This window comes from Eptesicus fuscus, chromosome 6 (genome assembly GCF_027574615.1).
Source record: "Eptesicus fuscus isolate TK198812 chromosome 6, DD_ASM_mEF_20220401, whole genome shotgun sequence".
NCBI classification, from domain to species: domain Eukaryota; kingdom Metazoa; phylum Chordata; class Mammalia; order Chiroptera; family Vespertilionidae; genus Eptesicus; species Eptesicus fuscus.
In genome coordinates, this window is record NC_072478.1 from 7,267,728 (window position 1) to 7,338,941 (window position 71,214).

Consider the following 71,214-nt stretch of genomic DNA (forward strand, 5'->3'; position numbering starts at 1 on the left):
TTTCTGAGCTCCCTTTGGGGAGGCCTCCCTGCCTCGGAAGCCTCACCTCTTCCGAGAAGCCCTCTGGATTAACTGCTGTGCCACCTCCGGCCACACAAGCACCTGGCCAGCAGGATTCTGGCCAATGCCATTCCAGTTGGGCCCTCACCTCAGACTGGGCTGCAGGGAGTAGGTCGACTTCCTCCTTCAGAGTGGGGGAGGCTCCCCTACAGAACTGGGCTCATGAGTGGGAGGGTGCTGCCCTCCCAGCCAGCCATGTTTGGGTGGACGAGTCTTGGTCCTCACACCATAAACACCAATTTGCAGGGCCCAAGAGCCAAATGACTGTTTACTGTGCGCTCCAAGGACTCAAATAAAAAAAAGAGAGAGAGAGAGAAAGAGAGATGAACGAGGAGCCAGCCTATAGCTAAATATTAATTAACACCTTCTGACTAGCTACTGTCCCAGTTGCCAGGCTGGGCAATGGGGGCTCCCAGGCTGCAGCCCCTCCCTGGGGCTACCATCGTGCCCTGGGCACCCTGCCTGGTCCTCAAAAGTATAGGAGGCCTAGGGGCCTGGACTGAGGATGTTGGAGCCAGAGAAACAATGCCCCATGCTCACCTCCCCCTGAAACCCCTGACCCAGTAGGTGGCAAAGGGGCCATTGTCCAACTCTCTAGGATTAAGGTCACTTGGTGGAATGAGGGGTGGGATGGGTGGGGGTGTCATCTGTTAGCTGCTCCCTTTTGTCCCACTTTATGATGGAATAGGAAGGGAGGAAATGGGGGTGGCCTCACCTTCATGAACTCATACCCCAGAGAGTAGCCTTACCCAGCAGGCTTCAGTATACTGGTTGATAGCTATGGACAGGAAGGCTGGCAGTGCCCCCAACCAGTGTATGGGAGGGATGCCATCCTGTTCCCCTGAGAGCCTTGGATGTTGCTCTAGGAGGCCATGCATCATCCAGACTGCGGCTGGACTCCAGGCAGCACTGAACTATGCAAGGCTGGAGGGCAGTGTGGGCGGGTCAGGTGTCTAGTTTCTGCTCAGACCTGGAGGCCAAGGGGCTGCTGGAGAGGAAGCTGCTGATTGCCAGGTCAAGACCTCAGAATGCCCTGCCTTTAGGCATCTCAATCAGAGGGTTTCGTGGAGGAAAAGGGGTTCCAACAAGGAAATGGATGGCAGACAGGCTGTGGGGTCTGGGCCAGGGAGTCCACTGTAGGGGAGAGCCAAGGGAGGATGGCCACCCCAGGCCATAGGCCAGGTACCCAGGGTGGGCCGTGTTTCTCAGACCAGAGCCAAGGTAAGGCTGTGTCCCCCTGACTCACGGAAGGGCCGTGTCCCGGAAGGGCCCTAGGGGCAAAGTTCAGTCCCCCAAACCAGACCTGAGGGCCCTAGGGGCAAAGTTCAGTCCAGCAGGGTGTTGACACCCACCTACCCGTCAGGCTCTGCTTTGGGGGGCAGGGGACTACAACAGTTGGGGTAGAGACTGGGGGGAGGGTCCTGCTGCCGTAGCTTCCCAGCCCTGGGAGAAGGTGGGAGGTGCTCAGCAAGTCCCTGAAGGGAGGAAACTGAGGCTCCAGACCAAGAAAGTGGAGGCCTGAGGAGGAGGGCCACATCCCTGCAGGACTTCAAAGCCCTTGCTTGGGGAGTGTGAGATTTGCAGGGGCGGGGCCAAGGGCGCCCTGGGGCAGGGTGGGGGCCTACCACCTCCGGGGCCTTTAATATGGTTATTCCTCTCCTGTCTCAACTACCTGCGAACAGGCCCACCAGGCCCATTTCCTCCCTCCCAGGGCGGGCAGGACGGGCTATAAACTCCCCGGAGAAGCATCTTCAGAGGCCCCAGGCTGCCCAGCTCTGCCCGCCCTTTGAGTGGGGGATAAGGGGCGGGCTGGGGGCTGGGCAAGGGGTTCATGGGGACATGCAGATCCATCTTGGCAGGTGAGAGGGTAGCCAGCTAGGCTCTAGCAGTGGCTCCAGATAGAGCATTCCACGTCAACAAAAGGCAGGAGCCGAGAGGCCCCGGGAAACACCCCCTCACCCCACTTCCTCTAGCGCTGGAGGGAAACTGAGGTCGGGAGAGTTGAGGGTTTCTCTTCTTCGCTCACACAGGCACTTCCCATACCCCTTGGGGCCTGTCCTGTGGCTCCACGGGCCTGGGTGCCCCATCCTGGGCCTTTTCTGGGGGAGTTCTGCCTCTCTCCACCCTGGAGCCATGCTGGCAGGGGTGGTGGGCATGCCCCCTAGGTCAGCACTGTCCTGGTGCCTCACCTCTGGAGAGCTGAGACCATCTCCACTTTGGTACTGCTACCCAGCCTGAAGCGGGGCCTCAAGATCCAGCACCCAGAGACCAGAATGGGTCCCTGACATGCTGTGTCCTCAGGCCAGTGCCACCCCCTCTCTGGGCCCACCAGGCCCCCTTGTCACAGTGGGCCCTGGCCAGACAGAGCCTGGATGTAGGGGGTTGGCAGTCCTGTGACTCAGAGGTGTAGACAGACAGAACCCATCTCTGCACTGACCCCCCAGGATGGTCCCATCTTGTCTCTTTTCATAGGCCAGCCCCGCCCAGGCCTAGGCTGTCTCTCTGGCCCTTTCATCTGTGGAGCCCCTGGCCCCTAGTTCACAGCAGGTGCCAATTAGGATGGCTCCTGCCCAGCCCCTGACTCAGGTGCTGCACGTCTGTGCTGTCTGCACTGTGGGCACACCCACGTTTGGTTCTCTGAGCACCTGCCACCCCCACCTACAGGGCCTGACCCCTGCGCAGTGTCTAATCAGCTCCGTTGCCTAGGATGGCCTGGTGGGCTGAGAGAGCCGGGTTCCCCTTGCCGTGACTCACCCCCGCGGGAGAGATTGCTGTCAGTGCTCCAGCCCCCTGCCCTGGGCACTTAATCACTGGTTCTCTTTTTATAGAGCATTTGCTTGCAGCCCATCTGGCCCTGGCTGACCTCTTAGAGTCCCAGTTTTGGGAATCTTTGGTGGTCAGCTGTGGCCCCAGAGCAGTGGGTGACCCAGCCTGGGGTAGGCCTATTGGGGGAGCAGCAGCCCGGAGCAGCAGCCCTGAGCCACTGAGGCCATGGGCTTGGGGTAGGACATCGGGGTGCCAGCCCATGAGGGGCAGGGCGGGATGCTGGGATCCTGGAGACCTGCGTCTGTCCCCCATATTCTTGCCCTACTGGGCCCCATCTAGCTCTGTCTTCAGTGGCTTGGAGCCTCCAGCAAGGACCCTGTGGGCATAAGAAATTGGGGGGGGGGCGGGGCGGTGCAAGTTGGAGGGGGGAACTTTCCAGGTTCTGTCTTGACCATCAAAGCCATGACCTCCCACAATCTGGCTTCCTCTTGCCTCCCTCACTCTGATAGGTGCCTATTCCATCCCCTAGGCATCTCCCCACACCCTCCCACAGCTTTCTTCCAGCACGGGGCTTGGTTGTGAGTGGCTATCCATGCCGGTGCCCAGTCTCTGCACACCCCCATCCAGGACCCCCTGCCCTGTTTCTGCACATTCCTGTCCAGGACCCTCTGCAGAGCCTAGTTGCTGTCTTACTTCCTGGGCCCATGGTGTAAGGTGGGGAGCAGGAGGAGACCTCACAAGGAATCCCCTGCCAGCTGATGGTGGAGAGAGGGGGCCTGATGTTCTAGCGGCAGGAATATGTGCCCAAGTGGGCTCTAGTGGAGTGTGTGTGTTGGGCATAGAGCTGGCCTGGGGCAGGTATGGGCTCCTAGGTAGGGGCCAGGTTAGAGTCTGTACCCAAGGGCTGGTGGGAAGCAGAGGCAGTGGGTGGCAAAGCTGAAAGGATGAGTGGAGTCAGTAGGGGTGCATGTCTCCAGAGTAGAGGCCGGCCTACCCCATGCTCTGGGAAAAAGCTGGAGTGGTGGTGAGTAGCAGGGGCAGGCCCTGCTCCCCAAAGCCATGCAGACCCCTCCCTCCTCCTCCCTCCCTCCTAACCTCACAAACAGCTGCGTCAGCTCCCTCTCTCCACCATCAGCTGGCTGGGGATTCCTTGTGAGGTCTCCTCCTCCCCCGCCACCCCCACCTTTCTTCCTTCCAGCAAATGGCCTACATAGGGCCTGAGCTTGGAGAGGGTGGGGGCTGGGCCTCCTGCCCTCAGCTTCCCTTTTATGCTCCTCACCCTCCACCTGTCCCAGCCTGTCCACCCCCACCCTCCTCAGCTTTCTCCCTCCCTTTGAGTCTGGCTCAAGAGGCGGTGGTGGTGGTGAGGGGGTGGGCTCAGAAGGGCAGAGAAAGGGGCAGGGACCCTGCACCCAGCTTGGAGAAGCAAAGGTGTGGCCTTGGGAAAGCCCCCTTCTCCCTTCCAGTTTCCAGAGGCCCCACCCAGCACTGCCCTGCATAGGCCCCGTGAGGGAGGACCAGGGCAACTCCTGGGCCTCAGCTGGGCAAACCTCTGGTTGAAGGACTGTCTCTGGCCTCCCAGACAGGCTGGGCTCCTGGAACACCCTGTGGTGGGCCGCATTGGGGACCCCGCACAGAGGCCATGTCCCCAAACCCAGAGGGCGCGGCCACATAGCCAGCACTGCACCGTCAGCTGAGTGTCATGGGCATTTGGGGAAGTGGCTTTTGGATGTCCCACTGCTCCACTGACTTTCGTGGGGCCTCCACCCTGCTCCCTGCATTGCACCACCCCTGCAGCAGGCAGGCTTCCGCCTCCTCCCTGCACCGCACCGGAGCCTTCTGCCTGGGTCTAGTTCGCCTGCCCCAGACCTCAGCACCACTGGCTGTGTGCCCTCTTTCCCTTGGCATGGTGGTCCCTCTTTCTCCTGGAATTCTGGCCTCTGGAGGCCACCTCCAAGACCCCAGGAGTCTCCGAGGTGCATGCTGACTGCCTCCTCCCCTGGCCCATGGGTGTCTCCTGTTCCAGAGGTCACCACCGATCCAACCTCCATGCCTTGCCAACCCACCACCAGAAATCCAGCACAATCCACAGCGTTTGGTTGTTTCTGCTTTTTGTGTTTTTTTTTTTTTTTTTTTGTCTTTTACTTCCCCATTGTTTGAAACTCACAAGCTATGACTCAAATAATTTCTTTCATAGAAAGAAAAGGGAAAAAACAACAACACATCTGTTTGATTAGCTCCAGTGTATGGTGAATATAGCAGCATCAGAAATAAAATTAAAACCAAAAACACAAAATTCAAGGCAGAGGAAGGTCTTGTCCTCGGAGGCGTGCAGCCATCCCTCTCTGGCTGGCCTCCTCCCCCTGCCTGGGGACTGGGGGATGTTTCACAGTGGCAGAGTCTGAGTGAGAAGAGGCCTGGCCTGGGCATTGGCTGAGGGATCCAGAAGCCAGCACTTCCTGGGCTGGGTGGATTAGTCAGAAGGTGAGGCTGGCTGAGCAGCCAGCCACATGCTCCAGGACAGTGGCCAGTGTGGCAAGTCTGGCACACCACAGCTGCAGCAGGAGCCCCAGGGGATCAGTCCTAACTACCAGGGCTGCAAGGGGATACCACTCCTCTGGGGGCTGAGGGTCCTCTGCAGCCCCCAGGTGTGGCTCCTCCTACTAAAACCTCCCAAACAACCCAACCCTACCCCAAATAAGCTTCCAAGGCAGGATGATGGAGCTGGGGTGGTGCAGGCCAGCAGTCCTGGGCGGATGAGGAAGGTGGGGGAGGTGCTGAGGCCAAGAGGGAGGTAGGGTAGGGCTGGGACAGAAGGCGATGCTCCTCTCCTGTGGATGGGGTGCAGGTGAAAGACCTGAGGAAGGGAGGCGGAAGGGCTCCACAGTGGGCTGTCGCAGCCAGGGCTTGGGCGACAGCAGTAACAGTCCCTGGAAGAGAGCCTGATGTCTGATTGCCTCACACATGACAGCCCGGGCAGAGCCAGGTTTCAGGGCCCAGCCTCCTGCTCGCCTCTGCCGCCAGGCCGCTCCTTCCCCCAGGCCCAGCTGGTTCGTGGGGCTCTGCAAGGCGTGGGCTCTCTCCGTGGGATTGGTTGGGAGCGCTGGCAGATGTCAGGCCTTTCCAGAGCGCCAGACTTCAGAGGAAGAGGCTGGGGGACGGGGGTCTCGGCCGCTGTTTGTCAGGACAGCTGCTCTACATAGAAGAGTTGGGTTGGATGGAACCTTACAAATGGGCTGCTAGGACGAGGTGGCAGGGCGGAATTCCCCGCAAGGGAGCTGGGTCCCCAGAGAAGACCCCGCCCGCATCCAAAAGCCTCAGCCCCAGAGCCCCGCCCCAGCCGGGAGGAGCTCCGAACCTGTCGGGAAGAACCGCCAGCTACTCTGGCCGCACGCGGGCTCCATCAGAGGACCCCGCCCCGTCCGGGAGGGGCCGGCCCCGAGCCCGGCGCGCCCCTACTTGCAGGTGTGCACGTCGTAGACGCGCGCGCACTCCTGGCAGCTCACGTAGCAGCACCAGTGGAACACGCAGAGGCACTTCTCCCGGCGCCGCTCCGCGCGCGCGTTGTGGCCCCGGCCGCAGCACAGCAGGTCGCAGCCGTCGATGCCCGGCGAGCTCACGTTGCAGGTGCGGTCGCGCGTGCCGAAGGAGCCGGTCTCGCGGTTCGGCTCGCAGAAGTTGGGCGAGGCCTCGTAGTAGACCAGGTCGCGCTCCGTGGGCACCTTGAAGTAGGTGTAGCGCGGCCGCAGCGTCTCCACCCAGCCGCGCGACTCGCGGTGCTTCTCCACCACCATCTCCGAGGCGCTGTCGTACTTGTCCTTCAGGAAGTCGCCGACGGCGCGGAAGTCGGGCTGCGACCACCAGCAGGTCTTCACCTCGCAGCTGCCCGACAGCCCGTGGCACTTGCACTTGAGGTGCATGTGACTTGCGATGGCCTGCAGGAGCGCGGGCGGGGGCGTCAGGGCCCTCGCTCAGCGCAGGTGCGTCTGCGCGGGACAGTCTCCCAGGACCCTGCTCCTGTCCTGCGGCCCCCGCCCCAGGCTCCCGGGCAAACCCAGCCCACCTGCCTGCTCCATAAGGCGCCTGGGGCTCCCAGGCGGAGCAGGTGCCCGCTCCATGGGCCTGCAGTGCCATTCCCTTCTATGAGCTCCCGTGGCCGACCGAGATCCCGCAGAGTGCGGGGTGGAAGTGGGGTAGAGTAGGGGGGGCAGGGCCCAGGAGCCTCCCTGCTCTCTCCTAGGCTGGGTCTAAGTCTTGGGCGTCTATGACAGAGTGAAGGAAGGCCGGGGCTGTAACGTGGTGATGTAAGTGCGGACAGGAAGAAGGAAGGCGTTAATTCTGACCTGGAGAACCCATGATCAAGGCCCAGAGGTGTATGGGAGCTACCTGAGTGTGGGTAACGGGGGTGGCTTGCATTGGGCATCTTCAGGGCCCAGGAAGCTGGGTTCTTGGACTGTAGGGGGTTGGGAAGAGGAGCGAGGCAGTGCAGGGCACCAAGTTGTGGGGGTCTGGGGGGCCTGAGGGTGGACAACCGGGCCGGGTCTGGCAAAGTGGTGTGTGTGTTTCTTCCTGTGGGAACCCCAGGTTCTCTTTGGGGAAAGAGGTGAAGGTGGGTGACTTCATCAGACCTAAGGTTGCCTTGCCCACTGTGGTGGTCACCACCTCCCATGAGCCCCGGAGGCGGGGCTGGTCCAAACGGAGAAGTGCTGGGAGTGCAGACCATACACTGGTTTGCTGTAAGTCCTCAGACTTTGTACAAGAAGAGGATGTAAAATATCTCATGCATGATTTTAATATTGATTGCATTACTGAAACGACAGCATGTTGGGTATAGTGGGTTAAATAAAATTTGGTATTAAAATGAATGTCCGCTGTTTTCTTTTAATATGTGGCTACTAGAAAATTTGGTACACATGGCACTCCCACTGGATGATGCTGGGCTAAGGCTTCAGTGGGCTCTGCATCCGGATCCTTCCCGGTTCCATCCCCATCTCCCTGCTGTTTCAGCTCTTCCCTGGCATACCGGCCCTTTCCCTGGGCATCTGTGAGTTGCCCCCACACCAGTTCATTTCTGTCTAATCTCCACCCTCTTCCCTTCTGTGGCCAAGCTTTTCCAAACAGGAGCAGCTGCTTCCCCCTCTGCATCCTCAGTCTCTTGTTTTAGTTTGACTTTATCAAAGTTATATATGTATGTACTTGAAAGCAGCGGTCGCCAACCTTTCGGCCCTCACGTACCACCAGTGGTTCGTGGACCACCTGTTGGCGACCACTGTTTTAAAAAGCCCAATAATTCCCGAAATGTGTTAAGAAATACAGGAACCATGGCCAGGTAGCTCAGTTGATTAGAGCATCATCCCCATACACCAAAGATTCGGGTTTGATCCCCTGTATCTGATCACTCAGTGTGTGTGTTTGTGTGTGTGTGTGTGTATATATATATATATATATATATATATATATATATATATATATATATATTATATTAGAGGCCTGGTGCATGAATTCATGCATGGGTGGGGTTCGGCTAGCCTGGCCAGGGGGAGGAGACATGGGTGGTTGGCCGGCCTGCCTGCTGGTTGAACTGGTCAAGGGGACAATTTGCATATTAGCCTTTTATTATATAGGATATACACTGAGTGGCCAGATTATTATGTGTTCAGAGATCATAATAATCTGGCCACTCAGTGTATAAGAATTGACCAATATTCTATAAATAAGTGGAACAACAAATCTCTCTCTCTCTTTCTCTCTCAAATAAAAACACACACAGGAGTTCTGCGCCCATTCTCACTCAGACTTTCCTGACCATCCAAGGTAGTGCTGTGTGCCTCTCACAAACCTTGTGTTTGGCATTGTCTCTGGACCTCTCACCCCTGCCCCCGCCACTCTGATGCACATTTCCATCCTCTTCCTGCTTTAAGAACTAGAACATATTTCTAGGTGGATCAATATTTAGTGCTGATGGTATTGGGATTGTTGAATGTCATATTCAGTTGAGCCATGTGATATGGTACGATTACTTTTCCTTTCCTACAAGATGTTTTGTTGTTACTTTTTGAATATATGTCTCATGAATTCAGCCTCAAGCGCTCCCTTAATTGTCTAAGTATCTTCTTCAAGACATTTAAACACACCAGGTGTCCTATCTATTTCATCTTGGAGACAGCTTGTTGAGAGGTCTTCTGGTCAATTTTAGGAAATGTGCTTGTCTAGGAAACAAATCTTTTCTACTTGAAAAGTTGAAAAATGGTTTAAGTAAATTTCTTGGCTAAAAGAGCGCCCCTGCCCCCCCTCCGCCCCTCAGAATTCTGAGAGTACTGCTCCATCTTATTCTGTCATTTGTATTTTCTTGGAAACTCTGATACCATCCTGGCTCTGATACTTGACGTGAACTCGACCTTTTCCTGGGCAGCTTGGGGGGCCATGTCTGTGCTGTCAGCTTGGTGTGGGTCTCCCTTTCTTGTTTCAGTCACTTCCTGGGTCTGTGTGGGATGAAACCCGTGATCTCTAGCCCCAGAACCTTCCTGCCTTATTTCTGTGCCAACTTCCTCCTTTTCAGGTTCATCACTGTCTCTCGTGGACAGAGCCTCCATATTTTCTGTTCTTTCCTAGTCTCCATCTCTGTCTTTTTCCCCTCTGCTTTGTGGACAAGAATCTTAACTATCTACCAACCTTTCTGCTGAGAGTTTTGTTTCTGCTGTCCTATTTTTAATTTCTACGACCTCTTCCCCCACCCCCAATGTTCTCTTAACATCCTGTTCCAATTTCATGGGTAAGTATGTTTTCTCAGCTCTCTGGGACAGTGATAGTTTTTGAAGTTTTCTTCTCTCTTTACAACATCTCTTTTCCATGAGTTTGGATCTTGTTTCTTTGTTTTGGTCTTTACCTTTGTGATTGCTGGAGGCCTCCTTGGGTGTCTGAGAGTCCTTGGTTGTCGGTTTATATTTAAGAGCAGGCCACTAGCCCTGGCCGGTTTGGCTCAGTGGACAGAGCGTCAGCCTGTGGACTGAAGGGTCCCAGGTTCAATTTGGGTCAAGGGCACATGCCCAGGTTACTGGCTGGATTCCCAGTAGGGGGCGTGCAGGAGGCAGCCAACAATGATTCTGTCATCATTGATGTTTCTGTCTCTCTCTCCCTCTCCCTTCCTCTCTGAAATCAATAAAAATATATTTTAAAAAAGAGTGGAAAAGGCAAAAAATAAAATAAAATAAAACCAGGCCACTGAAAATCTTGTTGGAAGCTCCTGTGCTTGGGGGGGGGAGGGTGGGGGGCGGGGAGGAGGGACTTGCCAACTTGAGCCCCAGCCCCAGCGTGACTTGGCCACGTTGTTTCATTGGAGAAGTTAAGTCTCTTCTCCTGGGTTCCTCTGATTTCTAGGGCAGAACTCTCCGTTCTCCTGCCTGTGGGTGACCAAGCCTCAGTGCAGCATTAGGAGGTTAGGAAGAGAAATGCACACTTAGATATACTATTTTCACGTGGGTGGCCTTGCTCTTAGCTGTGCTTGGGTTCCACAGGCCAGACAACCCCTGCTTTACCCTTTTTGGAAAATAAGTTTGCAGATTTCTGGTAAAGGAGGGGTGTTGTCTGGGTGTAGGGAGTTGGACAGAAGAGCTGGTGGGTTAAAAAGTGCTTTTAACATAGACTTTCAACCAGTCTTCCTGTTTTCAGCCCCGTATTTACTTCTGTTTCTCAAGACACCTGATACTAGTAATTCCTGAGTTGTTGCTCAGATTTCGCCTCTGCTGGCTTAAGACTCAGCTTTCTTGGGCCTTCTAAGACATTGAATATTCATCTATCTGCTTTTTAGCTTTCAAACTTTCGTTGCCATTGTCACTTCTTCTGTTTTTCATGTTTTCAGGAGCCTTATTTATGTTAAAATTCATTCATTGTCATTTTAGTGGGTGTTTAGGAGATTGCTGAGGGAAAAGCTTGTGTTTGCTTTGTTGTATTTAACTGGAATCCCTCAATCATTCTTCAGTTCTACAATTTTTATGTGATTCTTTCACAAATCTACTATATTATTTTTATAGTTTCTAGTTCCCTGCTGAAATGTTCAACCTTGCATTTTAGCTGTATGAATGTGAGCATTTTTTATAATTACTAATCTTACGTTATTGATGAGAAAACGGAGGCTTCAGAAGGGTTAAGTAACTTTCCCAAAGTGATACACTATTAAATGAAGGGTTAATATTTGAATCCATATCAGGTTTCCTCCCAAAACCAAGTCTCTAGTATATTCCTATGCTATTTCTGAAAGGGTACATTTTTGTTTTCTTTTTTAAAAATAAAGTTTTTATTGTTGATAGTATCACAGATATCTCTACTCTCCCCCCCTTTACTTCCATCCTGCCAGTCCCTACCCCGCCATGTCTGCCCTACCTTATTGCCTGTGTCCATGGGCTATGCCTATCTATCTATATAAACCCTAATATGTGAATAGACTGAACGGTGGAACAACCAAACAACCAGTCGCTATGACGTGCGCTGACCACCAGGGGGTGCACACGAAACATGGCAGGCGTTGGCTGTGGTGGAATGGTGGAGCAGGTGAGCAGGGGCGCCAGACCAAGGTGGGGTGCTGGTTGCTGTCATTGGGGCGAGCCTCTGGTGGTTACTGAAAATTTTTTGCTCCCGCGGTCCTGCCTGGTGCTTGCATCTGCTGCTGGCGCCAGCCCTGCTTGCACCCGCTGCTGGCACCCAGCACAGGCCCCAATCGCTCAGCACCGTCAGTGGGTGCAAGCAGCGGCTGCCAGCCCCCATTGCCCCTCAGGGTTTTTCCACCTCCCCCTGCTCCTGAGGGGTGATTGGAGCTGGCAGCCGCCTCTTGCACCTGCAGCTGGAGCCAGAGCTGCCACTCATACTCATTGCCGGTGCCTGGCGCCGGTCCTGATCGCCCCTGAGGGCTTCTTCACCTCCCCTTGCTCCTGAGGGGCAATTGGGGCAGTAGCTGATGGCATCGGCCCTGCTCGCACCTGCTGATGGCATTGGCCCTGCTCGCACCTGCTGCTGGTGCCGGCCCCAATCGTTCTGTGCTGTCAGTGGTGTGAGTGGGGCCAGCACCATCAGTGTGTGGGAGCGGCGGTGGTGGGAGCAGGGTTGCCAGCAGACAGGGGACCGGGGGCCCCAGTGGGAGGGACCTGGTGGGGGCATGGAGGATGGGCCGAGATCCGCCCCTGTGCCCACCACAGCCTTGCGGCCCACAGTTCCTTTCAAGGTGCACGAATTTGTGCACTGGGCCCCTAGTAAGTATATAAACTCTTTAGCTTATCTCTTCTCATCTTCCCAACCCCACATCGATGTATGTCAGTCTGTTCCATGCCTCCCTGCTTCGGGTCTTATTTTGTTGGTCAATTCATTCTGCTCATTAGATTCCACAAATTAGTGAGATCATGTGATATTTGTCTTTCTCAGTTTGGCTTATTTCACTTAGCATAATATTTTCCAGGTCCATCCATGCTGTCCCAAAGGGTAAGAGATCCCTCTTTTTTTATAGCTGCATAGTATTCCATTGTGTATATGTCCCACAGCTTTTTTATCCATTCATTTACTGATGGGAACTTGGGCTGTTTCAAAATCTTAGCTATTGTAAATAATGCTGCTATGAACATATGGGTGCATATATTCTTTCTGACTGGAGTTTTTGGGTTTTTAGGATATATTCCCAGGAGTAGGATTGCTGGGTCAAATGGCAGTTGCATATTTTTTGAGGAAACTCCATACTTTTTCCCATAATGGTTGCACCAGTCTGCATTCCCACTAGCAGTGTACTAGGGTTCCCTTTTCTCCACATTTTTGCCAGCATTTGTCATTTGTTGATTTTTTTATGATAGCCATTCTGACAGGTGTCAGGTGATAGCTCATTGTGGTTTTAATTTGCATTTCTCTGACGATTACTGACTTTGAGCATTTTTTCATGTGTCTCTTGGCCATTTGTATGTCCTCTTTGGAGAAATGTCTATTCAGGTCTTCTGTCCATTTTTAAAATGGATTGTTTGTCTTCCTTTTGTGAGTTGTATGAGTACTTTATATATTTTGAATATTAACCCTTTATCAGATGTATCATTGGCAAATATGTTCTCCCATACAGTGGGCTCCCTTTTCATTTTGATGGTGGTTTCTTTTGCTGTGCGGAAGTTTTTTATTTATTTTGATGCAGTCCCATTTGTTTATTTTCTCCTCAGTTTCCTTTGCCCTAGGAGATGTATCTGTAAACGTATTGTTACATGAAATGTCTGAGATGTTACTGCCTATGTTCTCCTCTAATATTTTTATGGTTTCATGCCTTACATTTAAGTCCTTTATCCATCTTGAGTTTATTCTTGTGTATGGTGTAATTGGCGGTCTAATTTCATCTTTTTGCATGTGTCTGTGCAGTGAACATATATATTTTTTTATAATCCATGTCTAATCATTCTAGTATTTAGAGTCCTGTTCCTGTTTTTTTCTCTCTCCTGATGACCACTTATCCATTGTGTCATCAGCTCATGTGACAGGTTATCCTTATTCATGTGGACAGTGTGTTGGAAAATTATTTGTAGAAACAATGTTCAGCCTAGCTCAAGTCTGCACATATGCACAACAGCTGGTCTGCTTCTGGCTTACCTTTACTTCCAGGGTCCTAAACTGGGCAGTGATTTCCTGGAGAGACGACCCTTCGTAGGTCCGTTAACTCTGTGAGGCCGAGGGAAGTGCAGCTTAGTGCTTGCACTTGCTTCCACATCAGCAAATGACGCTTGGACAAAAGCTACCCCAGGTACCAGACTCAGAGTCCTGTCTTTTGGACCTGGGACTGCTAATTCCTCACTCTATGGTTAGTTTAGTTATGTGACATTTAAAAACTATTTTATGGAAGTGTATTATACAAAAATGTATATATGTCATAATCTAAAACATGACAAAATTTCACAAATCACCAGGTCCTCAGAAACTCCCATCATGCTCTTTTCCAGTGGTTGTCCTCCCCCTTTTCAGGGCACTGATTCTGACAAATTTTCCCTGATGACTAATGATATTGAACACCTTTTCATATACTTATTGGCCATTCCTATATTTTCTTTTGTGAAGTGGCTTTACTTTGTTTTAGCCAACTTTTTTATTGGGTTATCTGTCTTTTTAAAAAATTAATTTGTAGAGTTTCATATATTTTTGGAGATATTATTTCCTCCTGTGTGGGTTGTGTTTTTAGTTTCATGTTGTGTCTTTTATAAATAGTTGTTTCTTTAAAAAATTTTTGTTTTAATTCTCACCTGAGAATATTTTTCCATTGATTTTTAGAGAGAGTGGAAGTGAGAGGGAGCGACAGAGAGAAATATCGATGTGGGACACATCGATTGGTTGCCTCCTGCTCACGCCTACAACCAAGGTATGTGCCCTTGGCTGGAATTGAACCTGGGACCCTTCAGTCCACAGGCCAATGCTCTATCCACTGAGCCAAACTGGCTAGGGCTGAATAGACATTCTTAATTTAAATACGGTCCACATTTTTATACTTTTCTTTGACCTACTTAAGAAATCTCTGCCTAAGATGTCTCCTAGGTTTTCTTCTAAGCATTTTTTGGGTTCGTTTTAACTTTCCCATTTGGATTTGTAATTACATTTATATATGGTGTGAGGTAGGGGTCAAGATTATTTTTTCCATATTGTGATTCAATGGACTGAGCACATTTATTGAAAAGCCCATTTCCCCTTCTGCACTGCTTTACCTCCCCTCAGATAGATCAGGTGACTGTACACAGGTGAGCATTCTTTACTTTTAGCAGGGTGCCTTTTGTATCCCATCCTGCGTTTATACTGTCTTCAGCAGGAAGATGAGACTGACTCACCTAGTCCCCGTTGTTGGAAGTTGAGTGTCCCCGTTCACTCTTCAGCCCTCTGCAATCCCCTGGTTCCACTGGGCAAAGCCAGTGCCATCTTTGTGTTGCTAAATCTACTGGACACCTGTAGGTCCTTACACAGTCCCTGTTATCAGCAGTCAGTCCTCTATCAGTTTCCCACTGAACTTCTGACCCAGTCCTTTTTAGCAGGGCTCACAAAGCCCTCAAAGCTTGATCCATCAGCTTCTCCATCTCCCAAATTCTCCTTCTCCTTCCGTTTTCCATATTCTACCCAGACTAACTCATGTGCAGCCTTACCCTGGGCTGCCCGGAGGCTCTCCTGGCCTCCTCCCAGCTAGATAACTGCCATTACTCTGCATTTCTCCGCTCACTGTCTTTGACAGCAGAAGTCTTTTTTTTTGAGACTCCAGCCTGGTCTGGACCGTCCTCTGAGCCAATTCACCCTATGTGTATGCATTCCCTCATAGAACTTCCAGACTGTGCTATAGCCGCATCTCTTTGGCTGTGTAGGAGCTCCTGCAAGGCAGGCCTTTATCCCATCCCTCCTTTCTTGTGACCCCAACTCCAGAAGTGGACCTACCATTCTGTGGGAATACCCAGACCCTTGTGGAGCAATTGGACGGGACTGTGTTTCAGACCAGGCCACACCTCTCAAGGGACCAGGGGTGTGCTCTGAGGGTCCCCTGGAACATCCCCAGGGCACAGAGGGCCATGTTCAGAGACCCCTCCCCAATGCACAGGACAGTGGTCAGAGGGCGCCCTGGTGCACCCTCAGACACACAGGGCCATGGTCAAAGACACTGCCCCAGTCCCCGAGGATACCCAGGGCAGTGGTCAGAGGGCCCCCAGATGCACGGCTAGGACACACAGGGTTGTGGACTTACCTGGCGCCCAGCCTCATTGTTGTGGCGGTTCATCGCAGAGCGGGCGTCAGGCCTATTCTCTCTCGCGTCCGCGAACTCCCGAGACACCATCCCACCAAACTCGATGTCCTCGCTGCAGCCACCCCATTTCCAGCCGTGGCCTGGCGAGCCCTGGTGACGGCTGCTGCATCCGCAGATGGCAGCGGAGCCCTCGGCGCAGGAGCGTGTCACTGCGAAGGCCACTCCGGCGGAGGCAATGGCGTGCACGAAGGCGGACTCCCGGGTGGCTGTGGAGAGAGGCGTGAGGTGGGCAGGGCTGGGGGGAGAGGGTGCTTGTCCCCAGAGGACCCAAGGAAGAGAGGGAGAGCTTCCCCAGGGAAAGCCCACCAAGGGCCAAGGAACCCAAGAAGTGATGCAAAGGGCACTGGTTGTGGGGAAGTGTAGGGACGTGAGCACCCTGCAAGCTGCTGGCTGGAGGGAAATGGGAGCGCCCCTTCCAAAGCGGTTTGTCAGCTTCTAGAAAACATACTCCTGCCGCCTGCCCCAGCCATCACCCAGGTATTTCCCCTGGAGGAAGCCTGCATGGACACAAAGACCAGGAGCAAATGTCAGGGCCGCTCCATCTGTAACAGCCCCAAACCGGCAGCTCCCAAATGTCTGAGAGGGGAATGGATGAACAGCTATGGCCTAGGATAAGTAAGTCCTGTGATCGGATGGATATACAGGGTGGTGACTGCACTGTACACCTGGAAGTTGCTAAGAATACATCTTGTGTTATCACCACACACAAAAAATAGTAACTGTATGAGGTGATGGATGTTAACTACACTTATTGTGGAGATCATTTCACAATATACAGTATATCAAATCATCATGCTGTACACCTACAACTAATACAATATACACTGAGTGGCCAGATTATTATGATCTCTGAATGCACAATAATCTGGCCACTCAGTGTGAATATATATATTAGAGGCCCGGTGCATGAATTTGTGCATGGGTGGGGTCCGGCCAGCCTGGCCAGGGGGAGTGGACATGGGTGGTTGGCCGGCCTGCCTGCTGGTCGAACTCCTGGTAGAGGGGACAATGTGCATATTAGCCTTTTATTATATAGGATATACACTGAGTGGCCAGATTATTATGCATTCAGAGATCATAATAATCTGGCCTCTCAGTGTATATGTCAATTATACCTTCATAAAAAACTGGCATTTGCATAAAGGGGAGTTTTATTTAGCAGTAATTGGAAAAAGAGCATGATGCTTCTCAAAATAATCATGCTGACTGAACCAAGGCCACTGGACAGCCCTGGGGTCGGCTCCCCCTGCCCAGACCTCCCAGTAGGAGCTCCCAGCAGCCCGATGACCTGCCCAGAGTGTGGCTCTGGCCCACATGCTGCCGTTCTGCCTGCACATCTTTCCCCTCCTTCACCCGGCTCTAGGTGCTGCAAGGACCACAGGCCCCCAGTGCACGCTCACCCTGTGCAGGCTCCACACGCTCAGGCCTGGGGATGCCCAACGGCTGCCTGACACCTGCCCCAGGACGGCCTCCAGGCCTCTGCTAACCCAGAGGCTGATATTGGGCCCCTGCATGCAGCCTCTTGGAAACTGAGTCAGAGGGAGTGACATTAGTTTTGCAGAGGGGCAGTGGGGGAGGGCTGGAGCGTGGGAAGAGGAAACTCGCCAGGCAACGGTATCAGACAGGTATATGCGGCTGTTCAGGGAGGCCCCCTGGACCTTGCTGGGTAGGGGTGGCCTAAGCCTGCCCCTGGTAGACAGAGCCTTGAAGATGGTCTTGAAAGACAGATAGGAAGCAGACAGAGAGAAAGCAGAGGGCAGGGGTATTCTGCTGGGCTGGCAGGACCAGAGGGAAGTGCAGGGCATGTGGGGGGTGGGGCACCTGGCATCCCCAAGCAGGACTTTTCCTGAGGGCATGAATGCATTGCCTCCTGGGTGTGTGTAAACATTCTGATGGGCTCTGGGTTCAGGATGAGGGAGTGGGGCTGCCCTGGGTCCCCAGGTCACCATGGCACAGCAGGTGCTGTTTGCTAAGCCCTGCTGGAGAAACCAACAGCGGGGAGGCAGATGGCCCCCTGGAGCGTACCTGCACCCAGCAGGAATTAAAAACACAGTGAAAGAACTCTCAGGGCTTTGGAGCCCAGCAGGCCAGGCTGAACCCTGGCTTGGCTCTGATGGCTGGTGTGCCGTAGGTGTCTCTGCTGCCCTCATGTGGGATCCTGCACCCCACCTTTCTTGGCTCTGGCTCCTGTCTCTCCTCAGGTCTTGGGTGGAGAGATGTGGGAACAGGACTGATCAGGGCACCGGGTGAGTGCCCCGTTGTGCTCCCCCGAGCTCCTCCCGGGCAGAGGCCCAGGCAGGCCTGGATCCTGCTGAGCTCCCAATGGCTATAGGTGAGAAATGGTGGAGGGTGCTGTTGCCTCCTCACCCCGCCTCAATGCCCAGGGGGCTTTTGTTCTGGGAGGGATATGGGTAGATGGGCTCCATCCTGGGGAGTAAGCAGAGGTTTCAGGCTGCTTCCAGGTTCGCAGCCGAGCATGGGTGCCCTAACCCCCGTGAATGCACACACTCAGACTCCCCCACCCAGCTTCATTCACATCCACACACACCTGTTCCCAAAAAGTGAACATTTCCTCGGGTACCGAGAGGACGTGCCCTCTGCATTGGCCTCCCACTGGCCATCTAGCCCCACTTGCACTTTTGCTTTTGGTGATTCTTTCCATAGATTTCCAACACTTTCTGACAGCCGTGTGCAGGCTCTGGACGCCCGTGTCCTCCCTGGGCTCTGAACTGAGCAGGCCTGGTCTCTCCCTGCTTTTGGGGAGCTCTGGGCCACACCCCCAGCCATAAGCCCCCAAAGGCCTCCTACTGCCACTTGGGACCGCCCCAAACTGAAAGCTGCTCTGGTCTCGGGGGCCCAGACCTATCCTGCTCACCCAGCCTTTCCCTAGGAGTCCAGCCCTCAGCATCTCCCACCAGGACCTGAAGGAGCTCCTGGTTGGAACCTGCACCCTCAGCCTCCAGCTTCTTCCCTGATCCATATGTACCACACACACAGACACAGGGATGTACACACACACACACACACACACACACATGCATACACACATACATGACAAGCACACCCACACACACCCGTAAACACACGCTCACACACATAAGTGTATACACACATGTAACACACATGCACACACATAGACAGTTCCTACACACAGACACATAGAAACACATATAGATACACAGAAACACAGAGGCATACACAAACGCATGCACATACATACACACATACACACATGCACAGATATACACACCCATAGACATTGTCACACACAGACACAGATATATACAAATAGACATTTACTCTCACATAAACATGGCCACACAGCCACACACACCTCCGCAACACCCCCATAGATACTCTCACACATAGACACACAGGCACACACAAACATGCATAAACACACATGCACACACACATATATGTACATGGACACACAAACATGCACGCATACATATACATGTACACACAGAGACCCACCCATAGACTCTCTCACACACTCCCATACACACATATACACATGTACACACATGCATACACACACACACACATGCATACACACATACACAGGCCACTGGCACAGTGCATTGTCCAATGGCCATCTGGCTCTGCCTGACCCCTTCTTGAGTTCTTGACATTGTGTCCTTGCTTGACTGAACACAGGCCAACTCCTGTCCCCGTGCTGCCCTCCCAGTTCTGTCAGCCGTTACCTGGCCTCCAGCCACACGAAGTTACTGCCCTTCCCTCAGTTTTTTTTTTCTAGATGTTCTAATGCTCATGCAGCATCTGCCTGGTCCCATTCCCCACTCTTTGGGGCACAGGACAGGATCCTGTGGCCATGAGGTCTGGGCATGATCTGTTCTTGGCCCCTCAGGCTCCCAGGCCCCATGGGAGCTCCCTCCTTCACCCGCTTGGTCTGGAAGCTCCCTGAGGCAAGGACTGTGTCCTGTTCACCTTTTGTTCCCAATCAGGCGATCACACAGATGGTTTCTGAGGAGTGAGGGCCTGGTCTGAGGAGAAGGCAGGGTGTCTAGCCTGGTCTGAGCCCATCTAGGCAGGCTTACTCTGTGGGTCCGGCTCTCTGACCCTCCCCACTCAGCTTGCCCTTGAACAGATCCAGGTAGCTCCCCTCATCTTCCCCTTTCTCAAATATCAGCCAGGCAGCTACCTCCCCAAGACTCACAAAGCCCCCTCCCTGTTTTCCTTACATAATACGATGAATCAGTTCACAGGCAGGCCTGCAGCAGCCCCTTGCTGGCCTAAGGCATCTGAGTGAATAAATGCCAGGGTGCTGAACACAGACCCCTTCCCCTCCTGTCTCTACGCTCAGCAGAGCTCCCACCCTTATTTTGTATTCTCAACAACTCAGGCTGCCTCCTTCCCCCCTTCTCAGGCCCTCGCTCTCAACTCTTCTCTTTCTCTCCTCTCCAGGGCTCAGCCGGATGCCTCCTCTCCCACCGGTGCAGCCTGGGTTAGGCGCTGTTGTTAGGATGGGCTGTGGACTCCTCGGGGGCCAGCTTTCCTGGCCACCCCTCCTAGGGCAGCTCAGGGCACAAGCCAGTATGTCCTGGGCACTCCTGGGACCCTCCACACACAGCCTGGTGCCTTTCTCCACTGCACCCTCTTACTCTCGGCTGGTTGAAGGCCCTGGTTGCCCTTCCCAAGGACCTCCAAGGTCTGAATACCCTCCTGCAACCCCAGCAGAGCTGCCTTTCAGCCCAGGGAGCTCAGGGCAGGTTCCTACAGGAGGACCCTGCTCTGCCTCCGCCTCCTCCCTCTATGCTAGCCCCCCTCTCCTCTGAAGATAAGGGGAGAGCAAGCAAAGGCCTTGCCCCACAGCTCTCAACAAGGGCTTGGAGATCCCTGCTTATTAACCTCAGGCAAACAGCCAGGGCCTCCAGACACACTTGAGGGAAAGGGTGTGTGGGGTGGCTGGAGGGTTTTGGGAGCTTCCCCTTGAACCTGGAGGAAAAAGAACTCATTTTTTGCCCAGGTCTGTCACCAGCTAGCTGTGCAATCCTGCACACATTCCTCCCGCCCCCCACCGTGGCCTCAGTTTCCCCTTCTGCCAGATGAGAGAGAAGACCTCTCCTCAGACAAAGTCCTGCCAGCCGAGGATGCCATCCATGGAGCAGCCTTCACTTCGCTCACGGAGACAAGAAGCCTCTGCCTTATGTTTCAGAAAAACGTGCTATGGTTTGTTTTGGCAAAGGAAGTTCACTTTAAAGGTCAAGATAGGCCTGAGCAGTTCCCTGCAATACTGACCCGGCACCAAGAAAGACGGTGACTGCGCTGGAGGAACTGGGCAGGCCCATCTCACCAGAGGGACCGAGATTGCCACAGCCAGCAATGGGACAGACGCCATGCACCATGCACCTCCCCAGACGGAGCTCTGAGGACACCCCATTGATCTCAAGGCATTCTTTTTTTTTTTTTTTTAATCCTCACCCTAGGATATTTTTTTACCTGAGGATATTTTTTTCCATTGATTTCTAGAGAGAGAGGAAGGGAGGGAGGAGAGGGAGAGAAACATCAATGTGAGAGAGACACATTGATTGACTGCCTCCTGCATGTGCCCCCACTGGGGCTGGGGAACCTGCAACTAAGGTACATGCCCTTGCCTGGAATTGAACATGAGACCTTTCAGTCCACAGGCAGATGCTCTAAGCACTGAGCAAAAATGGCCAGGGCTGCTTTCAAGGCATTCTTGCCAAGGATGCATCACCTTTATCTAATCATCAGGAGACCCAGAGGCCTGAGCAGGCTCCTTCCAGTCTCGAGGGCACAAAGGACAAGGGCCAGCATAAGACCCTGGACAAAACAGGAACATCGGTAGAAAAAACGGGTGAAACCTGGGAAAAATCTGGAGCTTAGTTAATGGTGATGGAACTTAATTTTGATGGATGCACCTGGTTTGTGCTATGTCAGCCCTGGGAGAGGCCTGGGAGTGGATTTGGAGTCACTCTTGCAATGTTTCTATAAGTCGACACTTATTTCCAAAGAAAAAAGTTAAAATGCACCCTGAGGCCACGCAGAAGGAAGACCCCAGAACGCCCATATGACTTTAACCTAGGAGCAATAGGGAGGCTTCTGGGGGTTCATAGCCCTCCCGAAACCGTAAGCAGGAATGACAGCGCATGTCTGAAAACTTGTGCCGATTTCTGAATCGACAACCCATTGCCTCGATCAGATTCCCACAGGGATCTGAACAGTCAGGTTATGACCCGTGGCTGGAATGGCCTCCGTTTACAGAGGAGGGTACAGGCTTCCCTGAGGTCATGGGTGTGGAGGGTCTGGAGCCCATTGGCTGCCGCAGTCACAGCCAAGTTGTTATCCACAGGCAGCAGCTTCTGCAGAGGCTCCTGCTTCTGTTTACACAACAGAGCAGCTTCTGAGGAAGGGATGGGGAGCCATCCTGCCCTGGGAAGGCACCTCCTTCACCAGCAAAATGCCTGCTTCCCAACAGGCTGTGCAAGGTTGAGAGAAAAGGAGGAGACACAGGCTACTGTGGGAGGGGGGTGCTTAAGGACCAGCGCCTCCAGTTTGCCATGTCTCTGGGGAAGAGCCTGGATAAGTTTCTTGAGCTACCTCAGGCCTGCTGCCTCAGGCCCAGGACTCAGTCCCACACTGCGATCAGACAAAGCTGTTCTGTAAGACAAGCATCTTCCACCAGGAAACCATCTTCCCAACTTAATGTTGTCTCATTAGCAATTATTTATCGAGTTCATGCAAAATACCAATGATTTATCCTTCCTTCCATCCATCCCCATCCATCCATCCATCCATCCATCTACCATCCATCCACCATCTATCCATCTTCTGTCTGTCCATCAATCCTTTCATCCATCCAGTATCTGAGAGTCTATAATGAGACATACACTAAATTCAGAACTAAAAATATGAGATAAATAAGATGCAAGGTGCCCATTCTCAAAAGCCAACGTAAGAAATCTGAAAGAAAGTGGATTGCTGCTCCATATGATGAAGTTTCTAACAGCCCAGGCTTCCGAAAGTTGAAAGAGCTGCCTGTCCAAGTGGTAATTAAGCAGAAGCTGGATGACCAACCGATTGTCAGGTGGAGAGAATCTTTGTACTGGGGAGGAGGAGGGTGAACCAGAGGAATCCTTCCATACCGTTAGTAGTAGGCTCTGCTGTTGCAAGTCAGGTTCTCTGCTTTGGGCTGTGTGAAGTCATTTGCCTTTGGGAGCTTACAGTTCATGAGGAAGAGAGTAGGGGGAATAAGGCCATATGAGAAGTAGGCTTGGCAACAGGAGTTTTGGGGCAGGCCTGGGATAGATGGATGGTGGATGGGTTGATGGATGGATGGATGGATGGATATATGGCTAGTGGATGGTGCATAGAGAATAGATGGGTGGGTGAGTGGGTAGATAGGTGAATGGATAGGTGGGTAGATGATAGATGGATGGTGGGTGGATGGGGAGAGTCTGGTGCAGATGAGGGAGTCCTGTGTGGCAAGAACTGGGCATCTGGGGGAGGGCAGGAAGAGGAGCCCATCACAGCCGCCAGTGCAGCCTTAGGGGTGGGGAGCCAAGTGTTACTTCTGAGATGGGCTTTGGCAATGACTTCACCTCCCAGAACTTAGAACTAAAAGGATCTTAGCAATTCCTTTGTTTCCAGGGGCTTGTCAAGTACCAGAGATCATTTGTGGACTGAAAGAGTACTACCAAGTATTATTACTTCTTCATGAGAGGGCAAAACATTTAAACAATGACTACCATAATTTTGGAAAAGGACTTTTTTACATCAAAAAGGCCATATTTCTAAAGTCCTATATGTTGAAGAAAGTCCCAAAAAATTATTCCAAGGATCTTGTTTTTCATATTTTATTATGAAGCTGGTCAGCTGGCAACTATTCACTGAGTACCACCTGTGTTCATGGTGGATAAGAAGGCCTCTGTCTCTGAGCTGACCTTCCCTTGGGGAGGTCACCCAGGGGGCCATATCGGTCAGACTGATAGGGAGGCACAGCCTGAAGGCCACCTTGCCCTGGACCATGAATCCTTTATCACAGATGAGAGAACCAGCCCAGACAGGAAGAGGGGTGCTCTACTCAGCACCAGCAGCATGTGGACCAATGCTTCCAGTTTGGTCAGAGCAGGTCAGCCACTGGCCCCACGCTACACAGCAGGGAGTACATACCCCAGACAGAAGTCCTGGGACAGGCTTCTGCACCCCCAGCAAGGGATCCTGAGACCCCACCAGGCTGTTTCTGTGGTTGCAGCCTTGAAGAGGCAGGGACTCCACCTATCCCACTGGGCCCACATCCCACTGCCATGGTGGGGTGAGGGGATGCCTGCCTGTCCTCTCCTGGGAGGGGAAGGCTGTGGGGCACTAATACTGGACGTGGAGGTGGAGTTCCTGGGATGAGCCGTTGGCCTGAGGAGACACTGTACTGGCCTTTCTGAGGGACAAGGGTAACTCCAGGCAGTGGAGGTTCCTGGAAGGGGACTGTTCAAATGTGATCTCTGAACAGTAAGCTGAAACTCTTGAGACATTCTGTCTGTGGGGTTCACTAGGTGGTCTCTTTGGGAAGTTCTGCAGGGACAAGGTCACCCAAGCTCTGTGTCACTGCAGGCCCACCAGTGTGCCTAGGGCCACGGTTCTTGGGGACATATCCTATATAATAAAGGGGTAATATGCAAATTGACTGTCACACCCTTACACAAGATGGCCGCCCCCATGTGGTCACAAGATGGCCACCACAAGAAGGCCAGCAGGGGAGGGCAATTGTGGGCGATCAGGCCAGCAGGGGAGGGCAGTTAGGGGTGACCAGGCCAGCAGGGGAGGGCTGTTGTGGGGCACCAGGCCTGCAGGGGAGGGCAGTTGGGAGAGACCAGGCCTGCAGGGGCGGGCAGTTGGGGGAGACCAGGCCTACAGGGGAGGGCAGTTGGGGACGACCAGGCCTGCAGGGGAGGGCAGTTGGGGGTGATCGGGCCAGCAGGGGAGGGCAGTTAAGGGCAATCAGGCATGAATTTCATGCACTGGGCCTCTACTACATCTATGAAAGATCCCAGGTGATTCTCCAGCTGTAGGGTGCTAATGCTGGAGGAGGAAGGGCTCCTGGGATGAGCCCCCAGGCTCCATTGCGGTCTCAGATTTGTAAGACCCAGCAGGTGTGTGGGAGGGGAGGAGCTCACATGAGGGTCTCTAACACAACCCCCCTGCCCTGGGTCCCCAAAGTGGGCTGTGTATCTCCAGAGGCCTGTCTATTGTCACCTGCTGGCCAGGCAGGGACTCAGCCAAAGGCAGGGTGGGGTATGACCTCCCTAGAAGCTGCAGGACCTGTTTGCTAGAGTCTCTTCTTGGCTGACCTCCGCCCTCACCTGAGTGCAGCTCTCCCCACCACGGGCTCCTGGGATCCATCTCTCCTCAGGTCAGTGCTGACCTTCAGGCCTCTGAGGGTCACTTGGCCCTTGCCTGCCTATAGAGCATCACTGGTGCATCACAGAGAGAACTGGAGTGCCCTCAACCATGCTGTACCCCAGCCTCCTTCTCTGCCCCCCCTCCACCTCCCCAGGTGGCTTGGGGCCTACAAGCTTCTGCCCACTTGGCAGGTGGCAGCCCAGGTCACTCCTAGAGTGTTCAGTAGGTTGGCACCTTCCTTCCATCAATGCCCCAGGACGGTGGCTCTGCTGGACCAGGCTGGCCAGTGCCTCCCCTTCCACAATGCCTACCCTCCCTGGTCCCAGAGTGAGGTGGGCAGTGGAGGGGGGGTCGCGATGGCATCTGGTAATACTGCATCCTGAAACCACCTGAGAGTGGAATTCAGCTGGCACCCCACTGTGGCCAAGGCAGTGGCCTCTGACACCGCCCCTCCGGCGTGGCCAGTGTCCTCTGATTACCTGCTGGGGCTAATGAATTTGGCTTTGTGAGCCACTGTCATGCCGCATTAGGCCCACAATGGCCTGTGATATTTTATATGAATTTCCCCCTCGTCGGCGATTAGGCCATGGCAAGCTGGTCATAGCAACCGGGAGGTATGTGCGGGGAGCGCTGTTCACACGCCGAACATGGCCCTCGGGCGTGTGAATCCAGCAGCATTTTCACTTTTCTCTGTGGTTAATCTTGTCGTCCTGGTGGGCACATTGTGCTCTGAGCCGGGCGCGGCAGGGTGTTGTAGAGTTTCTCTGGCGCCTTCACCCCCTCCCACTGGGAAGAGTTAATGATATACGGGGGAGCCCCCACCACCCAGCACAGAAACACTTTCTGATGAGGGTCAAAGGTTGCAACCTGGATTGGGGATGCTGATCCCCTCGAGGGCCTCCTATTCAGGCCCCTCCTGAGCACTGAGCCCAGCTCGTGCCTGCACCCAGCCCTCCCAGGGAGGCAGCAGACCACCTCTTGGAGCATGTCCAGGAGAAGGGCTCTGCCAGGGAGGGGACAGGGCATGCTGTCCCCCTCCTGCTCCTCCTTAGCCCAGCCCCCAAGGAGAACAGGAAAGCTTGGGGTCTGGGCACACACCTGCTGAGAACTTGATTGACCTTCCCAGACCTTGCCTGAGGGGCTTAGGGGTCCTGGGGAACTGATCAGTACTCTGAAGTGACAGGCTCCCAGCTCTGCTGGCACCAAGGGCACAGAATGCATGAATAGACACAGTCCAGTGCCCGGTGTCATTGGAGGATGCAGCTGGGGGCCTTCCATTGCTTTCAGGTGAAATGCCCCACCTGGCTGGGAGCCCAGCTCCCTGCAAAGCCCTGTGCCACAGGGGAGTCCCCCTCACGCTTGGACCCTAGGCTGGCCACATGCCACCGTGCTTCCCAGCAGGTGTGTGGGAGGGGAAGAGCTCACGTGAGGGTCTCTCCTACCTCAGGGTGTCTGCTGAGGCTCCTAGCTCTGAGATCTGTCTTCCTTGCCTGGAGGCCTCCCCACTCCTTCACCTCATGGGTCAAGAGGGGGTGTTGGCCAGCTCTGGGGAAAGCAGGCCCTTCAGGTGCCTGAGCCCTGCCAGGGGTGGGGAGCAGATAAGCAGCAATCCTGCGCCAGCCTCCATGCACTCAGAAATTCTTCACATGCTTTTTGCCCTACAATGCATATTAAATGGTCCTGCTGCCTTGGAAGCAGGAGGGGGCACTTGTCCCAAGCTAGGGCTCACTTCTGTCACCCAACCCCACCTTCCCGCCAGCACGTTCTGTGGGTCCAGCCCCAGGCCAAGCAGGTGGCGGGGAGTGTGTGTGTGTGTGTGTGTGTGTGTGTGTGTGTGCTGAAAGCAGGAGCTATGAGCATATGCTCTTCGCTCATATCCTCACACACCCCACACACACTTACACATGCTCAAACATGCATGCACACATGCCCACACAAGGCTGGGCCCCTATCCTAAGCTGGCCCGGTGGTTAAGCTCTGTTCAATGAGGCCGCCTCAGTGGGGGGGCCAGACCCATGGACCCCACCGCAAAGCCTGGGTGACCTCTGAGATGATTAGGGTTGCCCTGATCCCTAATCCAATCAGACTGATTACAGTCAGGGGGCAGGTGAGGAGGAGGGCTCCATGGTTGCCTCCAGGAGCCAGCTTCTCTCTGGGGCACCTGGCCAGCTCCTTCCTCTGGGCCATTCACCAGTGACCAGGCCCTTTCTCAGCCCCAGGCAGGTGAGGGAGAGCAGGGCTTCTTCTGCCCCATTTAGACCAAATGGTGAGGGTTGGGGGCTGAAGCAATTGTAATCTAGCAGAACAGCGGGGAGGTGGGATATGTGAGAGGGAGGGCGTGGGAGAGACTGGATAGGGGGAGCCAGAGGGAGCAAGGAACAGAGACAGGAGCTTGGATATAGGATGAGTAGATGTGGGGAGTAGACATGGGGAGAGTGGATGTGGGGGAATGAACATCAGGAGAGCAGATGTGGGGGAATGAACATCAGGAGAGCGGATGTCGGGGAGTAGATGTGGGGAAGTGGACATGGGGAGTGGACACGGGGGAGTGAATGTGGGGAGAGTTGACATGGGGAGAGTGAACATGGGAGATCAGATGTGGGTGTGGATGAGGAGAGGATGGACATAGGGAGAGTGGACCTGGGGTTATAAGGGGACAGGACACGGAGGCCTCAGGAGTGTCCCTGTGGCCTGCTGGTGTCCAGACTTCCTAGGAGAGGCTTTTGAGGAAGTTAAGGGGTGCAGAAGAAGAGGGCATCTCCCTAGGCCCTGCGTACCTGCTTGCCCCAGAGAGCCCCTGCTGACTCCACATGGGCTGGGGTACCCTCAGGAGTCCTGACCGGGCCCCTCATCTTGCCTTAGTCTCCCCACTTGTAACCATAATTCTGGCTCATCTGATGGGTATTAGGATTCTATTTGTGGCTTGATGTAAAACACTGAGCACCCCACCAGAAAACACTGTATACTTATTGTAAAGGAAGAGAGAAAACTCTTTGAGATCCAGCTCAAGTGCCACCTCCCCTGAGAAGTCCGCCCACACGGGGATATCCGGGCACACAGCACGTCTTTCAGCCACTGGCTCAGAACCTCCTTACTAAGCACCTACTATGTGCCAGCGCACACACTGGAACTGCCCCCGTGCATCCGCGGTGCACCTGCTGGGCATGGGGTGGGGCACACGAGACTCTTGCCCCAGATAGCGATGGCGTTAGTGGGGCACAGATGGAGCCAGGAAACGGGGAGCGGCTCTGGGGGCCTGGAGCTGCTGCCCAGGTGGGACCTGTGGGCTGAGAGCTGAAGAATAAGGAGCTGGACAGGATGAGGACTTTGACGACCGGGGCACAAAGACTGCCCTCACTTCAGATTCGGGGCGTGGTGAGGTGGGTACAGGGACTGGCAGCTCTGGGTGGTCAGGTAAGATCTGTGATAGCATCATCTGAAGCACACAGGAGCAGGAAGCATCTCAGGAGAAAGCGGACGCTGCGTCGCCCTGGGGTGGGAAACACAGAGGGAGAGGATGAGGTCTTAGGCAAACAGACCTCAGGGCTTCAACGGCCTTGCTGACCTCGATGTGTGTGGGTCTGAGCATAGCTGGGAATCTGCGGTTTGGAGCTGAGGATGACGGGACTCATGTGCTAATGTGTGAAGAAAGGACAGAGCCTCCATCCAGTGAGGGCAATGTTGTGCCCCAGGGACCTCCATGCGGGTCAGTCCGTGTATCCCCGGGGCGCCTGGAAAGGAGCCAGAGCCCTTAGATGGCCTGGGGGGTTCCAAGGCACCCTTGCTTAGGCTCCTGCCTCCCCCTCCAGAGCCACTCTCTCCCACTCTGCCCGGAGGAGACCCTTAGTCTTCCTGGCATGTGGCCAGCCTGGCGTTGGCTATGACAACTGGGCCCCAAAGCCCTGTGCACATCAGGTGCTTCCAATTTCTCCTTTCCCACAAAATGAAAGACAATCCAATTAGTCATGAGCTCACAGACTTTTAAAACTTTTTGATGATAGATTGCATTGTGATTTTTGGCACATGTAACTCAAAAAAGTGCAAAGAATCAAAAGAGCCATTATAGCCCTAGCTGGTTTGGCTCAGTGGATAGAGTGTCAGTCTGTGGACTGAAGGGTCCTGGGTTCGATTCGGGTCAAGGGCACATGCCCAGGTTGTGGGCTCAATCTCCAGTCGGGGGTGTGCAGGAGGCAGCCAATCAATGATTCTCTCTCATAATTGATATTTCTTTCTCTCTCTCCCTCTTCCTTACTCTTGGAAATAAAAATAAATAAATAAATAAAAAATAAATAAATAAAACAATTGTCCTTAAAAAAAGAGACTATATATATATATACACACACACACACACACACACACACACACACACACACACACACATATAGTCTCTCTCTCTCTCTCTCTCTCTCTCTCTCTCTCTCTCTCTCTATATATATATATATATATATATATATATATATATATATATATACACACACACTCTCCCACATTACCTATTCAGGCGAATTGGTACCCTCACACTGAGATCTATAGAACTAGCTAGCATTATACCCAGTGGTGAAACACTGCCCACTGCTCTTCAACATTGTTCTGGATGCTCCAGCTAGGGCAACTGAGCCAGGAAAAGAAACAAAGAGTGTCTAGATTGGAAGGGAGAAGGAAAATAGTCTCTATTAGCAAATAACATGAAAATCCTAAGGAATTCATAAAAACTATCTGACTAACCTTCAGCAAGGTTACAGAGTATGAGGTCAATATTAAAAATTGACTGTGTTTCTTTACACTAACAATGAACAATCTAAACATGAGATTAAGAAAACAGTTTCATCTACCCTCGTATCAAAAAGAATAAACTACATAGAAATAAATTTTATGAAAGAAGTGCAAGACTTGTACCCTGAAAACAACAAAACGTCATTAAAAGAAATTACGGAAGGCCGGAGTAAATGGAAAGACATTCCATGTTTCTGGACCAGGAGACAATATTGTAAGATGGCCATACTCCCAAAATTAATGTGCAGATTCAATGCAATCCTTAAAAATCCAGAAATTGACGAGCTGATCCTAAAATTCATATAGGATGGTAAGGGGCCCCAAATAACCAAATAAAGCCTGGACAAGCAGAACGAAGTTGGAAGACTCACACTTTTGGATTGCAAAACTTACTGCAGGTAATCAAGATGGCGTGGCATGGGCATTGACGGGAAAGACATGTGGAGCAATGGGATAGACTAGAGCCCGTAAGTAAACCCACACTTCCCTCCCTGGCTTCCCAACCCCATCGGAGACAGCCTTACTCCACCACCACTGGCAGCCTCTCCAGGGAGGACAGGCTTCTGCCTTCTTCCCCAAATCCTGCTGTTTCCTTTTGGGGGAGTGGGAACCCCAGGAATGCCAATCTGGGCTCTGGAACCAGGAACCCAGAGAGCCTAGGACCCTGTCTGGGGCTCCTGGCCATGGTACAAGTGCTGAACATGCCTCCCTGCTCCACAACACCACTGACCAAAGCACAGCATAAGACCCACATAGGCAGCAACTGCACCACATACATGCTTGCTCACATGTGCACACACATACATGCTCATGCTTGCATATACACCATGCAATGCACACTTGTGCATATAAATAGACACACCACATATGTATATACACACACCACACATGTATATACACATACTGAGCACACACACGAACACCAAACACACTACACACTTTTGCTCAAACATGGGCACACATGTACACATGCAGCCATGCACAACCATACAACTTTATGCATACATACATGCACACATGCCCCACACTCACACATGTATAGGCACATATGCACTCATACACACATGTTCCCACATGCCTGATGTGCCACATTGCCCTGTGGACCTAACTCCTCCCATGCATGGCAGTGGTCATCCCCATGGGGAGATGCTATATAATTATGCTTATGGTAGTTCTGTGAAGTCAGCTGAGTAGCAATTATTTTTCCATTTTGTAGATGGGAAGGGTGACACTCCAGGAACATGGGCTCACCTGGGGGAGATGGTTATGGCCACCTGACATTGGGGAGTCCTGGGCCCTTGAACAAACACCATCAGGTCCCACCAGCCCTCAATGCAGCATTCAGCTGCACTCCCAGGACCCCTCTTCAGTGGGCCCCTGCTACATGCATGCCAGCAATCCCAGGACCTGGTGCACCTCTCGTTCTTTTTCCTTCTCCTGTATTCTGAGGGCGGCTGCACCAGTGCACATCTTATCCTTCATGCTCACCTCTTAAGGTGACTTTAACATGCCATCAAGGGATGGGTTTGTCCCCTACCTTAGACCTTGGGGGGCTTTTAAACTGCCTCAATGAATGTGGTGATGCCTGGTCCTTGAGACTAGATCTCAAAGGCAATACGAAGTGACATCAGCAAAATGGCAGAGTAGGAAGTGTCCAGGGCCTGCCTTCCACAGAAACATGAAAAAAATCAAGCCTGTGCAATGTGGCTCAGTGGTAGAGTGTCAACCTATGAACCAGGAGGTCACAATTTGATTCCCGGTCAGGGCATATGCCCGGGTTGTGGGCTCAGTCCCCAATGTGGGGTGTGCAGGAGGCAGCCGATCAATGATTCTCCTCTCTCTCTCTCTCTCTCTCTCTCTCTCTCTCTCTCTCTCTCTCCCTTCCTCTCTGAAATCAATAAAAATGAATTTGAAGTAATCAAACAAAGACTCAACATCGTCAGAACCCTGGAATGGAGCCCAAGGTTTTCAGCAACCAAGCAAACCACCCTCTGACATGAAGTCTTGAGATGGCCGTCTTTGTTGTTTCCATGTGGGTAGATGGTTCTGGAGGGAGTGTAGTGGATATTGTTCCCAAGGACTTGTTTGGGGTTTCCTAAAGGACTGATACAAAAAATTAGAAGTTTCTCAGTGGAGGGTATTCCTTGGAAACATTGAAAATCAAATAAACAAGCCACTGCCACCTGGTGAAAAAGATTACAGTTGGCTGCCTGGGAGGAAAGGCTGGGAGAAGAGCTACTTTGGTGAATAAAAGCTTTGAAAAGCTCCTCTGTATCCTGAGAGAGCTAAAGCCACATGCATACCAAAGGCAGGATGCATGCTCAAGAAATATCTTAAGATTTCATCTCTAGCTGATCGTCAGGCTCAGTGGCAGGGAGCAAAACTAGGGCAGAGTTGTGAGCAGACTAGCTAACAAGGAAAGAGTGCACAGCACAGCCAATCTGCAAAGACTAGAAGGAGTATTTTTTCCTTTCAGTTGTATATGTTTTGCTCCAGGATATTAAGGAAATTTCTGCCAAACCACTAGCTGACCACAAGCTAAAGAAACAGATACTTCAGAGACCACACATGACAAAGAACCCTGGTCGGGTGGCTTAGTTAGTTGGGTATTATCCCATACACCAAAAGATTGTGGGTTCGATCCCCAGTTGGGGTGTATATGGGAGGCAACTCATAGATGTTTCTCTCTCACATTGGCATTTCTTTCTCCCTCTCCCCTTCCCTCTTTCTATAAAATCAATAAAAACATACCCTTGGGTGAGGATTTAAAAAAAAGAAAGACACAAAAATAAGCAACTAAAACTCACAGCAAGCACAACAGAGGAGGGAAAAATAATCCAATTTCCAGAGTTACCATATTATAATATTAAAAAGGTACATATTTCAACCAAAAATTATGAGGCTTGCAAAAAAGCAAGAAATCTAGACAACATGGAGAAATTCCTAGAAAACACAAACTACTAAAACTAACTCAAGAAGAAATAGAAAATCTGAATAGATCTATAACATGTCAAGATATTGAATCAGTAATTTAACACCTCTCAACAAAGAAAGTCTGGGGAGTTATAACTAACATTTAAAGAAGAATCAACACCAATGATTCTTAAACTCTTCCAAAAAACAAGAGGAGGGAACCTTTCAAAACACATTCTATGTGGTCAGCATTACGCAGACACCAAAACCAGACAAATATAAGAAAAGAAACTACAGACCAATATCCCTTATAAATACAAATGCAGAAATCTTCACCAAAATCATTGCAAACAAAATTATCCAGCAGATTAAAAGGATTGTACACCACGACCAAGGAGGATTTATCCCAAGAATGCAAGGGTGGTTCAATGTAGAAACATCAACCAGCATTAACACACCACATTAAGAGGATGAAGGCAACACCACATGATCATTTTACTTGATAAAGAAAAAGATTTTGATGTAATCCAACATCCTTTCATGATAAAAACACTCAACAGACTAGGAGTAGAAGGAAATTTCCTCAACCTAATAAAGGGCATACATGGCAAACCACAGCTAACATCACACTCAAAGTTGAGTGACTGAAAGTTTTCTACTTAAGATCAGGAAGAAGATAAGAATGATCACTCTCACCACTTTTATTTAAGAGTACTGGAAATGCTAGCAAGGGAAGTTAGGCAATAAAAAGAAATAAAGGCATATAAATTGGAAAGGAAGAATTAAAAGTGTCTCTATTCACAGATGACATGATCTTATATATATGAAGTCATAAAGAATCCACTAAAATTCTCAGAGATAATGAACAAATTAAGCAAAGTTGTAGAATATAGGCTCAAAACAGAAAATTAGTTGTATTTCTATATATTAGCAATGAACAATTTGAAACAGAAATTAAGAAAACAATTCAATTTACAATAGCATCAAATAAAATAATATACTTAGGACTGTATTAACCAAGGATGTACAAGAGTTGTTCACTGACAACTACAAAACATTGCTGAAAGAAGTTAAGGAAGACATAAATGAATGGAAGACACCCATATTCATGGATTGGAAGACTTAAGGTTGTTTTTAAAAAGTCTTTGAGAGAGAGGAAGAGAGAGAGAGAGAGAGAGAGAGAGAGAGAGAGAGAGAGAATCATCATTGTAAGAAACATTGATCGGTTGCCTCCAGTACGTGCCCCAATTGGGGATCAAACCAGAAACCTAGTTATGTGCCCTTACTGGGAATCAAACCCACAACCTTCTGGCGTATGGGATGATGCTCCAACCAACTGAGATGGCATACTCCCCAAAGTGATCTACAGAATCAATAAAATCACCAACAAAATCTCAATAGCCATTTCTGCAGAAATGGAAAAGCTAATCCTAAAATTCATATGAAATTGGAAGGGACCCCAAATAGCCAAAACAATCTTGTAAAATAAAAACAAAGTTGGAGAACTTACACTTCCCAACTTTAAAACATACTACAAAGCTACAGCAATCAAAATCATGTGGTATTGGCAGAAGTATAGCCATATATATCAATGGAATGGAATTGAGAGTCTGGAAATAAATCCACACATCTATTGCCTATTGATTTTTGACAAGAGTGCCAAGACCATTCAGTGAGAAAAAATAGTCTGTTCAACAGATGGTGCTGGAATAACTGGATTTCTACATACAAAAGAATGAAGTTGGACCCCAACCTCATATGAAAAATTCAACCACATAGATCAAAGATTAAATGTAAGAGATAAAACTATGAAACTCTTAGAAAAAAACATAGGTATAAATCCTTGTAACCTTAGACTAGGCAATGCTTACTTTGATATGATATCTAAATAGATAAATTAGACTTCACCAAAATTTAAAAATTTTGTGCATCAAAGGACACTGTCACAAAAGTGAAAAGTCAACCTACAAATGGGAGAAAATATTTGCAAATCATATATCTGACAAGTTTTTAGTGTCTAGAATGTGTGAAGAACTTTAATAGCTAAAGAGTAAAAGCATAAACAACCCAATTAAACACTGTGCAAAGAACTTGAATAGACATTTTTCCAAAGAAGACATACAGATGTCCACTAATTCCATAAAGAGATGCTCAGCATCATTAGCCATCAGGGAATTGCAAATAAAAACCACAATGAGATACCATTATGTGTCCACTGACATGGTTAAAGAAAAAAGACAGAGAATAACAAGTGTTGACAAGGATGTGGAAAAAATTGAAACCCTTATGCACTGCTGATAGGAATGTAAAATGCTGCAGTTGCTGTGGAAAGCAGTTTGATGGTTCCTGGAAAACTTATACAGGAGGACCAAAAGTGGAGACCACATAGAGACTGGTAGGAGGGGCGGAGGTGTGAAAGGGCTGGCCCGGTGCCCACAGACAGCAACTGAAGTCTCTGAGAGAGATCTCAGCTGTGGGGGGTTGCCACTGAGAACTCTGGGTTCTAATCCCCAAGCTGCCCCCCCCCACCCCACCCCAGCAGAGAGCACCAAAACTGAGGAGGGTACCCACATAACATCTGGCTGTGAAAAGCAGCGGGGCACTGTCTGCCAGGGAAAAATGGCTGGAAATTCAGGCACTCTCTTAAAGGACCAATGCACAAAATTCCCTGTGGAGCCACCCACCTTGTGCTCTGGCAGAGCGAGGGTGAAGTGGACTGGAGCTGTGAGGGCAGAAACCAAGACTGGGGACTCTGGGGATAGAGCTGGGGACTCCGGGGATAGGGCTCAGAAGGCAGACACTCTGTTTCCTGCGTTGAGCCATTCCCTCAAGTAGCAGAGGACATCTTTCCCACATAGACATCTGCCTTGCCTGGGGGAAAGACAGTTGACACACCCTATTGGAAAACACCTTGCCCTGAGGTCACTTAAGATATTAAAAATAACAATTAGCCTCCAGGCAGTAGCAACTGCCCCACCCTGTTGAAAAAAACTTGCCACACCTGCAGATGATTGCCTGGTGGGCAATTCAAGTCAGAATCCTATTAGTCTGTAGGCAGAGGCGGTCTCTGGAGGCTTTGAGTCTTTGCCCAATCTAATTAGTCAGAAATAGACTTGAACACTGTCCTGCACTAGAGATTGAGAGGTGTAGAGGATCTACCTAATACATAGTCACAAATCCAAACAGACAACCAAAATGAGGAGACAAAGAAACAACCCCAAAATAAAAGAAGCAGAGAATTCTCCAGAAGAAGAGATAAATGAGGCAGAGATGAGAAATTTATCTGAAACAGAGTTAAGAGTAATGATGGTAAAGATGCTCAACAGCATAAAAAAAGATATAGTAACTATGAAAAAAGAACAGTCTGAGATAAAGAATGACATAACACAAATAAAGAACACATTGGAAGGAATACACAGCAGAATAGGGGAAGCTGAGGATCAAATCAGTGAAATAGAAGTCAGAGTTGAAAATATCACTCAATCAGAAAACAAAAAAACAACAACAAAAAACAATTAAAAAGCAGGAGGACAGCTTAAGGGAGCTGTGGGACAACATGAAAGGTAACAATATTAGAATAGCAGACTCATCAGAAGTGGCAGAAAGGCATAGAGAAGGTGTTTGAAGAAATAATGGCAGAAAACTTCCCTACCCTGGTAAAGGAAAAAGTTACACAAGTTCAGGAGACACAGAGAACTTCAAACAAGAAGAACCCAAACAGGCTCATGCCCAGACACATCATAATTAAAATGCCAAAAATTAAAGACAAAGAGAGAATCTTCAAGGCAACAAGAGAAAAGCAAACTATTACCTACAAAGGAGTTCCCATAAGGCTGACACCTAATTTCTCATCAGAAACTCCACAGGCCAGAAGGGAATGGCATGCAGTACTCAAGGTAATGGAAAGCAAGGATCTGATTACTATACTCAGTAAGGCTATCATTCAATATAGATGGTCAAATAAAGAGCTTCCCAGACAAAAAAAGGATAAGAGGTACATCACCACCAAGCCAGCATTACAAGAAATGCTAAAGGAATTGCTGTAATGAGAAGAAGAAACAGAGAGAGAAACCTAGCCTTACAGAAATATAATGGCAATAAATAAGTACCTATCAATAATAACCCTAAATGTAAATGGACTAAATGCTCCAATCAAAAGGCGTAGGGTAGCAGAACGGATTAAAAAAACATGACCCAACTACATGCTGTCTACAAGAGACCCACCTCAAAATAAAAGACACACAGGATGAAAGTGAAGGGATAAAAAAAAATTCCATGTAATGGAAAAGAAAAAAAAGCTGGAGTAGCAATGCTCATATCTGACAAAATAGGCTTTAAAAGAAGGCCATCACAAGAGACAAAAAAGGTCACTACATAATGCTAAAGGGATCGATCCAACAAGAGGATATAACCCTGGTAAACATATATGCACCCAACATAGGAGCACCTCTACATATATAAAAACCTAAGTGACCTTTATGACCAAACGACTGAATGACTGAATGACCGAATGACTGGTCAACCAGTTGCTATGACGTGCACTGACAACTAGGGGGCAGATGCTCAATGCAGGAGCTTCCCCCTGGTGGTCAGTGAATTCCCACAGCCAACCTCCTGCAGTTCCAAACCATCCCCCTTGGCTGGCCAGCCCCAATTGCCCCAATAGGGACTGGATGAGACAGCCCTGATAACCTCAACCACCGGCCAGGCTGAGGGACCCCACTTGTGCACGAATTTGTGTACCAGGCCTCTAGTAAATATATAAAAAACCTTCTAGAGGACTTTAAGGGAGAGATTGACAACAATACAGTCATAGTAGGGGACTTGAACACCCCTCTGACTTCACTGGATAGATATTCCAGACAAAACGTAACAAGGAAACAGAGACTCTAAAGGACACACTGGATATTTAATTGACATTCATAGAACATTTCACCCCAATGCAGCAGGATATACATTCTTCTCAAGTGCACATAGATCATTCTCAAAGATAGATCACATGTTAGGACACAAAACAAGTCTCTACAAGTTCAAGAAGATTGAAATAATATCAAGCATCTTCTCAGATCACAGTGGAATGAAATTAGAAATCAACTACAGTAAAAACACCCAAAACATTCAAACACATGGAGGCCAAAAAACATGTTATTAAACATTGAATGGTCTACCAATGAGATCAAGAAATAAATCAAAAACTTCCTGGAAACAAATTAAAATGAACACACAACACCCTAAAATCTCTGAGTCACAGCAAAAGCAGTCCTGAGAGGGAAGTTTATAGCACTACAGGCATACCTCAAAAAACAAGAAAAACCAGCAATAAACTATTTAACCCTACAACTTAAAGAACTAGAAAGAGAACAACAAGAAAAGCCCAGAGTAAGGAGAAGGAAGGAAATAATAAAGTTGAGAGTAGAAATAAATGACATAGAGACTTAAAAAAAAAAAAATCAATGAAACCAAGAATTGGTTCTTTGAAAGGATAAACAAAATTGATAAACCATTAGCCAGACCCATCAAATAACAGAGAGAGAGGACCCAAATAAATAAAATCAGAAACAAACATGGAGGAGTAACCACTGATACCACAGAAATACAAAGGATTGTAGGAAAATACTATGAACAACTATATGCCAACAAGCTGGACAATGTGGATGAAATACACAAATTCCTAGAAAAATATAAACTGAATCAGGAAGAATCAGAAAACTCTCACCAGACAAAAGCCCAGTTCCGGACAGCTTCACAGGGGAGGTTTACCAAACTTTCAAAGAAAAACTAACACCTGTACTCCTCAAACTATTTCAGATAATCCAAGAGGAAGGAACACTTCCAAACTCTTTTTATGAGGCCAGGATTATCCTAATTCCAAAACCAGATAAAGACACTACAAAGAAAGAGAATTACAGGCCAATATCCCTGATGAACATAGATGCTAACATTCTCAACAAAATATTAGCATATGGCATCCAGCAATATATTAAAAAGATCATACACCATGATCAAGTGGGATTTATTCCAGGGATGCAAGGCTCACACAATATTCGCAAATCAGTAAACGTGATACATCACATAAAGAAACTGAAAGACAAAAATCACATGATCATATCGATAAATGCAGAAAAAATATTTGACAAAATCCAACACCCATTTTTGATAAAAACTCTCAGCTAAGTGGGAATAGAGGGAGCATATCTCAACATGATAAAGGCCATATATGACAAACCTACAACCAACATCATACTCAATAGGCAAAAACTAAAACCATTTCCCTTAAGAACAGAAACAAGACAGGGATGCCCACTTTCACCATTTTTTGTTTGACATAGTACTGGTAGTGCTAGCCATAGTGATCAGACAAGAAGAAGAAATAAAAGGCATCCAAATTGGAAAAGAAGGAGTAAAACTGTCACCATTTGCAGATGACATGATATTGTACAAAGAAAACCCCAAAGACTCCATCAAAAAACTATTAGACTTAATAAATGAATTCGGCAATGTAGCAGGATACAAAATTAACACCCAGAAATCTATGGCTTTTTTATATACCAACAATGAACTCATTTTTTTGCAACAAAAAAAATTAAGATACCTAGGAATAAACTTAACTAAGGAAGTGAAAGACCTGTACTTGGAAAACTACAAGACATTGAAAAAAGAGATAGAAGAAGACATAAACAAATGGAAGAATATACCGTGTTCATGGATTGATAGAATCAACATCATTAAAATGTCCATACTACCCAAAGCAATCTATAGATTCAATGCACTTCCCATTAAGATACCAATGGAATATTTCACAGACCTAGAACGAACTCTCCAAAAATTCATATGGAATAAAAAAAGACCCTGAATAGCTGCAGCAATCTTGAGAAAAAAGAACAAAGATGGAGGGATCACAATAACAGATATCAAGCTATATTACAAAGCCACTGTTCTCAAAACTGCTTGGTACTGGCACAAGAACAGACATATAGACCAATGGAACAGAACAGAGAACCCAGAAATTGACCCAAGTCATTATGCTCAACTAATACTTGACAACGGAGGCACGAGCATACAGTGGAGTCAAGACAGTCTCTTCAATAAATGCTGCTGGGAAAATTGGACAGATACTTGCAAAAAAAAAAGAAACTAGACCACCAACTAACACCATACACAAAAATAAACTCAAAATGGATAAAGGACTTAAACATAAGATGGGAATAGAGGGAGCATATCTCAAATGAATCCACAGGCAGCAAAATATCAGCCATATGTCATAGCAATATCTTTACCAATACAGCTCCTAAGGCAATGGAAACTAAGGAGAAAATAAACAAATGAGACTACATCAAAATAAAAAGCTTCTGCACAGCAAAAGAAACCATCAACAAAACAACAAGAAAGCCCACTGCATGAGAGAACATATTTGCCAATGTTATCTCTGATAAGGGTTTAATCTCCAAAATTTACAGGGAACTAATACAACTTAACAAAAGGAAGATAAAGGATCCAATAAAAAAAATGGGCAAAGAACCTCAATAGACACTTTTCGAAAGAGGACCTACAAAAGGCCAAGAGATATATGAGAGCATGCTCAAAGTCACTAATCATCGGAAAGAAGCAAATCAAAATGACAATTAGGTACCATCTCACACCTGTCAGAATAGCTGTCATCAACAAATCAACAAATGACAAGTGCTGGAGAGGATGCAGAGAAAAAGGAACCTTTTTGCACTGCTGGTGGGAATGCAGACTGGTGCAGCCACTGTGGAAAACAGTATGGAGTTTCCTCAAAAAGTTAAAATGGAACTCCCATTTGACCCAGTAATCCCACTTCTAGAAATATATCCCAAGAAATCAGAAACACCAGTCAGAAAGGATATATGCACCCCTATGTTTATAGCAGCACAATTTATAATAGCTAAGATTTGGAAACAGCCTAAGTGCTCATCAGCAGATGAGTGAATTAAAAACTGTGGTACATCTATACAATGGAATACTACTTTGTAAAAAAGAAGGAACTCTTACCATTTGCAGCAGCATGGATAGACCTGGAGAGCATTATGCTAAGCGAAAATAAGCCAGTTGGAGAAAGATAAATATTATGATCTCACTCATTTGTGGATATAATGAACAACATAAACTGATGAACCAAAATAGAGCCAGAGGAAAAAAATATTTTAGACTATAATAGAAGTAATCCTATTATTTGCAGATTTTTAATATTTCCTACAACTTTTATGATATTATACTATGTTAGTACAGTTTTGGTAATATTATTATATTTAAATTTTTTTCTTGAAATATTAATTTTTATTGCATGTAATCTATAATAATAAAAGCATAATATGCTAATTAGACTGAACAGCTGAATGACCTTCTGGACGTCATTCTGGATATCCTTCCAGATGACCTTCTGGATGAAGCTGTGGAGGCGGGGGCCGAGGCAGAGGTGGTTAGGGGTGATCAGGCAGGCAGGCAGAGGCAGTTAGGAGCCAGTGGTCCTGGATTGTGAGAGGGATGTCTGACTGCCTGCAGGATTGGGCCTGAACCGGCAGTCGGACATCCCCCGAGGGGTCCTGGATTGCAAGAGGGTCCAGGCCAGGCTGAGGAGACCCCCCCCACCGGTGCATAAATTTTGTGCACTGGGCCTCTAGTATTATTATATTTAAAACTAGCGTTCCCGTTGCAGGAAAAATCCTGCAATAGGATTTCCTGCTGCACTCTACCCCGCCTCCACCCTTCCTTCTCCGCCAGCCCGCCTGCTTTTCCCTTCACCCCCAGCCCTGACTTCGCTCCTCCCTTCTCCTCCCCCCCCCCCACACCCGGCTTGCTTGCTTCTTTGAAGCTTTACTCCCTTCTGCAGCTCTTGGCTTCTTTCGATGCTGTCTTGATATGCAAATTAGCCGCCATCTTTGTTGGGGTAATTTGCATACTCGTCCTGATTGGTGTGTGGGCATGGCTTGGCTGGTGGGCGTGGCTTGGGTGTAGCGAAGGTGCGGTCAATTTGCATATTTGTCTATTATTAGATAGGATAGTTTTTCTTGAAATATTAATGTTTATTGCATGTAACATTATTATATTTAAAATAGTTTTTCTTGAAATATTAAAAAAATACTCTTAAAAAAGAAACAACAAAAAAACTTAAACAGAATTATCCTGAGACCAAGCAATTCTACTCATCCACTCCAAAGGCTTTGAAAACAGTTGTACTAAAATGTTCATAGCAGCACTATTTACAATGGCCAAGGGTTGAAAACGCCCAAATGTCCATCAACGATGAATGAATAATAAAATGTGGTATATCCATATAGTGGGATATTATCTTACCTAATAATAGACAAACATGTAAATTGACCGTACCTCCACCACACCCACAGCCAATCAGGAGTGAGTATGCAAATTAACCCAACAAAGTTGGTGGGTTGATTTGCATATGCAGGCACAGAGCTGCCAGGAGGGGCGGGATGCCTGCTATGAGGGGGAGGGGGGGGCAGCGGAGGGAGCTACAGGAGCGGTGCTCTGGCCAGGAGCGAGGACTTTCGGGCTCCCGGGTGGCCGGGAGCGAGGACTTGCGGGCTCCCAAGCGTCCAGGAGCGAAGCCAGGGTAAGGAAGGCTTACTCTTGCATGAATATCATGCAACTGTCCTCTAGTTCAGTAATAAAAGGAATGAAGTGCTGTAACATGTTACAATGTGGATAAATCTTGAAAACATTCTGCTAAGAGAAAGGAGTCCCTCTCTCCCACTCTCCACCTCCTCCCCTTCCCACTTGCCCATGTGGCCCAGCTCCCATATAGTAATGGAGCCCAGGCCACATGCAGAGGCCCACTGATCGCCAGATGTGAAGGAGAACAGGGACTGGCGGAGGGGCATAGACCAACCTGGGTGCTGCACTCTGATTTGTTGGGACGTATGACACATCATCATTGTCCAAACCTGCGATTTTCAACCTTTTTCATCTCATGACACACATAAACTAATTACTAAAATTCTGCAGCGCATAAAATATATATATATATATGTATATTTATATATATATATATATATATATATTTGACAATCTGACAAAAATAGTTATAATTTTGATTCATTTACACTGATGGCTATTGTTGTGTTCCCTGTTGTCATTTTTTAAAATCTGACATCCTAAGGAAAAAGAGGTCAGTGCCCCTAACTAAATAGTCAGGTATTGCATGTCTTAAAAATTCTTGTGGCACACTGGCTGAAAATCGCTGGTTTAAACTATGCCGTTTTGAGAAAATTTGCTCTTCACCGAAAGTTAACCAACATGCAGCCCTCCTCATCTTCCTCTCCTTCCCCAAATAACCACTGGCTCCAGGCCCCTGGATAGCTTCCCTCATGTGCCTCTTGGCCCCCAATCCTCTCCCTTCCTGTTGTTTTTTTTTTTTTTTTTTCCCTTTTAATTGAATTTTCTCTCTAAAACCTGCCTTAAGTACAATTTCCTTTCAGGGAGGGCAAGTCAGAGAAATCTGTGTGATCCTGTGTCCTTCCTGAGCTCCAGGAGCCCCCTCAGCGCCAGTGACCATGGGAAGAAACCACATCAGAGATGCCGATATCACCAGGCGTGTGCAGCACTGCCCACCTGTTGGAGGGGCAGGTGAGACGCGAGGGCAGAGCAGGGCCGCTGGCTTGGGCCTGCTGCACCAACAGGCTGCCACCTCCCCCTGGAAGCATACCTTTGTCCAGCACGGGGCCGAAGATGGCCAGGCTGTTGTTGATGGTGGTGCAGTTCCACCTGCGGCCGCGGAACTGGTGCTGGCACTCCTCGATGCTGATCCTGACGCCCTCTGCCACGCTGGGCATGATCTCCACGTAGTTCCGACAGAAGCGCAGCTGTTTGGGTACTAGGCCCGGGATGCTGGCGCAAAGGATGGGCTGTGTGCCCAGGGACGAGTACTGGGGCCCGACAGCCAGGGACCTGGGGGAGAAGGGCAAAGAGGCCTGGTGAGTGGGAGAGCTGGCCTGGCAGCCTCTGAAGCAGGAGCAGAAGCTGGGGCTGCCCTGGAGGGAGCAGGAAGGCCCTTCTCTTTGGGGCACTTGGGCATTCCAGGGTGAGATGAGCTTCCGCCCTGGAGGTAGCTTGTCCCGACACTGTACCTGAGATTGAGCAGGAAACCTCAAGATGTGCCTGTGGAGTGGTGGGGGGTACATCAAGGAGGGCTGGAGGCCACCTGCTGCCCAGAGGAGGGGCTGCTGGCCTGGGGTAGGAGTGAGGGTAAGGTGGGCACAACAGTGGCTGAACCACAGAGCCCCCACCCCCGGGCCAGCCCCACAGGAGTAAAAACCTATGTCCCAAGGAAGACGTGCTCAGCATATTCTCAGGGCTGTGAGCGTGCACACAGACAGGAAGCTCTGCGAGTGCAGCAGGGAGGTGTGGATACAAGACGGCTTCTGCAGGGGAATCCGCTGGGAGACAGGAGTGAGGGCAGCAGAGAGGCCTGACCGATGCCTGAGTTCCATTTCTCCGAGACAAAAGCTGACCACACCATGGGTGGGAACAGAAACCAGAGAGGTGATTGCCACATGCACATGGGGGGACGGGCCTGACTGGGGCAAAGAGAAGGTTTCTCAGGCTGCAGAATGGACCCCTCTACCCACAGGCACCTGACTTTTAATGAAGTAAAATGACATAAAAAGAGAGAGAACTTGGTTTCTCAGTCACACCAGCCACATGTGGCCCACGGCTACCAGGGTGGAGGGTTACATATGGGGCAGTTCAGAGCCTGTGGAGAGTTCTACTGGACCCCAGGGGACGAGGGTGACAGAGTGCTCTGTGTTGATGGGGGAGTTGATTACACATGTGTTTGTGTGTCAGACTGACTGAACCATTTTCATTTCACTGTACATAATTGTACCTTGATTTAAAAAAATGACCAGGTGCCCTGGCTAGTTTGGCTCAGTGGATAGAGCGTCGGCCTGCGGACTCAAGGGTCCCAGGTTCGATTCCAGTCCAGGGCATATACCTTGGTTGCGGGCACATCCCCAGTGGGCGGTGTGCAGGAGGCAACTGATTGACGTTTCTCTCTCATCGATGTTTCTAACTCTCTCTCCCTCTCTGTAAAAAAAATCAATAAAATACATTTTTAAAAAATGACCAGGTCCTCTTGGCAGGAGGAGTGAGAGTTTATTTAATCCGGCAGGTGATGCACAGGCCTGCCCCCTGGGGACTTATCATTTCCATCGTGGGTGGTCCGCCATCCTGCCGCCACGAGCATGTCCGTCTCCACAGTGGTTCCTGTGGTCCTGCCATCTGTGGACGCAGCCATTTCAGTAGTGGGTGCCCCACTGTCTGGCGCCTGTGGATTGTCCATCTCTGCAGCGGGTGCCCTAAGGTCCGGCTGCCCGTGGGCGTGTTGGTGGCACTCACAGGCAGAGCTCTGCATCTCGGTACCTCCTTCATGCTGGTGTGAATGGTGCCAGGCTGTGCACTCCGCTCTTCCATCAGCTGCCGGTATCACAGAGGGCCTGCAGGGTGTCTGGGAAAGGGCTGTGGAGATCTTCAGGTTGGTGGGGGAGGTCCCAGATCCAGGAGCACCGCTGGGTGGGAGATTCTAGGGAGCCAACACCCATGGCTTCTGAACGCACCATCAGCGTCAATGATCGGCTGTCTCTTAGCACAGAGGTACCCACGCTCACTCAGGCCGGGGCTGTGCATGCTCTGTCCTCTTCCTCCTCAGGGAGCCCAGTCCCTCCTTATTCTGGACTGTGTGGTGCGGGGCGTCCCCGGCCCAGGTCCAGAGCAGCCCCTGGGTCCTTGCTTATCTGGGAGCTGGCTAGCTGGGGTCCAGGTGGGAAGGCCTGTTTCTCCTTCCTTGTTTGGTGAGACGGAGGAAACGGCAGCTTTATTAATGCCTCAGCCAGAACTCCTGGGGCGTCTTCTTATTCAGCACCTCCTCTCCCCTGGGAGGGCTGAGCCCCAAGAAGATGGGGCAAGGCTTCTGTGTCCCTCAGACCCACGTTATGATACTTGTACTTGGTGAGTCCTACTCCAAGTAACTCAGTTCCATCCAGCCCTGAGGAGAGCAACCGGGGACAGAAACAAACCTGCTCTCTGAAGTAGGAATCAGACCCTATCATGGTTCCTACTCCAGTCTCCACAATCTTCCAGGCCTCCTCCTGGCCTGAGGCACGAAGCCCGTGCCCTTGAGCTCCTGAGCGCCTGCCGCCTGGTTGGCTCAGAGAACATTTCCTCATTGCACAGTCCTGCTAGGGTCTGGATTTCTCCGGCTCCTTCCTCTCACCCCATGGGGCCCTGCACCACGGCCACACCAGCCTCCCTACACACTCCCTCCGTCTCCTGCCCAGGGCTTTCTCCCACTCACCCCGACTGCCACACAGAGCACCCTCTCTCCCCTGCAGACCCTGCTCCTTGCCCCTCGGCAGGCAGCATGTATGCAGTTCCATCTTATTTACTTCACCAGCTGCAGATGGAGGCTGGAGAGGGGGCAACTTCTCCTTGGAAGTCCTGAATGCAGGGTTTCACCTGTATGACGTCCTGTCAGCCCATGCCCTCCTGCCCAAACCCCTCAACAGCCTGTGTGTTCCCACCATTCCTGGGCACCCTCCCTTCCTCCAGATCATGTGCATTTCTCAGGGGTCAACCCTGTCTTCTCCAAGCGTGCCAACCCGCCCTGCAGTCAGATGTCCCATTGAAGCCGAGCTTCCTTCCCATAGGTGCCGGCCCCCGGGTCCCGGAACCCAGTACTTCCAAACCAGACTTCTGGTCCCTTGTATGTCCCCACCCTGATGTTCCAGAGTACTCCCCATCTTGTCCATTATTTGCTCGAAAGCCACAAACCAGCCATGACTTCATGCCAGACACCACAGGCCTCCCCTCACCTCCATCTGAATCTGTCTCCCTGGTGTGGTGTGCAACGGCGGGGCTGGCTCATTCATTCACTTGCTGTGAACCCCAGTGAATGCCGAGCACTGGGCCAGGCCTGACTCTCAACTGCCTCGTAGTCCCAGGACCCCAAAGTTTCCAGAAAAGCCAGCCCTCTGCTCTCACCTAACGGTTTGGTCTCGGAAGCCTCCTGTCACCCGCTCCTGGCTCTCCTGCACCCTTGCCCTGCATGGATGGGCTGTCTCCACTATTCCCCTGAGACCCCTGTGCCAACCTGGCACGTGGCTTCCCGATGGACAAGCCAGGACCAAGTGGACAGATGGCAGGATGCCCTGAGGTCAGCTGTCTGCCCTCGGAAGCAATCCGTTGGTTAGGGTGAGGCCTCCAGGCTGAGAAGTGGGCCTGGCCTGGCTCCAGGACAGGGCAGGGCTGGGTGGGCAAGAGGAGGCAGTGGTGGGAGACAGTCTGTAGCTAACCTGCACACCCCCTGCCTCTCTTGGCCACCTCGGACACAGAGAACCGTAAAGAGAATGTGCCGTGCCCAGAACCCTGCTTCTCCTCGCCACCTCCACTTCCTGTCCAGTCCGCGCAGTCAGTTTTTACGACACCCAGCTACCATATGCCTCGTGCCGGCCCCAGGGACTGCGCAGCCTGTGTAGACTCTGTGTGAATGGCTCTGCCTGCCCCAGACTGAGGTTTGCGTCTGTTTCTGAAGCGTGGTGTCCCCACTTCTGACCCCACCTGGCAAGAAGCAGGTGCTGGGGGCTCCACACCAAGGACTAGGGACCCAAATCCTCTTTGTGGCATATCCACCAGGCTTCGTGCCCACCCTCACTGGGCACTAGTGGGATTGACCGGAAACCACAGCACCAGGGGTGGGGGCGACACTCTCTGCAGCGATGGCGAGATGCAGGTGAGAGGCCCCGGGAGCCGTGTGGCTGGCTGATTGTCCATCAGGAAGCCAGGTGGGGAGAGGAGCCGCGGTGGCTCCGGCTTCCTCAGCAGCTTCCACGGGCCTCCTGTCGGGGACCCCGTCTCTCACTAGAAGGAAAATTCACGTCGATGTTGACTTAGAATCTCAGACAGAAAGACAAGAGGACTCCATCTCTCTGTCCTTGCCAGTCTCAAGGTGCTGGCCCCTGCCAGATGTGAGGCCGGGATGTATTCTGTGTGGGGGTACAGGAGGGGCAAGGCACTCACCCCAGAACCCCACTGCTCCCACACCTCCCACAGAGCCTGCACCACCTCGGCCCTTCCCATCTTCCTTCTTTCCTGCAAGCCAGGGCCAGGGCAGAAAGATTGGGCCCACCCTGCTTCCTTCACATCCCAGGACTCTGCTCTAGCGGAAAGAGAGGGTCTCTCAAGTTAGTAGCCTCTCCCCAGTTCATTTCTGGGGGTGCTAAATCAGCTCCCACCTGCCTCCTCCGGGCTCTCCTCTGGGCAGGCCCGGGCTCGTCACCTCCCTGAGTGAGGCCAGGGTGCCAATGGCCGCCAGCCCAGATGCCGCTCCAGCTGCTCCAGCCTCCACCAACCCCAGCAGGATCCCTCTCCCACCCCTTGCATTTCTTGAATTACCTCCAGGAAGGTTTTTCTGCTCAAGAACCAGGTGACCAAGGGGGTCTGGGCGATGCAGACCCTGTCTGAGGAAGACTGAGAGCAGGGGATAGAGCGGGGGTGGGGGTGGGGGTGGAGGTGGTGCTTGGGGGTGTCCCTTTCTACAAGGGCAGGGGGTGTTGAGCAGGAGGAGGGGAGGGGTGGGCCGAGAGGGCTAATTGGGCCACCAAATGTTGGCTAGGTCTTGAAGGATAAATTGAGCCATTACAAAATCATATAAAAAAATCCAAATACATTCACTAACCTTATGTGAGCGTATCATTTCACAACATCTACATTATCAAATCTTTGCACGGCACACCTGAACCTCACACAATGCCGTGTGTCACCTGAATCTCAATGAAGCTGGGAAAGCATCCACACTGCACATACCCAGGACCCAGATTTCTCACCGAGGAGAAAGTAGATGTCCCTAGGCAATCAAGACTTGGAAACCAGGGTCTATAACTCCCTTCCCCCCCCCCCCCCCCACACACACACACTTCCAGGTGGAATGGGAGGCTCTGGGCTGGGGCTGAGGGCTGGATGGGAAGGTGGGGAGCAGCCTTCACCTGCAGCAGTGGCTGTCTGGGGCTCAGTCTCCTGGGACTCCCATGCACTGGCCTCTCCTAAGGACTAGAGGCAGCACAGAATGGGACGGGGCAGGAAAAAAACATCCACAGAGACTGGTGACGTCGGCCACGGGCTCTCCATCCTGACAAACGTGCCCCTAATACAAGATGTGAGCACGAGGGGGAGTGGACAAGCGTGGGAATGGGTGGAAGAATTCACCTTGAACCAGAGAAGACGCAGTGATGAGGAAGCAGCAGACTGGCTGCAGCCGCAGCACAAGCCTGTGATTCGGGAGCGAGCGTGTCTCTTTGTTGAGCCGACGCCTGGGCTGAGAGTGCCAGTGCGTTCTGTGCTCTCTGGCCGCACCGCCGTCTGAGATGAACGTGTCTGCTTTCTTCGGGTGACTTGGGCTCAGAAACTGCCAACAGTGCTGCAGTTTGCACCGTGTTCATGGCTGAAGGTGAGCCCAAGTGCGGTCCGCGGTGGGTACAGATAGAGGTACCATCTCCTGTCCCAGGGGCTGGCACTGAGGCTGCTCCGAGTGTTTGTGGGGGGTTGCGTGCTGTGGGAGGGCAGGGTGTGGCTCCCCCTGCCTCACCACCTACTGAGCCCAGACTCTAATGTGACCCCAAGAGCCCCCACCCCGCTGCCCAGACTGAGATAGATAGCAGATCACAATAGCTGTATCGCTGCCGAAACCAGTTTGGCTCAGTGGATAGACCGTCGGCCTGCGGACTCAAGGGTCCCAGGTTCAATTCCGGTCAGGGGCATGTACCTTGGTTGCAGGCACATCCCCTAGGGGGTGTGCAAGAGGCAGCTGATCGATGTTTCTCTCTCATCGATGTTTCTAACTCTCTGTCCCTCTCTCTTCCTCTCTGTAAAAAATCAATAAAATATATTAAAAAAAAAAAAAAAGCAATAGCTGTATCGGCAGGACCTGTGGTGGAGAGCAGACGTCAATCAGGGCCCACCATGAGTTGTTTTCACAGCACAGCCTCCAGCTGGGGGTGAAGTCAGCGCCCCTGGAGCTGCTGAGGCTCCGAGATGGCAGGGCCAGAAAGTGGCCCTTAGGAGCTACAAGCCACCAGACCGACAGCTGCCAGTACATGGAGACCGGGTCCCCTCACCACAAGCTCCTGAGTTTGACGGCCAGGTGAGGTTGGGAGCATGTTCTTCCCAGACTGGCCACTTTGATTTTGGCGTCATGAGACCCTGAGCGAGAAACCCAGACAAGCCACCCCGCTTCTGACCTGCAGAGCGTGAACTAATGAATGGGTGCCACCTGAAGCACTGAGTCTGGCCACGTGTCACACGGTGCAGACTGGTGTACCCTGACTCCTCCTCTGCTCACAGGCGCTTCTCTCTCCGACCCTGAGACAGAACCTCATGGGCTGATAGGCCTTCCGTGTGCAGCTTGAGGGTTCATGCCAGCGCGGCTTAACCAGCCAGTCACCAAGATCTTCAGATAGCTCTTCCAGCTCCCCACCTCAGCCAGCACCACCTCTCCCCACGGCCCGGTGCCCCTCTCTCTCGGAGGGCGGTTACTGCTTCCTTCCAAACCCCTGGCATTGCTCGGGCCTCTGCCTGCAGTTAGCCACTGCCCAACCCCTGACTTGGCCCACCTGCCCTGCCACTGTCACCTCAGCCCGGCCCACTATGTGACTCCCTTCAACCTGCACAAACTATGGAGGTGGCTCCCAGGACCCTCTGTACTGGGAGGCCATGGCTCAGAGGAAGACACTGGCCAACAGAGAGCTGCCTTCTCACCATGTCCTCATCTGGCAGAGAGAACGAGTTCTGGCCTCTTCCTCTCCTCTCAGGACAGTGATCCTATCTCCTAACATATCTCATTGGGGTCAGAGCTTCAACATGTGGATTTGGAGGACACGGACATGTAGTCCAGACAATGAGTACGGTGTACATCATATTAGTAAACAAAACCCACCAGCCACCACTACACTCATATGGCCCATTTCCATCATGGAACCGTCATAAGGGCGGGAGCCGTGTGGTGGCCCCTGCCCGTCCCCTGGCTGGTTGACTTTGCCTGCAGCTAGGGACCCTTTTGTGCTTTGGTTTCCCCAGCTGACACACCAGGTGGCTGGGTGAGCGCTGGGTCCTCCCAGGGTGGCCCCTGACTTGACAGCGTGCCCACCACAGGACCTGTTAGAAACTCAAGTTCCCTGAACCTGCTGACTCAGAAACTTGCCCTGGGAAAGGGGTTCTGATTCTGGGTCACTGAGGGTGTGTCCAGCTCTGAGTCTGGGGTTGCAACGCCTCCCTGTTGGCAAGGAGACCCCTTGAGAGGCCTCTTCAAGTCCAAACCCTTGGGTCTGGCAGCCAGGGTTTCCCTCTGGTTTCTGCTTCCGGACCCCAAGGCTTCTGGGTATGTCCAATGCCACCTTTGAGAGTGTGGGTTCAGTCAGACCCAGGAAGGCAGCATCTGATCCAGGTCAGGAGTGGGACCAGACCTGACCCCTTACCCCCTACAGCCCCATCCATCTTCACGAGGCGGCCATTCACTTCCCTCCAGCCCAGTGACCCAGAACCAGAGATGAGCAGGTGACCAGGGCCAGGCCCACATGTCCCCTCAGAGGCACCAACAGGAGGAGGCGGAGCCAGTGGTGAATGTTCTGAAGCCATGTCATGGGAAGAGCGATGCCTGGCGGGAAGTGACAGCCTGCTCCCCAGCCTGAGGAGACAAACTGGAGTCTCTGTCCAGCAGGAATGAGAGGGGCTCTGGGGAGGGGCCTCAGTCAACCCCGGAGCCCACGCTGAGCTCTCACCTGGAGCCTGGGCGGCAGGTTAGTCCTCCAGTCTCCCCTGAGCCCCTGACGCGCTGCACAGGAATGCCAACTGGGGTCACTCACAGGAGAAATGACTGTCCAGGTGAGCACTGCCGGTGGGACCCTGAAATCTATTACCCCTTTTTTAATCCAGGTCACAGCAAGGTCTTGACCCTGCCTCAGGGGTACCACGTATTTCCTCCTCCTCGTGGCCTTTGCTACAAAAGGATGTTTCAGCCGATGGCCACCTTGGGGGTTGGCCAGCCCTGCCCTGATGGCCCCTGGGATTGTGGTCCCGGGAACCACAGGGACATGAGGGCCTGCCCATCCTGGGGAGAGGGCTGAAGGCCACCTGCCCTCGCTTCACCCATTTCCTCTACTTGCTCCTGGCCACGTGATTCACCCCTGCATTTCCTTTCCTCTGCCAACCCTGAGGTGCAGGATGGCATCCCAGGAGGTGCCCACACCTTAGCAGAATTTTAGCTGTCCAGCTGGACATCACACCCTGATGTCCCACAGGCCTCTCAAAATCAGTGTCCCACACTGAATGCGCCCCCAGATGCGTCACTCTTCCTTCCCCCGCTCCCCCCCCCACCCCCCCGAGTTCCGAGCCTTTATCCTGGATCCCAGGTCAGGAGAGAGCCTTCCTGCAGGAGTGACCACACAGCAGAAAGGGCCCACAGTCAGACATGGCACCTCCACTCCGCAGACCTGAGTAACTGCTACACCATCACTCAGAAGGCCCAGAGATTCCAAAAATGCTCAACGGACGAGGCAAGCCTTAAAACGCAGAGCGCAAGCTGCTCCCTGCAGTTCTTACAACCAGGAGAAACGTGTGAGGGAAATGAAAGGAACCGGCAGCATTAAGTCGGTGAGATGGCAAACCTGTCTTTTTTCCAAGGTGGGGGTGTCACCTTCAGCCCAGAACACACCACGTGCGAAGTGGCCCCTAGGCTCCGTTCCGCTTGTGGCTGGGGCCACGTGCACCACGGCCGGCCGCGCTAGCGCTGGTGGTTTCCCTCCCTCCTTCCGCGCTCACTCCTGTTGAACAGACACTGCAGAGGCTGGGCGCCTTGCCAGACTGTCTTACTGGGAACAGAGGCGGCACTGGCTGTGACATGCAGGGGAGCAGGCTGTCCAGAACCCAGTCTGGCTGGTGGCCCTCACCGTGTGGACTTTACCATGATTTTGTGGAGGGGCCAGAGGACAGAAGAGGCTCTGGGCAGAGGCATACATTCCCAGGCAGAGAGGCTGGCCCTGGGCACTGTCCAGGCGGGTCTGGATGGGCGGCAGGATCTCAGGTGAGCATGTTGCGGGCTCTGTAGGCGGGGCCTCGGGTGGGCCTGGAGGGCAGGATGTGGGCCTCGTTTTATCTGAGGCTCCCAGAGGGAGGTGAGCGGTGGGGACAGGGACGTGGGTCCTTGTACCTTGGCGGCCCTAGGGCACATTCCGCCCCACATCACTAGGCCACCTCTCCCAGGAAGCACCCTGTGCCCCGGCCCGCTGTCTGCTTGCTTGTCCCAGTGAGGTTCTCCACCTTTCTGCACGGCCTCCCAGGTCTGGGCCATGAGGTGCCTCTCCCAGAGGGCAAAGCCGTGCCTTCTCTTGTCCTTTGAGGGCGCAGAGCAGGCGCAGAGCAGGCACAGAGCTCTGCCTAGGTCCCGGAGAGCAAGGAGGTCCAGTGGCCTCTGCTGTCCACCATGTGGGGTCTCTGGCAAGAAGGGTCCTGGTTTGTCCAGGGGCCTCCTCCTTGAGGACGCACGAGGCCTCCAGAGCAGCTGTCCTGTCGGAATTGCTGTCTTCTAAGACCAGAGCCTTTCCACAGGAGGAAGAGGGTCCTGTCCTGAGGTCGGAGGCCCCACGTGTGGCTGGCTGCCCTGAGGGTTGATGGCTGCCTAGCTTGATGGACGGGCTCGGCTCCTCTGGGTGGAACTGTTTAAGAGCCACAAGGAGCCGAGGCTCCCTCATGGGGGCAGACCTGCCTGAGGGAGAACCTCCAGGTTCTGCACACCAAGGGGACCCCAGGGGAGGCAGCACGCCTCCTCTCGCTCTCTTGCACTTGGGAGACCCTGCCCTCAGAGCCTGAGCACCTTCTCCCTGGGGAGGGCCAATGGGAGAGGGGTCCCCGGACCCACCCCTCCCTGCCCAGTGCATGACCCTGCCTGTAGCCCTCCCAGCACTCCCGACCCACCGGGCCAGAAAGCATTACTGACACATACTTTGAGCAAGTCCCAGCAGGTGGGCAGAAGCTCGAGTGCCTGCGGCCAAGCATTTGCCCGCTTCCCTGGGCGGCAGCGGCGGCACGTTTTTGTCTGGGAAGGAATGTGGAAGCGCCAAAGCATTAAACACCTCCAGGGTGTCACCTGTGGAGGCTTGGAGGGAGACCGAGGTAGCGCTCCCCAGTGAGTCATGGGCACCCAGCCCCAGAATGGGGAGCTCAGAGGGTGCTGTAAAAACATTCAGCTATGTCCTCATGTCCCTCGGCTCAGGCCACCTCATGTGGCTTGCTTTTCATGGGGAAGATTCCACTGGTTCATTCATTCATTTGTTCATTCAACAAAACCTTACCAGCAATTTCAGGGGTACAGGGTGAAAAGGGAGGAAGAATGAATCCATCCCCTCATGGGATTTCACTGCGGTGATGCAGGGACAGTCCTGTGACCATTTCACAAAGGGAGGGAGATTGAACTGGGCGCAGGCAGCCCGGCTGGGGTCTCTTTCCCCGCAACCTGAGACCCAGTCAGCTCATGTCCAACCCAGCGTGGGTGCGCCAGGCAGGCTGTCTGCTGTCTGTGCCGGGGCTTCTCTGCAAGATGGGCTCAGTATAGTGCCTGTCGGACACAAACAAGCTACTCAGACTGCAGACTGCACTGGTGGCGTTTGGGGAAATGACCAGGAGGGCTGTCAGCGGCAGTGGTGAGCACCAGGTGTCCACGGGCCCACGCGGCAGCAGGCTGTCCCTTTCCACGCCTCCAGGGATGGGCAGCCCACCGCCTCCCAGCACCAGCACTGGGACTGCTCTCAGATTCAGGGGTCCTTTCCCACTCGGAGCCAAAATCCACCTCCTGGCGCCCTGCAGCTTCTGGCCCCCACCTCTCAGGCCCCACGCAGCAGTGTGGGCTCCAAACACTTCTTAGCCCTCCAACCACCCTTAAAGAGGGCAAATACGAGGCCTCACATTTGGTTCAAAAATCCAAATGCAGAGCTGGGTGGTGAAGCAAAAGGGCGTTTGTCCCTGGGGCTGCCTGCTGCAGGGGACTCTGGGCTCCAGGCAGACAGACGCTTTTCAAACTCGCTAGAGAACAGCTTGCATTTTGAGTTTTCTTTTTAAACTCCCAATCCATTATAAAATACCTGGAAATGCGGCAGTGCAGGCACTGCCAGGACCCATGCACATTAAAAAAAAAAAAAAGGTTTTTATTGATTTCAGAGAAAGGAAGGGAGGAGAGATAGAAATCTCAATGATCATCAGCTGCCTCCTGCATGCCCCCTACTGGGGATTGAGCCCGAAACCTGGGCATGTGCCCTGAGGGGAATCAAACTGTGACTTCCTGGTTCATGGGTGGAGATGCTCAACCACTGGGCCACACCGGCAGCTCCACACGTATTTTTTAAAAATATTTTTATTGATTTTTAGAGAGAGAGGAAGGGAGAGGAAGAGAGAAACATCAATGATGAGAGAGAATCATTGATTGGGTGCCTCCTGCGCGCCCCCTACTGGGGATCGAGCCCGCAACCCGGGCTTGTGCCCTTGATCAGAATCGAACCCGGGACCTTTCAGTCCGTAGGCCATAGGCCGATACTCTCTCCACTGAGCCAAACCAGCTAGGGCCCTGCACACGTATTTTTAATTTCTGTTCTCATTTCTTCATGGACAACCTGTGGACCGCCCTCTCCGATAACTGACACTTCCATGGACAGGTGGTACATCCCGGCCCTGCTTGTCTGTCCTGGGCCTCACCTGAGGGCAGGACCAGGCGCTTCCATCCTGAGGCTGGAGACCTGCACAGGGTACCCGCCATGAAGAGTATAATTTGCAGCCTCTCCGAGACTGCTCCTCCTCTATGCATCCATCCTGTTCTCCTGACACAAAGGATTCTAGCAAGTTTATGCAAATAAAACAGAAAACCACTTCATAAAAATTGATAACAAGCCCAGCAAAATGGAGGGCAGCCAATCTGGGAGAAGCTGCCACACCCAGGCCCCAGATAGAGGCCTGAGTGCTTAGGTGGCTAAGTCAGAGGGTCGGATGCCAGTGGGTTTGTGAGGGGTCAAGATGAGGGAGAGCTGACTTGGTGTTGTATGAACCAGTGTTCTGGCCACATGGATTCTGTCTGTGGCCATTTCTGACATTGCCCCTCAGGACAAGGATGTCCGTTGGTGGTTCTGTGCAGAACACTGTTCCTAGTGCCCCACGGTCCTGCAGCACTGGGGGTGTCAGCTGGCGCCGGGATTTCTCTAGCTTTATAAGCTAGCTACCACCATCACCAGCATGGGGTGCAGAGACAGACAGAGGCGGGGGAGGGGTGGGAGAGAGAGAGAGACAGAGAGAGAGAGAGAGAGAGAGAGAGAGAGAGAGAGAGAAGGAAGGATTGGAGAGAGACAGCGGGCAGGGCCACCCTGGGAGGGCACATGGATGCAGCTCACAGAGGCAGGGCAGTTCCAGAATCTTGCCCACTTGGCCCTGCTGTCTAAGAAGCCTGAGTCTTGCCCAGCCCTTCTCCTCCTCTCCTCCCCCTCCTTGCCCAAGCTGTGAGGCTGAGGGCCCTGGGCAACGCCTCCACAACTCTCCTTCACCTGCTCCTGAACTCAACATGCATATTCACCCCATAAACAGTGAGGCCCACTGAGGGAGGCCTATGTCTCACCCTCAGAATGAGAAGACCCGTGTGCCAGGAGCCTGTGGGGCCAGAATGAGGGAGGGCCATCACAGAGGGGGTTTCAGAAGGTGAGGGCAGGTGATGGCCTTCCTTGGGGGCTAGAAGGAGCGGGAGGGCTGGACACATGCTCTTGGCTGGTGCCTACATGCCCAGGAGTGGCAGGGCCTGGCGGGGTCTGGGGAGGAAGATGAGAGGCCGAAGAGTGGGAGAAGGCTGGACTCAGCCACACTGCACGGCTCAGCTGGGGGGCCATCTGCTCCAGGGCATGGCCTCTGTGCTGGGGAGCCTGCAGTCCAGCAGGGGCTAGTGAAGGGCCAGGCAGCTGGAAGGGGGTCCCTACAGGGAAAGGGGTGGGGGCAGGCTGCCTGTGCAGGTGAAATCAGGGCAGTAGCTCTGAGAAGTAAGGGTGGGATTGGCCTGGAGGGCAGGAGGGTGAGGATGGAGGCAGAAGATGGTCTCCAGGGCCCTGGCTATGCTACTGGGGGGTGGGAAGTGGAAGGAAGGCGGCCAAAGCACAACAGGGATCACCTTGCCCACGGGAGGGGGGGGGGCGCTCTCTACAGGGCTCTGTGTCCCCTAGACTCGATGCCTCTCCTGTGTTCCCAGGGGGCCTCCACTTAACTCTGGTTCTTTAGGAACGCAGCCTGGTGAGGGGAGGGAGCACTGGCCAGAGGTGTCAGGTGTCCAGGCCCCTCCCTTCTCTGGGCTCCCACCTTCACCTGTCACAGGAGCACATGCTCCTGCAGGGCTCCCAGCTCTCAGCGTTCTGCTCTCAGGACCATTTCACCTTTGGACCTGGGGCCTCCGGCATTGAACAACACTCTGAGATGGTCCCGGGGAGGCTGTGCCCTCCAGGCCCCCACAGGCTGCTGCTGCTCCTCTCTCTCCTCCTCCCCTCACCCCCCCCCCCCCCCCCCACCAAGAGCCACACCAACTTCAAAAGCCTAATTACTCCCGACTTGGGCTGTTTCCTGGCTATTTCTCAGGTGAGGAAGTCCCCATCACTTTCACTTTTACATGTGAGCCGCTGGGGTGGGGAGAAGGAATAGGACAGGAACTTCCTTTTGGGCAGGAAGGGTGAAACAGAACCGCCAATTAGGGAGGCTGGGCGTGAAGGTGAGAAGCTATAAAGGGAGGGTCCCTCAGGCCCCCTTGTGGGCTGCGGGCAGGAGAAGGGAGGAGCCACCTGTGGGAGCTGGGGACAGGTGGGGCTGAAGATAGAGGCTTTTCCTGCTGTCACCCCCATCTTTTCATGAGCCCTTCTCTGTTCTGCTTGTGTGCCCTGTGGGGAGACAGCACCCCTCCTGTATCCAGCTGGCCTGGGAGCAGAGAGGAGGAGGGGGGATCAGTGGTCCCCAGGAGCCCTGAGGTTGTGTCCACCCGATACACTTCTTCTCAGGAAAACAGAGAATCACTGAGTGTGCAAACAAAGTGGGGTTCCATGACACCCCTACCCTCGCGGGCCACAGGCTGCCCTGCACTCTTGCTTGGGTGGGTGCCTAGTGGTAGCTCCTGGGGGAGAGGACCCCCTGCGTTGATCTGGAGAAGGCCAGGTTAGGGTCCATTTGGACAGGACACACATGGCCCAGGTGAAAAGAGCGACGCACGTGTGTTGTGTGTGTGGGGGTGGGGGTGGGGGCAAGGCTACGGTCCCGCGGGCTCAACAGGACGAAGCTCTCACTGCGTGGGGCAGGCAAGAGGCGGGTGACAGGGCCCTTCTTTACGAGAGGAGCGCGAGGGTGAAGGCGCTTCCTCCTGCGCCCAGGAATGCAGCGGCGGTTCTAATTAGAAGCCGGCGAGGGAGCTGGCGGCCGCGGGCCCTCTGGACGCGCTCCCTGGCTCCCCCCACGGCTGGTGGGGCAAGCGTCAGTGTCCCCGCGACGGAGGCACGCTCGCCGCAGCCCGCGCTCGGGGGGCACCGGAGCTGCAGGTGACACGCGGGTGCGGGGCGCACGGGGGTCTCCCAGGCGCATCCCCGCCGCTCTACCGCCCATCCCAGGCCCCCGGACCCGCCCCATCCACCCTTCCGCTCCGCCCCGCCTGGCTGCGCCTGGACCGTCGTTCCCACCCCGGGCGCCCCCACTCCTGAACAATCTCGAAGAGAAAAATTATTATCGGATTAGATGTACTTGGGCTCGCTGGGTCTCCCCCTTCCCCTCGGCGTAATTATTATAATTCCAGGCAAGCCGTCGGAGAGGGTTCCTGGGAGGGTGTGTGCAGAGCGCGCAAGTGTGTGGGGAGGCTTCTCTCCGACTCTGGGTCTCTTCCAACGGCGCGCCCGGCCCCTCGGCGCCCGCTTTCCCCGCAGGGGGCTTGGGGCGACCCTGGCGGTGAAGGCCCGGCCTAACCAGATGCCAGGAGGGAGAGTAAGCCTGAGCGTCCTCCCCCACGTGTGCTGTGAACTCTCGGGATCCTCCCCTCCGTTCGTCTGCACTTCCATGACCAGGTTTAGGTCGGTCTCACAGGGATGTGCCTTGTCTGGGGCCGAGGACAGAGCGCCCTAGCCTTCTCCGAGGTGGGGTCCAGGGCCTCTCACCCAGGAAACCTCAAACTCGATGCTCACTCCCTCTGCACCTCTCGGCCACTCCTTCCGGCGATGGGAGTCCAGGCAGACGGCTCACAGACAGGGCCCCTCGGGACGCTCTCGCCGCCGGGAGAGCGGAGGGAGGCACGGAGCGCCTGGCACTGGCCCCACTGCGCCTGCCGCTCCTGGCCAGTCCCCACTGCTGTCTTTACGTAACTGCGCTGCCCCGAGCTGTTCGGTCTTGTCTCAACGACTTTGTTTTAAGGTGTGTGTGTGTGTGTGTGTGTGTGTGTGTGTGAGCGAGACACGGTCCTTAAGAAAAATCTCTGGCGAATTTCTCTCTCCCAGCTCGCCCTCCCCGCTTCCTTTGGGCTCAGGCTGCCCAGACGTTCGTGACATCTGTGCGGACCCCTTTCCCGCCTCTCTCCAGCCCACTGTTCGCCTCGTCTCTCGCCGGGGCCCCTCTTGGCCCGGGGATCAATGTCCCCGGAAGCTCCGCCACCCGCATCCCAGCCCTGGCCCGAACAGGTCAAAAGAGGCCGCCCCGGGAAACAGCCGGGTGCCCACGGCCCGCGGAATCGAAGGGGTAGGGCGCGGGCTCCGGGCCACTGCGGGCCCTGCCCGAGGGGATGGCGGCGGGGGGCGCACAGAGGCCGCGGCGAACGCGAGAAAGGCTCACTCACCACCAGATCGGGTAGCTGCCCAACGCCTGCTTCACGCCGTAGAGGAATAAGAAGTACCCAAGCGGGGCCATCGCGGGGAGGCAGAGCGCGGGCGCCAGGCGGGCCGGGGCCCTGGAAGCTGGCGGGCGGCGGCGCTGGGTCTTCTTGCGGCCACAGGGTGTGCGGGGTGCGCGGGTGCTCGCGGGTGTGCGGGCTCCGAGGGCGGCGCTGCGCCAGGTGGGCCGGCGGCGGGGCGGCGGGCCCCGGCCCAAGGCAGCGCGGGACGGCGGGGGCGGGGCAGCGCCGCGGGGGGCGCCCGCCGGGGCCCTGGCCGGGGCGGGGCAGGGAGGGCCGGGCTGGGGGCGGGCGGGGCTCTGGGAACTGGCGCTACGAAGGCGCTGGCCCCTCCCGCGGCCGCGGGATGCGCAGGGTGCGCTGGATGCACCCAGTGTTCAGGAATTGCTGTCAGATGCGGGGGGTGGGTGGGGGTGGGGGTGATGATGGGGAGGGAACTAACGCCTGCCGACCAACCTGGACGGCGTGGTCGGCAATCATCCTCTCCGAGCTCCCGGGCCGCGCCTTGCGTTTGGAGCCCTGCGCGCCCTGCGCTCACCGTGGGACGCGCTGTCCCGCTTTCGCTCCTGCTTCTGCTGTGTCTCGCGCTCTGTCCCTTGCCTTCCTGGTGGCCGGCTGCCGCTCCCTCCCATCCATCTCTTTGCCAGTTCTTCCGAGGCCGGCCCTACAAGCCGCGCCTTGCTGGTCCGCTGGGATCCGGGCTGCCCGAGCAGCTCAGCCGACGGAGATGGGCTGGGCTGGGAACGGCCGGCCCTGGGGACAGCGGCTGAGTGGGCGTCCAGGGTGCAGCCACGTATCTGAAGGTTAAGATTGGGAAACAGGTGGTGACGCCCCCATTTTTCTCCCCACACCCCACCAGGAAAGAGAACGCGGAATCTCCTGGTATTTTGAGGTGGCGCGCGCAGCGAAGCAGCTGCGCCCTGGGACCTCGCGTGGCCGGGTCTGACAGGGCCCAGAAGGGATTCTGACGACGGAGGTAAGCGTTACGGTTCTGCTGACGGGGGAGGGGGGACCAGAAAGGGAAAGGGACTGATCCAAGATCTCAGGGAGCGGCTCTCCAGCTCCCCAGCTTGCAGTCCACGGTGTGGCTGGCTGCATATTCATCTGTAGCCCAGGGAGACACAGGAGCTGTTATTGGGGGAGGGGAGGGGAGAGGTCACCCCTCACACAGTTTTCCCTGGCGCACATGATAATAACAGGTGAGATGCTTGCGCCCATGGGAGACTGGTCAGTTTCAATTATGCTGTGAGGGGAGCGGAGCGGGAATTCGTGTCATTGTTTGGGGGCTGCGGGGAGGGAGTAGAACCGCGCCTGGAAATCCTAAGCCGGGGCTCTGCCATGATGCCGCTTTCCCTATGACCGCTGCTCAGACAACCTCTGAGTTGGGTCACGCGGTACAGTGTGGTCTGCAGAATGTGTCGGCCCCATAGAGGGGGCCCACAGAGAGGCCCCGGTTCAGGGGCGGCTCGATGTCCCTTCAGATTTAGCACTGGCTGGAGACCCAGAGGCAGGGTTCGCCCCCAGCATGCTGCCGGGTCATCTGCAAAGGGAGCCCTGTGGTCACCTGGCACTTGCCTCAGGAGCCCTTTCCCATGGGGAGCAAAGCCTTTGCGTTTCCAGGAAAGCTCTTTTCCCTTTGCCAGCTTTGGGATCCAGTTTTGTCTACGCATGCTCCTCCCTACACCCCTCCTCTGAGTCAACGAATGCCCCCCCTCCCCCACTGAGGGAAGGAGAAGGGATCCTGGAATGAGATGGGTGGGCAGGAGGGAGCTAGATTGTCCTCTGGACTTCCACTCTCTCTCAGAGAAAACTCCGCCCAATTATCAAATTACTGGAGACCCGGGCTGTGGGAGGGGGACGGGAGCCACACTGCAGCTCCTACCCTTGCCTCCCCAGGTGCTCGGCCTGCCTGGGATTAGAGCTTCGATGAGGAGCCCCCAGACACAGGGGTGGACCCATACACAGGGGCGGCCATCCCACCGGGATGGAGCAGGTAGGTCTTGCCTCTTCAGTCCTCCATCCTGCCCCTCATCTGCGTGGGCCCTCTAGGCTCCCCCTGCGACGGCGGGTGGCGGCGCCAGGTCTCTTCTCTTTCCTGGGCCTTGCGGGCTGTGGTGCTAGGTGGTGGGGAGGGAAGAGGGAGTGAAAGGTGAACGCTGCCACTCCCAGGTGAAGCCTCCCTGTTCTGGAGAGTTACCTGAAGACACGCATCAGAGCAAGCCTCCCAGAGAGCACCGGCCAGGGAAGCTCTTCCTTCACCCCATTTTCTAGGAGCCTTTGAAGCCCTTGAGTCTGTTCCCTGCAAGCCCAGGAGCATGGGCGAGGCCACCCCGGGGGTGGTGTGGAGAGGAACACAGGTGCAGGAAAGGGAAGTGTCCACTACAGTGGGGTGGTGAGGTTCTTCCCCACTCCCTTACTTTCAGCTGGAAATTCTGTACCCTGACTGGAAGAGAGAGACAGCCCCCCCCCCCCCCCCCCCATGTCTGCTTGTGCCCCTGCTTGCCTGGCCCTGGCCACTTCCCTCTCAACTAAGCTTCCCTTTCAACTAAGCTGCTGAAGGTGAAGTCCTTCCTGGCAGCGCCCTCTGCTGTCGTCCCGAGGGAGTTTCCCTGACCTACCCAGGGCCTCAGGTCTGATTCCGAAACATTCCCGCTTTGTGGATGACTCCTGAGGAAAGATCCTGTTTTTGCACCGCTGTAGGCGGGAAGAGGCCCATGGGGCGGCTTTCTTTCCAGAATAGGCCCTGAGGGGAAGAAGGTTTGGTCCCAGGAGCTCTGGGTGGCCCCTGCTGGGGTCAGGGGTGGTGAGGACCTGGTGTGGGGGCAGTTTGCTATCTGAGGTGTTGAGCTCCTATCTGTGGTGGTGTTGAAATCCTTCATGGCAGGTATCAGGCGGAATTTTGTAGTGGTATTTCTTGTATTGGGGAGGGGGACGCCAGGCTTTCAGACACTAATTGCCTAATCCTTAACTTCCTTCTTTTCCACAAAGAAGTTGGGGAGGCAGGAACGGATGTGGGCCACCAGGGGCTGGAGGTGGGAAGCCCATAGCTATGTCCTCAGAGGGACCAAGTGCAGACAGGATGGGGCTCTCATCAGAAGCGGTGTGTTCTTCCTGCCCCTTCTGGAAGCTTTCCTCACCTACTCTGTGTGTGTGTGTGTGTGTGTGTGTGTGTGTGTGTGAGAGAGAGAGAGAGAGAGAGAGAGAGAGAGAAAGAGAGAGAGAGAGAGAGAGAGAGAGAGAGAGAGAGAGAGAGAGAGACTGACTGACTCTCTGGGGCACCTGCTCCTCAGGGATGGGGTCCTTGCACTCCCAGGCAGAGGGCTCAGGCTTTCTGTCCATGCTCAGTCATCTTTTCAGAGTGCCCCAGGCCAAAAGACATACCTGACAGTTTTTTTAAAAAATATCTTTTTATTGATTTCAGAGAAGGCGGGGGAGAGACAGGGAGATAGAAACATCAATGATGAGAAAGAATCATTGATCAGCTGCCTCCTGTACACCCACCCTGGGGACTGAGCCCGCAACCCAGGCATGTGCCCTGACCAGGAATCGATCGGTGATCTCCTGGTTTGTAGGTCGACAACCACTGAGCCACACTGGCTGGGCCATACCTGACAGTTTTGTTTAGTAAGTCATTAGGTCCAAAAACCATAATAATGAGTAGTTCTTTTAAAAAAACTTACACTAGTTAAAAGAATACTGTTTTTATTTCATTCTCTCATAACTGCAGTTACTTACCAATGGGAAGCTATGCCGGCACAGATAGAAAACCTTACTTTCTGTTCCTTGTAGATTTTTCACTGGTACGTGTTTTTTTTTTTTATCACAGCATCAGCCAGAAGGCCAGCTTCATAGCGATATGATAACTTCCAAAGGGATATGGCCCATCCCAGCTAAAATACAGCCACCTAGAGCCAGTAGGTGTCTTTCCTGCAGATGACAATATTGCTGTGTCTCCTGTGAGTGTGCACTGCCTTAGGGATTTGCTGCAATGGCCCGGGGTGCCTTGGCACACAGTTTGGAAACCATGGCTCTAACACAAGTAGCTTGGAGTGGCCCCCAGATGCATGGTCCATTTCAGCTGCTCTGCCTCCCCATCTCTCCCCTGATCTCAGATGCACCTCTTGGAGACCCCTGCTGCACATCTAATCTGGTTGTGTGTTTCTGGATCTTTCCATTGGCCTATACCCTTTTTTCTTAGTTTGTGGGCATATTGTGTTTTAAGAGCCTCTCCTTTCTAGCCCTGGTCAATTTTTATGGCTCTCCAGAAGGTTTTCCTTATAAAGGCAGGCTGTTGGATCCGATGACTTCTCCAAGCCCTTTGAGACAGTGACAACACATGCTCTGGGTTCTGGGCTCTGCCCGGTGCTGTGGTCCCTGATCTCCCTTGGAACCCCCGAAGCATCTGTTTCTCAGTGGGCAGAGGTTCTTCACATCCCCAGAGGGAAGTGAGGCAGGATGGGGTCTCAGTCTCTGGGGATTAGGTGTTTCCCATGAGCTGAATACCAGAGGTGGGACTTGAAGTTTATGAAGCTTGTGGTGGAAGACCCTGTACATGGAGAAAAGCCAGGTCAGGATGTAAGGGTGCGGTGGGGGCAAGTGCACTCATCTTTCTGGGCTGCCCAGTGGATAGAGAGTGAGGCCCTTTCCATTCCTGAGAACGAGTCCACCTGTCTCAAGATATCCCACAGCAAATGCCCCTCTTGCAGTCACCATTTCTAACTACCTCTGAGAGCTCCATTTTGATTTTGATAGGACGCTCTGACTAGACCCTGTGGCAATGACTGGACCCTTAGGTCAGCCCCTCCTTGTATGAGAAAGTACGCTCCGAGTGAGTGGCAGAGACTGAGGGGTGAATGGGTGAGACCTCTGTTTCTGGACCTCACCCTCCAGAGACCCTCCACGTTAGCCTGTGCCTCCAGATGTCATATGGGAGGCTGTCACAGGCACCCCGGGAATAAGACTGTGTGCATCCCCAGCGCACAGCCCTAGCTCAAGTGGCTTTCTGTTGCATGATCTTCCATTCCCTGCTCCAGAAGGTGCAGCCATAAGACTCTGAATCTATGATTCTCAGAACACTTAGCAGTATAAGAGAACAGAATTTGAGGATAAAAATTAACATCGTGGAGTTCTGGAATCCTGGCCTCTCATCACAGGACCGTAGATTAGTTTTCTGGAGGCTCAGCTCCCAGGGGGCCTTGCAATCTTGGTTCTGTGGCCTTACTCATCTATAAAATGCGGGTGTTAGCCTTCTGTCTAATGTGCTGTTTTGCTGTGATGGCCAGATGGGGCCTTTAGTTTGAGTGGTCACCTGTGGAAGTTCCACTTCTGGGTCAACATTGCTTCCATGTGGAATGAGGCAGCAGAGGGGACAGGACACTGGGGCCACAGTGAGGTCCCTAACCTGTAGGCAGTGCCCACCTGGGCTCTGCTATGGGTGGAGGGAGCTTCAGCTGCTCCTTAGCTCTTGGCCTTCCTGAGGCCTCTCTTCCTGGTGACAGAATGACTACAGTCCCAGAGGGTCTGCTTTACTCGTGTTGGGTAATTCACTTGATCCTGAGACCACTCGAGACACACTGTTACCATCCTCGGGGCATGAATTGGTGCTGAGAGTGAGATTCATGAGGCCAGTGTTCAGAGGGTTAGGCTTAGAGTCTAGGTGGCTCCCTGGCGGTATCCTTCTCACTGCCCTGTCACCCTGGCTAACGGTCTGACTTCTCTCTCCTTTGGTGTACCACACCCCAAAGTGTCACCTTTGGAGCCTTCCTCAGTGATGGTGGGAGACACACGTGTCCGTTGGTCTCCATCTCCACAGGTTGCGGGAGGCTGGGGTGTTACTTCCCCACATCTCTATGATCTTATAGCCTTCCCAAACTCACTCTGTGAGCCAGGACAGGTGGAGCCTGATCCTGGGAGGGTGCAAGCAGTGTGAGGCAGAGGTTTAAGGCTGTCCAGGTTTCCACTGGCCACTCCCTTCCTCCTTTGCTGCTCTCTGGCACCAAATGGCACTTGATGATGTGTTTTCTCTAAGGTCATCAACCCCTTGGTGGGTGACATGCTTTTCTACCTGCTTACAGGACTTCCCCACCCAGCAACCGAATCTCCCCACATCTCCACAGCCCAATCTGGTGCCCCACCAGCAACTTCTTTCACTTCCTTCTGTAATTCCAGTAGACTCCCTCCTCTCTCATGTCATTGAGGGAAATTGAGGTCATTAGCTTTCCCATTACAACCTGCAGTGGAGCCTCCATCTCTCCTGTCTCAGAGGATGAATATTCCATCAGTCCTGCTGGTCCAGAAAGTTTAGCAAAGCATTTGTCTTCATTCGCTCCAGGCTCAGCGACCATCCCTCTCTCTCCTAAATCTTCCATCTGCCCCTAGACCAGCTTCTTCCTCTTAGTCTGGAAGTGAGGTGCTATTTCAAATGGTATTTTTCTTTCAATTTCAAGTTCCATCATTTGCTGCTAGAATGTGAAAATATCATTGATTTTAGTATATTGATTTTATAGCCTTCCCAAACTCACTTGTTAGTTCTAGTAGTTCCGCACCCCTAAAGATTCCGTAGGATTTACTACATAGACAATTGTGACAGTTTTATGTCTTTTTTTCAATTCTGGATACGTTTCACTTCTTTTTCTTGCTTTATTGCATTGGCTAGAAGCTCTAGGACAAGAGTGGATATCCTTGCTTTGCCCTTGATATTGGGGGACAGGCATGCAGTGTTCCATTTAAGCATGATACCAATGGTAGGCTCTCCATAGATGCTCTCTCTCAGGTTGAAGAAAGTCCCCTGTATTTCTAGTTTGATGAGTTTTTATCAGAATTTGTAAAGTGATTTTTCTGCATCTATTGAGACAATTACATAGTTTTTATTTTTTAGTCAGTTAATGTATTGAATTATATTAATTGATGATCAAATAACAAACCAACCTTACATTCTGGGATAAATCCCACTTGGTTATGATATATTGTCTTCTTTACATATTGTTGAATTGGATATGATAAACTTAGTTAAAACTATTTGCATCTGTGTTCACAGGGATATTGGTCTGGTATTTTTTTTTAAATAATATTTTTGTCTGATTTTGGCATCAGGGTAGTTCTGGCCTCATGGATTACTCAGGTGTTCCCAACTCTTTAATTTTTTTAGAAGAATTTGTAAAGAGTTGCTATTTATTTCCTGAATGTTTGGTATAATTCACCATGTAGCCTTCTGGGCCTAAAGTTTTCTTAGGAAGAAAAGTTTCTATAGGAAGTTTTATAACTATACATTCAATTTATTTAATAGATTTAGAGCTATTTTGGTTATTTTTTGTTGAATGAGCTTTGGTATTTATATCTTTCTTTTTCCCCAATTTTTTATTGATTAAGGTATTACATGTGTCCATATCTCCCCATTGCCCCCCCCCACCCCACTCCCATACATGCCCTCACCCCCCAGTGTCTTGCATCCATTGGTTATGCTTATATGCATGCATACAAGTCCTTTGGTTGATCTCTTACCTACCCCCTGACCTCAGGCTTCCTGCTGTAATTTGACAGTCTGTTCGATGCTTCTCTGCCCTTGTATATATCTTTTTGTTCATCAGGTTATAATGTTCTTTATTATCCATAAATGAGTGAGATCATGTGGTATTTTTCTTTCACTGACTGGCTTATTTCACGTAGCATAATGCTCTTCAGTTCCATCCATGCTGCTGCAAATGGTAAGAATTCCTTCTTTTTTTTTTTTTTTAAAGCAGCGTAGTATTCCATTATGTAGATGTACCATAGTTTTCTAATTCAGTCATCTGTTGATGGGCACTTAGGCTGTTTCCAAATCTTAGCTTTGGTGAATTGTGCTGCTATGAACATAGGGGTGTATATATCCTTTCTGATTGGTGTTTCTAATTTCTTGGGATATATTCCTAGAAGTGGGATCACTGGGTCAAATGGGAGTTCCATTTTCAGTTTTTTGAGGAAACTCCATACTGTTCTCCACAGTGGCTGCACCAGTCTGCATTCCCACCAGCAGTGCAAGAGGGTTCCTTTTTCTCCGCATCCTCGCCAGCACTTGTTGTTTGTTGATTTGTTGATGGTTGCCATTCTGACAGGTGTGAGATGGTACCTCATTGTCGTTTTGATTTGCATCTCTCAGATGACTAGTGACTTTGAGCATGTTTTCATATGCCTCTTGGCCTTCCTTATGCCCTCTTTCAAAAAGTATCTATTTAGGTCCATTGCCCATTTTTTGATTGGGTTGTTTATCTTCCTTTTGTTAAGTTGTATGAGTTCCCTGTAAATGTTGGAGATTAAACCCTTATCGGAGATAACATTGGCAAGTATGTTCTCCCTTGCAGTGGGTTTTCTTGTTGTTTTGTTGATGGTTTCTTTTGCTGTGAAGAAGCTTTTTATTTTGATGTAGTCCCATTTGTTTATTTTCTCTTTAGTTTCTATTGCCCTAGGAGCTGTATCGGTGGAGATATTGCTTTGGCAAATGTCTGAGATTTTGCTGCCTGTGTATTTCTCTAGTACTTTTATGGTTTCCCGTCTTACAATTAAGTCCTTTATCCATTTTGAGTTTATTTTTGTGTATGGTGTTAGTTGGTGGTCTAGTTTCATTTTTTTTTTGCATGTATCTGTCCAATTTTCCCAACACCATTTATTGAAGAGACTGTCTTGACTCCATTGTATGCTCGTGCCTCCTTTGTCAAATATTAATTGAGCATAGTGTTTTGGGTCAATTTCTGGGTTCTCTATTCTATTCCATTGGTCTATAGGTCTATTCTTATGCCAGTACCAGGCAGTTTTGAGAATAGTGGCTTTGTAATACAACTTGATATCTGGTATGGAGATCCCTCCTACATTGTTCTTCTTTCTCAGGATTGCTGCAGCTATTCGAGGTCTTTTTTTATTCCAGATGAATTTTTGGAGAGTTTGTTCTAGGTCTGTGAAATATGCCATTGGTATTTTAATGGGGAGTGTGTTGAATCTATAGATTGCTTTGGGTAGTATGGACATTTTAATGATGTTGATTCTACCAATCCATGAACACGGTATGCTCTTCCATCTGTTTATGTCTTCCTCTATCTCTTTTCTCAATGTCCTGTAGTTTTCTGAGTAGAGGTCTTTTACCTCCTTAGTTAAGTTAATTCCTAGGTATCTTAAATTTTTTTGGTGCGATGGTAAATGGGATTGTTTTCTTAGTCTCTCTTTCTGTAAGTTCACTGTTGGTGTATAGAAATGCCATAGATTTCTTGGCATTAATTTTGTATCTTGCCAAGAAATTTATTTATTTATTGCCAAATTCATTTAGTAAGTCTAATAATTTTTTGATGGAATCTTTAGGGTTTTCTATGTACAGTATCATGTAATTTGCAAATAATGACAATTTTACATCTTCTTTTCCAATTTGGATGCCCTTTATTTCTTCTTCTTGTCTGATTGCTGTGGCTAGCACGTCCAGTACTATGTTGAACAGAAGTGGTGAAAGTGGACATCCCTGTTTTGTTCCTGTTCTTAGTGGAAATGGTTTTAGTTTTTGCCCATTGAGTATGATGTTGACTGTAGGTTTGTCATATAAGGCTCTTATTATGTTGAGGTATGATCCCTCTATTCCCACTTTGCTGAGCATTTTTATCAGAAAAGGATGTTGAATTTTGTCAAAGCCTTTTCTTCATCAATTGATATGATCATGTGATTTTTGTCACTCACTTTGTTTATGTGATGTATCACATTTATTGATTTGCGGATATTGTACCATCCTTGCATTGCTGGAATAAATCCCACTTGGTCATGGTGAATGATCTTTCTAATGAAATCCTGGATCCAGTTTGCTAGAATTTTGTTGAAGATTTTAGCATCTATGTTCATCAGGGATATTGGCCTGTAATTCTCTTTCTTTGTGGTGTCTTTATCTGGTTTTGGGATTAGGGTAATGCTGGCCTCATAAAAAGAGTTTGGAAGTGTTCCTTCCTCTTGGATTTTCTAGAATGTTTTGAGGAATATAGGTGTTAGTTCTTCTTTGACTGTTTGGTAAAACTCCCCAGTGAAGCTGTCTGGACCCAGGATTTTGTTTGCTGGGAGTATTTTGATGACTGCTTCTTTTTTATCAGTTGTTATTGGCTAATTCAGGCTTTCTGATTCTTCCTGATTCAGTTTTGGGAGATTGCATTTTTTCTAAGAATTTGTCCATTTCATCCACATTTTCTGGCTTGTTGGCATATAGTTGTTCATAGTATTTTCTTATAATCTTTTGTATTTCTGTGGTGTCAGTGGTCATTTCTTTGCTTTCCTTTTTGATTTTATTTATTTGGGTCCTCTCTCTTAGTTTCTTGATGAGTCTGGCTAATGGTTCATCAATCTTGTTTATCCTTTCAAAGAACTAGCTCTTGGTTTCATTGATCGTTTGTATTGTTCTTTTTAAGTCTCTATGTCATTTATTTCTGCTCTCATTTTTGTTATTTCCCTCCTTATACTTACTCTGGACTTTTCTTGTTGTTCTCTTTCTAATTCTTTAAGTTGTAGGGTTATATAGTTTACTATTAATTTTTCTTGTATGTGTGTGTTTTTTTGTGTGTGTTTGTTTTTGAGATAGGCCTGTAGTTCTATGAGCTTCCCTCTCAGGACTGCTCTTGCTGTGTCCCAGAGATCATTTTCATTTGTTTCCAGGAAGTTTTTTAAAATTTCTTTCTTGATCTCATTGGTAACCCATTCATTGTTTAATAACATGCTTTTTAGCCTCCATGTGTTTGAATGTTTTTGATTGTTTTTACTGGAGTTGATTTGTAATTTCATTCCATTGTGATCTGAGAAGATGCTTGATATGATTTCAATCTTCTTGAACTTGTAGAGAATTGTTTTGTATCCTAACATGTGGTCTATTTTTGAGAATGACCCATGTGCACTTGAGAAAAATGTATATTCTGCACCTTTGGGGTGAAATGGTCTATAAATGTGAATTAAATCCATCTGGTCCAGTGTGTCATTTAGAGTCACTGTTTACTTGTTAATTTTTTGTCTGGAATATCTATCCAGTGAAGTCAGTGGGTGTTAAAGTCCCCAATCTGACTATTGCTGTCGATCTCTCCCTTAAAGTCCTCTAGAAGTTTTTTTATAAAATATATTTAGGTGCTCCTATATTGGGTGCATATATGTTTACCAGGGACATATCCTCTTGTTGGATCAATCCCTTTAGTATTATGTAGTGACCTTTGTTGTCTCTTGTGATTGCCTTAATTTTGAAGTCTTTTTTGTCAGCTATGAGTATTGCTACCCCAGCCTTTCTTTTTTAAATTTCCATTTGCATGGAAAATTTTTTCCCATCCCTTCATTCTCATCCTGTGTGTCCTTTTGGTCTGATGTGGGTCTCTTGTAGACAGCATATTGTTGGGTCATGTCTTTGTATCCAGTCAGCTACCCTATATCTTTTGATTGGAGCATTTAATCCATTTACATTTAGGGGTATTATTGATAGGTACTTATTTATTGCCATTTTAATTCTGTCTGCCTATGTTTCTCTCCCTCTCTAGTTCTTCTCATTACAGTAGTCCCTTTAGCAATTCTTGCAGTGCTGTTTTTTTTTTTTTTTTTTTTTTTGTCTGGGAAGCTCTTTATTTCACCA

General features: G+C 51.4%; 1 protein-coding gene across 1 annotated transcript; it reads right to left on the reverse strand.

Moving 5' to 3' along the window:
• Nucleotides 1–5,010: 5,010 nt before the first annotated feature.
• On the reverse strand, nucleotides 5,011–59,730 carry WNT3A (Wnt family member 3A). Its single transcript, XM_008151412.3, has 4 exons — nucleotides 59,562–59,730; nucleotides 43,356–43,597; nucleotides 15,545–15,810; nucleotides 5,011–6,761 (listed from the first exon to the last, which is right to left on the reverse strand). Exons 1-4 carry the CDS (start codon nucleotides 59,630–59,632, stop codon nucleotides 6,282–6,284), a joined length of 1,059 nt encoding a protein of 352 aa, XP_008149634.1. The 5' UTR covers nucleotides 59,633–59,730; the 3' UTR covers nucleotides 5,011–6,281.
• Nucleotides 59,731–71,214: the final 11,484 nt, after the last annotated feature.

Excerpts from the sequence above, each read along its gene's own strand:
- WNT3A (XM_008151412.3), bottom strand. The coding sequence starts at position 59,632 with ATGGCCCCGCTTGGGTACTTCTTATTCCTCTACGGCGTGAAGCAGGCG. Across the intron at positions 43,598-59,561 it reads GGCAGCTACCCGATCTGGTG|GTCCCTGGCTGTCGGGCCCC; the intron begins GTGAGTGAGCCT and ends CTTCTCCCCCAG. Across the intron at positions 6,762-15,544 it reads ACAATGAGGCTGGGCGCCAG|GCCATCGCAAGTCACATGCA; the intron begins GTAAGTCCACAA and ends GCGCTCCTGCAG.